The sequence below is a fragment of the Protomyctophum bolini genome (assembly GCF_963924005.1).
Source record: "Protomyctophum bolini genome assembly, chromosome: 16".
In the NCBI taxonomy this organism is placed as follows: domain Eukaryota; kingdom Metazoa; phylum Chordata; class Actinopteri; order Myctophiformes; family Myctophidae; genus Protomyctophum; species Protomyctophum bolini.
This window is the reverse complement of record NC_137877.1, coordinates 23,710,473-23,782,561: the sequence shown is the minus strand read 5'-3', so window position 1 is coordinate 23,782,561 and position 72,089 is coordinate 23,710,473. Positions and strand designations below refer to the sequence as shown.

Here is a 72,089-nt window from a genome sequence, read left to right as displayed (position 1 = left end):
TGAATAATATGAATAAAACCTGCATACAGACTTAACCACTTTCTGCTCTTTCTACACTTGTCAACCTGGGAAAAAAATATTATAGACCAGTGGTGGGACGGACGGACCCTGGTTTAAGTGAGTTAAGTGTAATCTATAATACAGATTGGTCTAAATAATGTTTTATTCACCAAACAAGTTATGGATTGCAGCTTTAAGTAAGAAAAGCATCACTTTGCTGTTGTGTCACATCGTTCGAATTGTATTGATCGTGCCATAAGGTCACGGCAGCTTGTATGTTGCGGACGCTCGTTGCCTTTGGGCCGTGGCCAGTCAGGGGTCAAGGGTCAGCCCCACATGCTGCAGGACGGGATGGAATTAAATCAATGTGGTCACCTGGTTTCCTTCCTGAGCCTGAGGAGTAGGCCTACCTGGTGGAGTGAATTTTACAACAGCAACAAACATTTAGCAGTACTAGTTTTAGTGCAATACTTGAAGTGAAGTCATCGTCATTTTGTGAGTGTGTACTTTTCGATCTGGAAGTGCATGTCTTTTTGAGTGTTTGTGTAAACACAAACATTGCAGAGGATGAGATGATGATGATTTATCATGCAACATTGTTTAACATTTTGTTTTTCACATGAGCCCAAAATAGGGATACAGTGGCCTTTATCAAGGCTCTCTAGTATGCCTTTCAGTGTAGTGTAGTCTAAAACTTCAAGTGACTTTCCCATGTTTGTGTTAGATCAAGGTGTTTATACTTTCAGTCAAAAGTTATCATGACACTAATCTAATTTGCCAGAGGACACGACTTCATAATTGTGATCAGATCAGACTCCTTTTCTGTGTTCAACATAATGTAGGCTAACCTCTAGAGAGGATAGAGGAGGAAGGAGGGAGCAGTAACAGGAGACGTCCCAGACTGCCTCCCTGCAATCAGGGATATCACTGGGTCATTGTGGACCAGGGCTGCTCTGGGACACAGAGCCATGTGGCTGAACTAACTCCCCATGCACCTGGTCCTTCATTAGATGGGGAATCCATAAGCAGTTAATACAATACCATGTATGCTGTATTCCTTTCATATGTACACTAAAAAAGGACTTGGGTTATTCTTTATAAAGATGACCCCCCCCCCCCAACACCTGCCACTCAGTTTAGACACACATGTGCACTCAGGACAACAGTAGAAATAAGCTCTCGAGCTCTTTTGTGTTCTATCCAATGTACAAATATATGGCCATGTATGCATTTTGGTCAATAAAAACATGAATCAATCAATCCAGAAATGCATACACCTAAAAGGATACACATTTTATGGTAAGTGCAAACATCATGATAATTTTATACTACCTGAAATGTGATGGATGCTTTTGATTTAATTCCACCTAAACTTCCAGACAGTATGGAAGAGATTTGCAGTCTGACTCTACTGATATGCTGACAGTCTCCTAAAAGCCTATAATAACACAACATTGATTTGCTTGCTAACAGGGTAGGAGGAGGCGTTGCTATAGGAATTCTAAGTCCCAGTAAACTCATGCATACATATTTACGCACGCACGCATGCGCGCGCGTACACACACACACACACAATCGAGTAATTCAATTATTCAAAGCAATTGGAGATGCAACAAAGAAAGTTTATATTTTATAATGCGAGTCGTGCCTCCATGGCTTTGTTCTGTGAGATGTGCAGTACAGTAAAGTCAGCAACTCATAACTCGACTCTGGCTATATGAATTTAGTTACAGTATCACCTGCAAAGTCTTATACCTCCTTCCATATCATCGCTGTCCTGTACTTTTAGTTTTTTCGTAATTTAACATCCTGCTAGTCTGTACACGAGTCACGACTACAGCACAAAAGTATCAAAAGTAGCAGATCCACAAGTGCAAAGTTAACACTGCTGCCACCGGTCCCTGAGCTGTATGGTGGCCGACTGGCTGTTCACTGCTCCTAAGCAGATAGGAGGATGGGGAAAATACAGGAGGACACATCCTGAGCTGTATGGTGGCTGCTCACCGCTCCTAAGCAGATAGGAGGATGGGGCAAATACAGGAGGGATACTAAAGTCTGTTTGCTGTTTGTCACAGCAGGCTGACCCTAACCTCAACCACTTAATCCCAATTTAATTGATTGTATTCCCAAGAGCTCCATATTGGGCCCATCCTGTTTTTGCTGTACACTAAAATATCTTTGCTAAAAAGACAAGCTTGCAGCACGTTCAACCCGCGTTATGAGCTTGTAGATCAGCTATTTTTGCAGAATAATAGCCCCAGAACAGGGATGCTAAGTGGTTAACCACACCACAACCACAACCGTAATCTGGTTTTACTCGCAGTCCACACACACACACACACACACACACACACACACACACACACACAGCTGTGTGTGTGTGTGTGTGTGTGGAGCAGTGGGTGCTGTCTGACAGGTCTTTGTGTGAAGTCATCTGGCTCGTCTTTGCAACCTTTTGCACACTGCGGTCTGCTGTTCTGTGGCTATCTGGCTATCTGAGGCATCAGGGTGTCCTGTGTCACCTGTAATGTTTCTCGGTGGGGAAGGGTCGTGAGAATGACCAGCGCTAATGAGCCTACACCAACCGCTGAGTAGTGCTGCCATATGTGCCCTAGATTCAAGTGGTTCCAGTGAGTGTCTGATGTAGAATCTCTTTGTTTTTCCATCAAAGCATCAAACACCACAAACACTTTCACGTTCTAAGACATTGGTTCTCAACCTGTGGCTCACTTGCCCAAATTTGTGATGATGGCTATGGCCGTATTTAGCCCAAGGAGTGTTTTTTATGCAAAACTAATGCTTTGGGATTCAGAATCATGAAAACCCCCTAGTTTGACACATCACATGCTACTACATTGGTTCATGGCTGTGTTTGATTCTATTCCCTACCAAAAACACACACTGAAACATGGAGAGAAAAGTAACAATTCTGAATCATCTTGAATTCTTTGCTTTATCTCGCATTTCATTTTTTTCCTCCAAATAATGTATGCATGGCTCGTCTTCAAATTATTTCTAGAGATGCTTCAATTCTTCCGAGTCATCCGTTTGAATAACTACCTCACCGCGGTGAGTTTGGGGATCAAAGACTTGGCTTGCAGTAGGGTAAAAATTGCCTTCTGGTTTGGATTTTATTTTTTGCATGTTGCATTAATATGTTAAGGTCTGTGAAGGCATTGTATGGTCCTATCAGTGCACTGATATAGGACCATGATTAAAGTTAATCCACACTTGCAGTTCAGAGTGTTATACCACAGGGAGAGTTCGAGTTATAAATTGGTTGAGCGTTTGCTTTAGCCACTTATCACAGGTTTTCAATGTTTTCAGGCCAAGGACCCCTTGAGCTGAAAGAGATGAAGCAGAGACCTCACACTAAATATTGTATAAAAGTGTGTTTCAGATCGGTTTTGCCACTTTAGTGTATTTTCAAACATTTAAACACCATAAATACTTAGTAAACTTGACCTTTGACTCTGTATTTGGTCTGCTGTTTTCTTTGCCAAAAAGCTCCACAAGCTCACAACGTCATGTGAGAATATATAGGGATGCTAGAGTTCAAGTTGTTAATGTACTGTATAGAAGAAATATCCTATCACACAAAGATTTGGTGGCCACACTGTACTAACTCTGAAGACCCCCTTCTCTCTCTCTCTCTCTCTCTCTCTCTCTGTTGAATCACAGTTACCATTATTAGAATTCCATTCATTCCGTGTCTGCTACATTCTCCATGGAGCATCTATGAGGTACAGGTATGGAGGATCTTAAGATTAGTTTCTCATGACATTGTAATTTAGAGCTAATGTCAGCCTTCAGTGTCATAGCTGACAGATACTGTAACTGAACTGCAGCATTCAAACAGAAGTTATACAGGCAATCGTAAATTACAAAACTTAATTAAATTTTAATCCTGTTATTAAGAGAGCAATAACTTACCTGACCCTGTTTGTTCCGGTTAAACAAGCAATCTGCAGTACGCATTCAACTTTTTCCTAGATTTCATAGATAGTTTTGATATACAGTCACACTGTATTGACAAACAAAAATCTTTAAATATGACAATCTGGCTTCTGCAGTCATGAATTCATCATACAATGAGATATGAAATAGAGTTGTGTGCTGACTTTGAAAAATAATTAAATCTTCATCGGTCCACCACAAGAACCTTTTAATCATAGAAGAAGATTGTATTTATATTATAATCGAGCTTTATGTCCGTGCATTGTGCACCGTAATGTAATTTTAGGTCAACAAAGGTCAAGTATTTTCTTACAGAGCTTTGACCTCAACCACGAGGGGGCACAACGTGAAGTCTTTCGCCTCGCATATAAAAAGACATGTGTGACCCTTTGCCAATAAAGGCCAAACTCTAGCATTTGATTTCAGACCAAATTGCCTACTGTATCTAGCATGTGGATTCAGAATCATGAAAACCCCCTAGTTTGACACTTCTGCCCCTAAACGTGTTAGCGTGATATATACCATGCCCCAGGCCAAACGGTAACTCCTACACTGATTTATTTCTCTCTGGAACTTACCATTAATCCCAGCTTTCTCTTGATGCAATATGCAATACCAAGTTGCGGTGTTGCCAAGTATGCTTATTATAAGTGACTTTGAGCTTGTTTTTCTCGTCTTCATTATAGGCCTGCATGGTTGCTTGTTTCACGCACAACATCTGGCAACCACACTGCTGAGGAGCAAAGCGCCCAGTGATGGGCGTTCACTAGATACCCTCCATTTGGCTCCCTGGACTCCTTCAGTCACAGCTAGCTTCACACCGAGGGTCTGGTGGCACGGTCTGAACATTCACTACCCCGCTCTCTCTCTCTCTCTCTCTCTCTCTCTCTCTCTATGAGCCTCATCTATCTAACCACGGCCAGCCTGCCACAGGATGTATTTACACTGTTACCACTGCTTTGGAAAGGAAGAGAGCTCTGTCTGGCTTTAAGATGAACGATCACAGGGTTGTGTTTCTGAGAAACGAAGCTATGCATCAAAAATGTGGTGTGTTGGTTTTAGTTGGCTGAAACTGTAATGGCACAAAACCTGACGTTCAGAGGTAACCGTAGAAATGTTTAACATCCATGTCAGAACCACTTTGTGTTGTGCGTCAGCCAGGCATCAACGCACTGCCACTGTGTGTTGAGCAAGGATTAGTAGTACAGACTAGTATAATTATAAATGATTAGAGAACCACATTTTAACCACTATAGGGACATATTTTCTACTTGGTGTCACTCAGCAATGCAATGCATTGTAAGCTCATAGACCTGCTTTTTTGTTTCAATTGAAACGTTTTGAAAATGATTTACAATCATTATATACGTGCCCTAAATAGGCATGCCAGGTGGAAAGTGGTTAAAACATTGAATTCTAGCACATATTAATACAATATAATGATCACAACTGCTGAACTGCGGTATTTATAAAAATCACACTCGTGTGAAGTGAGGGGCACCCAGATTTTTTGGGGCATGTTGATGTTCTTTTGTCCGTGAAAAACGAAAGATGACGTAGCTGATTATTAACCCATAACAAACATTAAAGTCCATAGACTTGGCTGGCACAAATTACATCATAATTCACCCTAAACAAACGGGAAGGGACATTTATTATTAGGCTCTAAACAAACATTGAAAGTCCATAGACTTGGCTGGCCTATGACGACATTTCGGAAAGCCATGCATTGAAGGGGCTAGCACCCCTCAAAAATGTAGAAATCAAATCCAAGGTAGGACATAAAACTTGCAGTTGCAAATTGCAGCTTTTAACTGCAATCAACTATATATATTTCCCCCAAAATATCCTCTCATAACTAGATAGCAATATACTGTAGCCAGGTGTAGGAGCAGGCAGCATCTTGGTCAGGAGTATGTGTTACTTTATAGACCAGTGGTGTAGGCTACTGTAAAGTAACTATTACAAAACATATACATTCACTACTTCAGCCATACATTTCGGCCTTTTAAATATAGGCGACCTACAAGCTCATGCACAATGCGTAGTGATGCACACATTGTGACTCATAAGCTTGTAGAACTGCGCTATATTCAAAAGATTTTCATGCATTTGAAAACGTGTCAAATGGGAAATTCTACATAATGAGTACTTTCTGCTTTTGGTACTACTTTTGTACTCAAGTCAAAATTTTATTACGGACATTTATTTGTAACACAGTATTTCTAAATTGAGTTGAGACTTTTAAATTTGAGTACTTTAATTGTCCACCACTGATACAGAGTACAGACTGGTGTCTTGCAAAAACCCAGATACGTTTGGACGTTCTTTCTGTAGGAGGATTTGGAGCACGTTAAGGTCACAACCTGGCAACGGGAGATAACAGTGTGCATCGCACGCACGCACGCACACACACACACACACACACGCACACGCACGCGCGCGCGCACACACACACACACACACAAGGACATCCGTTGACAAGCCTCCTCAGGGCATCACATTGTTTGCCCAAGGAACTTATAGGAACTAACTGAAGTGGTGCTTAACCACTTAAACCCCATTAGATTGTGCATTACATTCACCCTGCATTCACGCACACATTCATACACCGATGGCGGGGGAAACCATGCAAGGCACCAACCTGCACACCAGGAGCAATTAGGGGTTCAGTCTTGCTCAAGGAGTCAAGGAGACCATATTAGTATTGTTATTATTTTACTAACGTGTATGTTTGTGTGTCACAACCTCACGGCCGTTGTTTGCGTTCATTTGCGACGTTCTGTTCGTGGTTCAATGACTGTGTTTTGTTGTGGCTTTCCTGCTGTCCATCCATGCAGTAAGCTCATAACAACATTAGCAGCTGTTGTCGCTTCGAGTTGCGGTCGTAGAGTGAGTGGATGGCTGCGGTGTGGTGCGGAAATCAGCCCTTCCAAATCCTATGTCCAGAGCCAGAGCGTAAGACAGAGTTATGACAATTCCGTTCATTTCATATAGGGGGCAGGCTCTTCTACATCTAGTCTTCTATTGAATGGGGACAACCAGAGGTTTACGGGATGCATTGGAGTCTATCGTGCAAGTACATGAACCACGGGACCAGGCCCCCTCAATGTCGTAACTCTGTCTTACTCTATGGCTCTGAGTGTGTCATAGCTTCGGAGGCAGGCAATGATGCTACACAATTGGCTGGTGGCGTTTCTGGCTGCGGTTCAAGGTATTCCTGTTGGCTTAGGTGGCGTTTGAGGGTATGGGGTCAAACTCCCATTGGCTTAGGTGGCGTTTGAGCCTCAAACGCCACCTAAGCCAATGGGAGTTTGACATCAATAGGCTGCGGGTATGGGGTCAGACTCCCATTGAGGATCATGATGACCGATGAAGACTAGGTGCCAAGGTCGCTATAAAAACGGGCCTGCTCCATTCCCATTGAAATGCATATACCGGCAGAATCTACCCTCATAGGTAGATTTAAATGGTGGTGTGACCGTGCCCTAAGTGGTTAATTCCTTTTCATGTCCTAGAAATGTAGTGGAGTCAAAAGTACAATATGTGTGTGTCTTTTTGAGTGGGCGTTTGTTTGGGGCGTAGGCTTGACTCCAGCTCCCAGTTTGGCACACCTGGTTCCAGTTCCCTAATCTCCCTCACCTGCCTGGCATCAGCTAATCATCCTCCAGTCTATAAGTGTTTGCTCTTCTCCTTTGTTCTCAGTGATATTCTGACCAGCTTCTTTGCCTTGCCTGCCTGCCACCTAGCCTGGTTAATAAACCAGACAAAAGAAAATTGCCTGCCGGCGGATTACGGTCTGGAGAGGCTCAATTGTACGCCCATTTCCTACACCAGAGAAATGGGGCGGCCAATCGGGACACGGTATGCAATATGGGCGGGCTTTGGTACAGTGACTTTCAATGCTTGAGACCTTTGACTGACAGTAGCTCTGACCAATTGCCTCAAAGAGAAAATGTTTCAACCCGCCGCCCTGGAAATGAAATCCAAGCTGAGCCTCCCAGGACTAATATCCTGTGGTCCGTGCGATATTAGTCTGGTTTATTAACAGCCTGCTCGACCACACCGAATATAGCAGATCTAGGCCTACAAGCTCCTTTTTTCCTCCTGTGTTTTCATAATAAACACCCTTGGACTTTGACTTTGTTGTGTTCTGCTTTTGGGTCTGCCAGTATTTACAAATCGTGACATTGTTACTGTCCACCACTGCGAGATTCTGAGTAGAAAGATGAACAGTTCATTTTCGAGGTTTGAATATTATTGACATGACCTTGCTCTCACAGCTTACCCTCTGTTTTTTTCGACAGCATAGAAACACCATTGATTTTTCTCCTTGGTTATTACATTTTCATACCTGAAGATATTGAGTGCGAGTGCGATTATTCTAGATGCAGGAATCCATACATCAGCACAAACACGCCAATAACAATTTTGCCTTAATGAAAAGTGAGGATTTATGATATTCTCAAGTTCTGCTGCTCCTCTTCCTGCTGTCAGCCTTATCGATACGCAAAACCATGTGATTGAGAAGATTATACTATTGACAACCATCTATCAATACATTTATGGAATCTCTGTATATTCTACTCACATTACTATATATCAATTTTGCGATGTAGAAATACCACAAAATGTAATCATAATTTATTAATTTGCCAGGGACTGATTTCTCATAGACATTCTTGGACAAGAGCCCATCAACTGCAAGTCATTGGTTCTGAAAGTGTGGTCGGGGGTTGCGGGTGATTTTGTAGAGGTTCCCCAGCACGTCATTTAATAGCAACCAAATGGACCCTTTTAAATCTGTTACTGTGAGAGTGTAGCCTACAAATGGAACCAAATGGACCCTTACAGGTCTGTAACTCTGAGAGCTTACAAATTGACGATTACGGGTGAAATTGAGAACGACTGCCAAAACTTTTACATAAACTCTCCCCTGTACTTGGTCCAGCTATGTTTAGGTTTACAACAACGCCCAGCTCCTCATTTGTTACATTAGGGGGGGTTCCATAGGAGGTGGGGAGGCAGGGAAGCAGGGGGAAGCAGCAAATGTTCCATATAGGCATAGGAGGTGGGGAGGGGAGGGGGGGGGGGGGGGGGGGGGGGGGGGGGCAGCAAATGCTCCACACAGCTCACATCTCTGCACTACATCACATAACCACACAATGGTCACCGTGGTTACTGGCTTACAGTGCAGGAAATGCCTGATCACTGTGTGTACATTGATTTCATGTATAAACAGGGGTTTACTCTCTTTCCTTTACTTAATTTGAATGTATCTATACCTTTTTAGTTACAAGTTTAAGATAAAGCAACTTAAAGCTGTATTATGTATGCTTTTCTTTTGTGAAGATATTCTTATTTTGTCCAATTCATAGGTAGTCTAGACTAGAGTATACAACATCACTTTTACAATTGGAGTGGATGTATTTTGTCTCCCTGCTCTTCTATTGATACATTTAGATTCTAAGTCTAGTTTGGACACAACCTTTGACATGATCCTATCTGGATCCTATCAAATTCAAACATCCCCCCCCCCTCCCAGCTTTATAGATTTGAGCTCTTACACATTGTTCATTTCATCTAACTAAGCTCCCCACACAGACATGATGGAGAGATCAACTGTAGCCCTCTCACAAAGACTATTATCTAACTATGATCCCACAACATCTCTGTGAGCGTGTATTTTCACAAATGTCTGTGAAATTGTGAATGTGTATTACTGTCATGTCTCGAGAACTGTCCAACCATTATACCTGCACAATATTCGCTCGACACTGCAAGCATGCTGCCCCAAATGAGTGCACTGGCGAACGTGAAGTTGTTCAGATGTGTGGTTCTCCAGATTGTATTGTATTGAGTATTTAATGCAAAGTCAATACAAAGACAGGTGTCACCCGCAAATTCAAAAAATATATTTTTCCAGGTGAAGACTTGCCTACATCCTCTGCTGTTGGTTTTAGCGACCAAGTCAAGATTGGCTGCCCCTAAGCCAATGGTATACTCTGAAACGCTGCCTAAGCCAATGGGAGCTCACCACTCGTGTAGTCAATCACGTAGTAGCGTCCTAGTCACGATTGGCTGCCTGTATTAGCGACCTAGTCATGATTGGCTGCCTCCTAAGCCCTGCCCCGCACCGCGGACGTCTGCACCCACACTGCATGCAACGCCGCCGCAGCTCGAAGCTACTGACAACACTGATTGAACCATGAACAGAACGTCGGAAAGAACAAACACAAACAGCGGCCACGAGTATAGGTCATGAGTATAGGTCATCCATCCACACAGAACTCCAATACTCTGTGGTGATGATGAAGAGACACATTACAGTAGGTAGATTTTTGCCTGTAACTCAAAAACAGCAGATCTACAAGCTCGTGCCATGCTGTAGCTTGTACATCTTTTTTTTTATTTATTCTTTGAATAATATAGATTTTTCATTTATTTTCTTACAGAAATCTTCTCTTCTGGTGGTCCCTCCCTGGCACAAAACATTTACAGATGGGGGGTCCGCAGCCAAAAGTCACGTCTCCGCTGTATAAACAAGTCCAAACGACCTTCATGTGTATGATGCAAATGGCTGGCATTGCCCACGAATGATGTGGATAATGGGTAGGGTGGCCTGTACTGACGTCATAGTACATTGTATACCTCTGATACTGCACCACTGGTGATTTACAAAAGAGTAAATGCAGACAGCAGACGTCAACCATGTTCAATGCCAAATCCTTCAGAAATGGCTGTTTTGATAAAAAGGTATTCATTGCTGTCATTGTTATGCTGGGCCACTCTCAAAGAAGCTGGCACATCCTTTGAACTGAGCCCCGTCGTAAAAACCATTTAGTCACACTTATTCACATTCCAGGAAGAATGAGTCACTGGAAGCAGCTTCGCTCACATGGAAGTGTCCAGAATTACAGGAGTGACCTCAGCAGATGCACCGGCCACCCAACATCCTGGGATGACTTGAACATTATGAAAATAGCCTCATACTGTACATGGATGGCATGCGGACACGCCTGTGACGTGATAACAATGCATTTCAACGTCCAAGTGAGACATTAATTTGCTAAGTTAAAAGGGGAGAGTCTGTTGGCTCAGTTATGGGAAATGGGCCAAAAAGGTCCCTGGACCAGAGTGATGCCTGCTGGTTCTGTTTAATTAACTAAACACGTGTTTGCACACATGCACGTGCATGCGAACATACGTGTTGCACGCTCACAAACACATAAACACACACGCACGCGCGCACACACGCACACACACACACACACACACACACACACACACACACACACACACACACACACACACACACACACACACACTGTAGGGTGGAGGTAGGAATGCCTTCCGAGCTCACAAACCTTCCAAACCGTCTCTTCCCATCGTTTAGCCTAATCTTTCTCTTATCCCCTCCCATGTTTTCTCTCCTTATCCTCCCTGTTGCTTTTACATTAGCTTCTCTCAAAACCCCTCCTTCCAGTTCTCCATCGCTTGTCTTGCATCTATAAGCCCAACCAATCCTCTCCCCTTCCCCCACAGTCTGCCTGCCTCTGATGAGGCGCGTGTCTCTCACTGTAGCCTACATGTGCACTGTATGTGTTTGATAGATAGAGAGACAGAAACGCTGAGAGGAAAGCGCAGTGTCTGTTCTGTAGATATGGAGATTGTGTGGTCACTTGCTCCATCACAGTGACGGCTCTGTGACAGTAGACCGCAGCCCAACAGCAGCTCTCTCTCTCTCTCTTTCTGTCTGGGGAGTGGAGACAACAAATGCACCAAATAAGTGGATACAGCATCAAGGACATATATGCCTACAACTATCTTAGTCACGATTCCTCGTGAAGTTCAAACCTTTTGCAATTTAACCTGCTAATTGCATTTCTTAGATACAGCGGTGTCCTAATAATGGTGAAAAGCATGCATTGGATATTAAGCTGGCTGCTTGCCAGTTTGGCAGCAGAATTTAATTACCGTACTTATACCACCAATACATTAGTACAATTGTTTTGGTGGCTATACAGTCCTAATTGTAAGCCGTTGCCACTTCTATATCCATTAACACGAAGGAGAGTTGTTGAGAAGGCCTACTAAATGGTGTGATAACATTGCTGAGAAAATAACCACACACATACTGTACATCAGCCCTCGTTCATGATAATAATATGGCTGCAGTAAGCAGTGAATGAGGGTTGTAATGCACGTGTGAATTGAGTCAATCCCCATGCAACTCAGTTTAATCACAATGGACATCATTTTACAGAATTATCTAAATTGAAAATGGCTTACGGCATCCAGTAGCTGCCTATATATGCTCCAGATACGAGAGAGTATAGGTTACAGGAATATTCACAACGGGCATAATTTAAAATAAAATAAAAAAGGCATATCATTTATATGCTTCTATAGACAAAGGGGAGTAGGTGACAGCCCCATGTCTGTCACAGTGTGTCTGTGTGAAGTCTGCCCTGTTTCTCACAGTGGGGGATCCAGTGCACGCTGTCGGCAGCAATCACATAGAAGCACTTTGAACTCTCTCCAGCAGTGCAGTGCATAATATATTATCGCCTCTGTAGGATGGAAACCTCATACGTCCAATACTGTTTACTTTTCAGGATTCAAATTAAAAAATAGCAAAATAGCTGATCTACACGCTCAAAACGCGGCACAATCTACTTTTGATGCTGTAGTGTGTCAATGCAGTGTGCAAGGAGGGTGTTGATTTACGAACAAACACAAAAAGTTAGAACGTGGAGATAAGAGGTTCCTGCGCTACACTACTATACAGCCTACTGCTACACTACTATACAGATGGATTTGCTTTGTATGGTGGAAATCAATAGCCCTTTGTTGATCAGTAGGCTACTGTGAATCATTATCATTAATTTCATATACTTGGTGAATTTTAATGTTTTATCTATTCAGTATTCATCCAGACACAAGCGCCACTCCACCGCATGACACGGCATACATATCAGCACCCCCATGTTTATAGCAATTAGCATATTCAGGGGGAGAAGAGAAATGACAGCATGCGCCATGCGTTGCTGCATGGCAAAGATCATTAGCTGCAGTCATACCATTAGCAGCTCATTTGGGGGGGGGGGTGCACTAAACGTCAGGCCCCAGGGCACGCCTGCAAACGAAGTGCTTTCGTTCATGCGAGGTGATGGGGATCCTCTCTCTCTCCCTCATTTGAGGCCTCATTATGCATTTTACTATGACGAACAGCTGCAGGGCAGACAGTCACGCAGGGGAAGACTGTCCTCTGGATCCCACCACCAGTACATTCAGTGAGTGCATGTAGACTGTCCTCTGGATCCCACCACCAGTACATTCAAGCTGTAAAGTACAGAAAGTACAACAGTCTACCTTGAGATATACAGTATACTGTCTGCAGCTGTAACCACTTAGTCTCATCCTGCAGCAACCCTATTTTTGTCATGTCATTATAGTTGAAAATTTATTTTTGGCGCAGCGGTAATGTCCCTTCTCACCGCCACAGAGGTTGTGGGTTTGAATCCACCGTGGTGCATGGGGCTTTGTCAGGCGTCTATGCGAACACAATTGGCCATGTGTTCGAGGGAGGTAATAAGCCAGACGGGGAGGGGTGATATTGATCATTGCGTGCTCTTACGGGCTGAGGCGGCACCTCAGCCTGCACATGTGCTGGGCGGGATGAGTAGGACGAAGACTCAATGTCCTCCCAGTGGGGGCTCCTCACTGGCAGGTGAGTCAGTAAGATACAACTTGTGGTGACAACACAGAAATCTGTGTGAGGAGGAATCAATTGGCATAACGACAAAATTGGGGAGAAAGGGGCCTAACACAAATATTGGCTACTCTAAATTTAAGAGAAAGACAAAAAAGACAAACGTATAGAAAATAAATACAATCTCCAAAAGTAGTGAATAAGCAAAAAATACACTCTTTCTCCCTCTCACAGTTATTGTATGGCTCTCTCATCTTTGTCTCCCTTGGAGTTCCCCCTCCCTCCCCATCTCCCACTCCCTATCCCTCTCTCCCTCCCTCCCTCAAAGTGACAAACTCTCCCTCCCTCTCATTGTGAGCTTGTAGATCAGATATTTTTGGCAAACAGATTTGATGTAGACTAAAAAAGGTGGTCCAACTCCAAGTATTGTAGGTTAGGTCTGTTTTACTAAGATTCACTTAACTCTTAAGTGAATAAGAGAAGAGAGCCCCGGCCCCCATGCACATCTGGAGCTCACACTTTAGAGCACCAGTCATCCCTCATTTCCATCACTCAATCTCATGTGGCACACACTCCCTGTCAAATGAAAAACATATTGGACAAGTGGCAACGATTGTGTTGTACACACAATAACATTTTCAATGTTATTTTAAATCTGACGTGACATGTAAAAATGGACTGTTAATCTCAGAGGTAAAGTCACACACACACACACACACACGCACACACACACACACACACACACACACACACACACACACACACGCAGTCACATGCAGACACAGACACACCACACTCATCTCAAGTGCAGAGAAGAAAGCAATAAATAGCCTATTATTTAAAAAACTAATCTGCAGGAAAAGTGAGCTGTACCTTAATTCTGTCTATCCCTTTCACCTATAGCTTTTTGCTTAACTGTCTTTTGATCACTCTTAATCATAAACCACTTACCTTCCTTAAATCCTATTTATCCCCGGCTGAATTCACATCCTTGGCTTGGCTGCTTTCTAGGGAAATCATTATCAACAAATTCAACAGTCATTTTACATTTTCACATGAAAATGACTGTTATTTGGAATTAGACCATTCCTCAGGATCTTGTTGTGAAATAAAAAAATATGTTTCACCAATGCTTAACATATTCTTTACTTGGAATAAATGCCAACGCCAATTGACACCTGGTTATAAAACTCACTTATAAATCCAATCTTGCCTAACTGAACAAAATAACGAAAATGCAAAGATTTATCATATCATATTTTATCCATGGCTTTCTACACAGAATAAATTGACAAATAGGGGGCGCTGTTTTCCAGGGTGGGAGGTTGGTTGAGTCTACATCCCATGGCTCGAAGAAACGTCAGCGCTGTAATTTGCTGGTTGGTTGTCCGGCAACCGCTGCTTTTTAAAGGAATATTTTAGCCATTGAGCTATTTTTAAGTTAATTAATTAATCGGCGGCTTATCCATTCAGGTAAATTAACCAATGCATGATATAAAACGCTAGTCAACGCCAATAAGATAGTCAAACAACTTTCTTGTTCAACAACCAGCTCGATTTGGATTTGTAAAGCTTAATTGCAACCAACATAAATAAGGCAAATGAGGATTAAAACAAACACACACACACACACACACACGCATGCACACACACACACACACACACACACACACACACACACACACACACACACACACACACGTTTCTCTACACGGTGACCTGCTTACACAAATCAACAGTTGATTTGACATATAGCCTACATTAATTGTTGTATTGTATTATGATATTGTGTAGGCTGTCCACAGTCCACACACAGTGCATGTTATAAATACAAACATTTTGGACACAGATCATATTCTAATTCTAATTGTTTTGTCATATTATTTTGCCGTTATAACTGATGATTACTGCATGTCTGACAGTTCTCATATTAACCAACTCGCCAATCACAGCGCAACCGTGCTTCTGGGCTATGGGATGTAGCCTGTAACTCTCACAGCTCCCTATATAAAGCGCTGAAGCGCCGTCATCCCATCCATACATACATAGCGACGCGTACGCATGCAGTATAAGCCAAGGTTAGTACAGTACTAGTAGTACTGCGGGGGTGACTTGGAGCGTCTATGCGAGAGGAAGAGAGCGCGCGTCCATAACGGGGAATATAACAATATCTGCATTATATAATATAGAAGAAGAACTGAAGAACAACTCCATTTACAGGCACTTGGAAAAAGTAAATGAATGAAGGAGACACAGTCTGTCCCGAAGCTTCTTCTTTCACCTTTTAAACCCGGACCCGTGATGGATCCTAACCAGAGTGTGAAGTGTAAGATAGTGGTGGTCGGGGACAGCCAGTGTGGAAAGACTGCCTTACTTCACGTATTCGCCAAGGACTGTTTTCCAGAGGTATGTATCTATGATGCATGGTGGTTTCAATGAACGATAGGAGATATTATACAGCCTAGAGTAGACCTTGGGTTCTCATTATACACTTTAATTTCAAGGACCCGCCCCCCCCCGTAACTCTGAGAATGTGCAAATGGACCTGTGAGATCCATTTGTACACTTAGAGAGTTACAGATCTGTAAGGGTCCATTGGGTTCCATTTGTAGTTTTGTACACTCAGACCTGTATGGGTCCATTTGAAACCCCCTCAAGGAACCCTGAGGGTCCCTGGACCTCACTTTGAGAACCACTGTACTGCCCTAGATATTAGTCTACCTTGTTGATATGATGAGAAATAAATGAAGGGTGTGCATTGGTTTTGTTGTAGGACAATTTACAATACAGGGTGTGTTACAAAGTAACTTATCTAAGCCGGACTGCCCGGACATGCAGTGTAGTTGCTCAAGAATGATGACATAGCCAGGCAGCCTAGTATCTTGGTTAGTTGTGTCAGTGAGTGTACGTGTGACACATGTCTGACATATAATTGATAATTAATGATTTCGATTCATAACAATATTTCCGTTTCTGTCTTTTCTGTTTTACAGAATTATGTTCCCACAGTGTTCGAGAACTACACAGCTAGTTTTGAAATTGACACCCAAAGGATAGAGCTGAGTCTTTGGGACACATCAGGTAAGGTGTCTTTTAATTTAGTGAATATATAATTTTTTAACAATTTCTCTTTTCTCTCATAGTGTAAGTGTACGTTTTAAAGTGTAAGCTAGAAACAAGTTTTGCAAGTGGAGAATTATATCCAAATAATTATGACAGACTTTAGATTCGAATCGGATCAGGGGGAGATTTACTGCATGTATGCCGTCTTTTTTGCTGAGCCGTCCTCTCCCACTTTCCATGTCTGGAGACACACACACACACACACACACATACACAATACATGTACACACACACACACACACACACACACACACACACACAACCTCGAGTCGTAGCCTTACTCTTCCCAATCAGTAGTGTGCCAACTGCCAAATTATAAACCTGCCCCAAAATACACATTTTCTATCAATTACACACCCCATGAATTCATGGAGATTTTCTTAATTATTTTGTGAGCCTTTCCTGAGCCAATAATTTCATGACAATCAGAGTCATGTTGACCGATGACCAGGAATTCAAGGCTTCATGGCATGTGTAATTGATTGAAATTGAGTATTTTTGGGGGGTGAACTACTGTCAATCTGCTATTTTCCTGCGAAGGTTTCCCCACAATGTGGATGCTGTGGTTTAATGCTGACACGCCACACACTTGGGTGACTTGTTGTTAGTGTTACCACACACACACACACACACACACACACACACACACACACACACACACACACGTGTCTCTGGGGAATCTCCAGCTGCTCCAGGTCTGTAGGTAATTACCTCCTGTAGACCCAGCCTTGGGAGATAGTTGGGTTGTAAACCCCCCAGCCTGCTGCCTTCTTGTGAGTTCACATTTGGTGTGGTGGAGAGGGGGGTTGTAGAGAAGGAATTTCGGGCAGAGGGCGATCTTTAGAGTAAAGTAGACAATACCTCCTGCCGACTGTGGCCTCCCCACCCCCAGAAATCTATTGGATCAGCAAACAACCGATGTATTGATGCACAACATTAGGGGGTCGGGGGGAGAACTCTCAGAGTTAGACCTATAACGCTATAATGGGTAATCTTTTTTGGACCCCAGTTGGTTGGACTCTGGACCCGACAACATTGTGGTTTAGATTAGAACATAATTGTCTTTATAGAGAAAAAACTTGCGATTGTAGATCAAGTTTTAGAAGTTGTGTTAGTTATATCAGCTGTATACTAGTCTATACGGTTATTTGCACAATTGGCAGATCTCAGCGTGCATTTTTAAATGTTGGTCTTTGTGTGAAACACGGCCAAATAAGTGGAACAGAGTTGCAGGTTTTCGGGGCACGCAAAGAGCACTTTCCTCAATCTCTGTGTGGGGATAGTTTCCCCCTCTAGCTCCAACCCTCTGGTGCAACAACCTGTATACACGCTGAACTGGGTCATGTTTGTACACGAATGAGTCCTCTCTTCATCAGTCATGTCATTAAAGAGAGAGTTTTATGAAGGTATGCCACATACCCATCCGTGGGTCACACCGCTGACCAATTTTTATGGGTTGTGAGGTTTTTATTTATTCTTTAAAAAAAATCTCTTTTTGGTCGTCTTGACCTTAAAATCTTTGTAGAGTGTAGAGTCAGTGGCGCTAAAATGAGATGAAAGTCAAGGAGAGCGGCCTTGCTTTACGGTTCTTTGTTTCTCTAATGTGCAGAGGTGTTAATGAGCTTTCTATTAAGTGGCTCATTAGCAGTAACTGGGAGGTCATCTATAGGGCATTTTGTTAACCACCACCCTGCCTCCCATGAGCCACACTTGTTTTTTTGTCTCTTGTGCTGCAGTTGTCACCTCAGGCTAGTTCATAACACATTGGTAGGCTTATGGGATGTCACAGGCCCTCGGGTACGGGCGGGGACTTGTGCTTTGAACTGTAACATGCTGAAATCCCCAGAGTTGATTCACCTCTCCCTTACGTGTCCATTTGTGGTGGTTAGGGTTGGAATCCTTTAGGATTGTAACGATTCCGGTTCCTTAACGACTCCCTCTTAACGGTCCGATTCCTATATGGTTCTTAAAGTGAAGTGAAGTGAAGCGGTTCCAAATGGACCCTTAACTTAAAGGTCTGTGACTTTGAGAGTGTACACAAATGGAACCAAATGGACCCGGTAAATGGAACCAAATGGACCCTCGCGGGGGCCATTTGGTTCCATTTGTACACTCCCAGAGTTATCGCGGTCCTTGAAATTAAAACGTATACCCCGCGTATTGTAATTGAATGCATAGCAGACGTGAAGTCCAGCTCTGACATTGTGATAAAAGCAGTTCGTGAAACGGTTCCAAATGAGATGGAACCGATTCTGGATGTTGGATCCGTTTTCCTCCAATTCCTTTTAAGTGTATGTACATGTACATGACCTGAACTTTGCACCACAGTGGACTGTGCATTTTGTTTCTAGTGAAATACTGTATTATTCAGACAGGCCTGTGGACTAACAAACAAACTAACAAACTCAGTTTTTTTTAGTGCTGCATGTTTGTTCTTGGGAGTGTACTGTTGCTACACTCCCAGGTAACAGTAAACATACTTGCATGTCAAGGTTAGAATCTGAACTGCTAGTTTTGTCAGCCACACTAGTCATGCTAACCTGTCAGAAAGTTGTCACCGCAGCACAAATGTTTCCAGTATTCCGAGGTAGCTGTCTAACTCACTTTATTTCACTCAAAATGGGAGCTAGATATATCACCGCCGGCGTCATATCTGTGCTTCATCTCGGAGGGGAGATTCTTACAGTACGGTGCAGGAGGGCCATTCTTTCTTTGATGACAAATGAGTGTGTGTCAGTGGTCAGGGATGCAGTAACCCCAGATTGAACGAGGTCCCGGGAGAACGCTTTGCTCAGCACATTAAGAACGTGTTTTCCATCATCACCAGGAGATTAATGTGCTGTTCCGTTTCACTGGTCAAAGGGGCGGGTGCGGAAAGGTCTTCAGCACCTTATATCTATCGCTTTACAAATGTAAGACGCAGCGCACTAAATGTTGTTTCTCAGAATGTACACAACGACTATATTATCTTGAGGTTGTTTTGCAGGCCGTATGTGTGTGTGTGTGTGTGTGTGTGTGTGTGTGTGTGTGTGTGTGTGTGTCTGTGTGTGTGTGTGTGTGTGTGTGACAATAGCATGTCCTTTCACACTGTTTCACACTTTTGCCATACACGTTTCTTTCAGCCGGGAGATTTTATGTCGCTTTGATCCATGGGAATGGCATTAGTAGGGTTAGTGTGCAGTGTGTTGTTGCTGAGGGATCAGGCTCAGGGTTGAGCAACAACAGGAGCTAATGAGGTGTCAGTCAGTCAGTCAGTGGTTCAGTGGTTGGACTCTGTACTGTGTGTGTGTGTGTGTGTGTGTGTGTGTGTGTGTGTGTGTGTGTGTGTGTGTGTGTGTGTGTGTCGCGTGTCACATGGTTCATTCAGCAACGTGGCTGTGTTGAACCCATGTCCCGTCAACTCAGAATGCTATCTTACCTAAACAACCCTCCATCCGGATCGATAGAGGGTTGCGTGCTGGCCTAATGGGTGTAATAGGTGAATGAAGGCCACATTATTTCCATGGTCCACTGGACATGTCCTCACTTCCCCCAAACGTGCCGGTTTATGTCCCGAACCCGACAAACTTTGCTGTGTGTCTTCCCCCCATCTCTTTCCCCGTTTCCTGTCTACCTGCTGTGATCTATCAATAAAAGGCAAAACCCCCAAAAATAGCTTAAAAGAAAAGGGGGGAAAAGCGTTTTCCAAACCACAGCACATTGTTTGTCCTGTAAAAACGAGTTAGTTGTTGCTCAATCCACCACTGAGTTGGGTTGGAAGTAAGAGGAGAAGGGGCACTTGTAGACAAAATAAAACATGTGTTTGTAACATGATGGCCATATGTTGTTCCATTGGCCTCTACTTGCCAAATAAGCTCTCATCCGGACTCATCTCATCCGGATTCCGGACCCAACCTGTGGATGTCATTATTACCTTGTCATCACATTATCAAACCACTTCTATAACCCATTTAGACCTGGAACATCTCTCATCAAGCCAGGAATATAGCCGTATTTCACAAGTGACACAAAAGTATCAAAAGTAGCAGATATACAAGCTCACGCCACATTTTGAGCTTGTAGATCTGCTACTTTTGCAATTTCTTTATTTAAATCCTGAAAAGTAACAGTTTCGAACATCATTAGGTTTCCTCCCAACAGATACGATTATAGCAACATACATTTAGATCGGATGACATGTAAACAGGAAGCCAGCTAGTTTAAACTCAGATCTGACTACATTAAGGTCACGACGTGTCGCAACGTGACACCGCGTTGGCTTGTATTTGTCTGCTATTCTCGCCCCAAATGTCCACCTGTTTTCACTGACTGAATGTTTGCCTACTACATGACATGTCTTGTCCAGAATAGAAGACGCTGGGGTTCAAGTGGTTGAGGAAAAAAGATTTGTGAATCTCAACCATGTTCGGCATGAAGGCACCGAGGTGCAGTTCACTGCCTGGGTTATAGTTAGTCATTATGCATTCCTTTCCAGTAGAGGAACTCCTCAGTCCCCCAGCAGCATGCTGCTTCCTACAGGCAACGCCTTTGTGTTGTCATCATCAAATAACAGCAGCTGTCGGTGACACATCAAGAGCACAGGAGGAACCCCCCTCCCACCATCCCCCACCTCTCCCAACAGCCATGATTAAATACCTCGGCCCACTCCCCAGTCTCCCCCGGCATCATTCTCCAGGGGTTTGTTTGCGTACCTGTCAGCTAAATCCGGGGGCGAGGGGGAAGCCATCACCTCGCTGTGTTTGGAGTTCCATCCAGAGGCATCTCCTAGGAGGAGCTAGTAATCTGGAAAAAAGAAACTGCAAGATTCAGAGAATTCCTGGCATTGGCACAGCATTCCACATGCTGCTGACGCTCTCTCAGAGAGTCAAGGTGGTGTTTGTCAAGACGGAGGCTGTTTTTAGATGCTCGGAAGGATTGGGTTTTAGGAGTTTGTGTATGAGGTCATACTTTTGTTTTTCTTTGTTATGAGAGGCCGCCGTCGTCACAGTCGGAGAAGTGCCTCTGCTAAGTTGATTATAGGCCTAATTATCTCGGATGTTTCATCTTTATTACATAAAGTGCCTCATAAGACATTAAAGACTGAAACATCAGCAGATGAGACTGAATCATGGCTGTTGAATGTCATACTGTACTTGGTTATATTGCTGTCAGAGTGTCGGACACAACTGGTTTATGATTCTTCATGAATCATGAGCGAATTGGGCATAAAAAAAAATACATTCAGTCCACGGAGTTAACGTGACTAAAGTCTTGGAATTGTATGTGATCGTAAATACAGCTTGCCAGCAACAAAACTGAGAAAAGAGAAAAGCCTGGTTGACAATAGTTTAGATGCATAGACAGCAATAATTTACCACTAGGATTAGGGGTGCAATGACTGATGGTGCCAGTGCCACTCATACGAAAGATATATATATACAGCCATGGTGGATAATGGTGTCCAATAACTGCAGTAATGGCATATTATTTACACTCTGGCAATGAAAACCATTTCATTTTTCCAAAAGTAGGAAAATATTATTGTCTTCCACCATTCATTATTTCATTTTATGAAGAACCTATTTATTTTTAATGAGTCCAAGGTGAGGCTAGTGGTCAGAAATAACTCTATTATTTTATGCTAGTGTAATTCCCACTCTGTGCTTCAAGCTAGGTAGGGGAAACCACAGGCGTAGCTGTTGAGCTGCTTGCTTGAGATCTTATTAATTCACTGAGGTCCTCAGTACTTACTCCCATAGCATTAATTAACTTTGAAGCAGTATCTGTGTTTTTGTTTTTGAGCACATAACTGCAGTGCTGATGGTGGCAGAGACATAGCCTTCATGGTAGAGATGTCTTTCACACTGTTCACAGAATCACAGTCTTAAAGAATTCAGTATTTGCTGAGGCAAAAGGAGTCTGAGACACTATAAATATAAGATAGTACATGACACCACTCAGGTTGATATAGTCAAGTAGTTTTCTAGACTAGAGAAAGCAGGGAGAAAGGAAGGATCTCTACTGTATGTACCGTAGAAAGATGAGGCAGGATCTGCCCTTTGTGACAAGAACACCACACTGTACCCAAAACATTAAACACCAGGCCTGTGCAATGGCATCTTGACTCTCTGAAGGCTATAGATATACTAACATAACAATATCAATTGTATATATTGTACCACAATTCTCCCACAATGGTATGATTTGTTTTCCTGCTTCAATTGCTTTATATATAGAAAAGCAATTGGTGGAATGTTCCTTCTTTTTTTATTGAAAAACAGACAAACAAACAAAAGTAATGTCATGTTTTGATTCCTCTTGTCTTTCCAGGTTCACCCTACTACGACAACGTGCGACCTCTCTCCTACCCCGACTCGGACGCCGTCCTCATCTGCTTCGACATCAGCCGACCGGAGACCTTAGACAGTGTGCTGAAGAAGGTGGGTGGTAAAAACTGTCCTCGGAGGAAGTCAACTGTTTATTTGTAATTTGTTACTAGGAAACGTAGAAGGAAGTGGCTTGTTCCTCATAACAGTGTACGGAGTATCCCGACCCCTATTATATATAGTTATATACATATGTCTAGAAAGGCCACTCTTCCCGATACTGGGTCAAGTGGCTTCTAAAAAAACCCATCATCTCCTCTGGCAGAAATCTAGGTCTGTGCCACGGAGGGAGTGAGGCCACTACCGTTGTAGCTCCAACGAGAGGGTGCTAAGTCGTACAAAGGTGTCACGAGCTGAAAATAGCCGATTGACAAGCTTGGGCTTGCTATGACCAATGGTGCAGCAGCCGCACCCAAACGACATACAAATATATAAGCAGAATCTGTGCGTGACATAGGTTTACAACAACATATATGAATTATGCTTAAAGGGCAAGAGCACTTTGGCAGAGGTTTGGGTTTTTTGTAGTTACCTTGCCATGGTCCAAAGGTGGACAAGAAATAAAAAATTATTGATTAGAAATTGATAATACATTTTTGTTCCTCACTGACTTACATTGTACGGTGAAACAGCTCTCAACGTCACTCTTTGCCTGTAAACGAACACAAACCAATTTGATTCAGACAATACAGAACATCACCAAACCCAGTACTTTTAGTAGTTTATTTTTTAAGTAAAAATGTTGATTGTACTATTTGAAGATCCGGATCCATGGATCCAGTCCGGGTTGTCCTTTCCCTAATAAAATGAGGGAAGGAAAATAGATCCGTGAGAGAGGGGTGAGCGGGGGTTTAGATGACCCCGGATCCTCTGATCCTCACGTGAGGTCATGTGGACCGGACCTTTGTTCCCTGCAGAGTCCCAGACATGGCCATTGAACCTAGCCTGACCTTTGACCTGTGATGTCAGTCAGGGTTCACATTGTGCCAACTGAGTGGAGTGTGGTCCAAGAAGAAGAAACGGGAGGTAGCGAGGGGGGGGCTTCATACCCTGGAGGGAACATAATTACCGTCTGTTTTTCTGTCATTCGTCCCCTCCGTTAGAACACACACAGACACGAGCTGGAGAGAGAGACATGGAGACGCCTATTACTGAACAAACACTCTAGCAACTGGAATATAGAGCTATTCAACACTTATTTTTACCAAAGAAAATCACTTGCCCTACCTTTAAACTGGTTAGTCGTGTTCTTCCTGCGATTCCTACAAGTGTTAGATAATAACCCTTGTAAGAATTGCAGGAAGAACATGACTGCAACAACTTCTCTCTTTGGGTACACAGACGGCGTCACTCGTTTTATTTTTGATCACAACAGCACATGCCTAGAGATGCCGCATCATTCGTGCCATCACTCTAGCTACCCAGAAAACCCTTCCCTTGGCTTAAAGGGACAATGTCCCATCATGATGTCCCTTTAAGAGACAAAACCTTCCTGACCTGAACCTGAATCTTGTCCCACCTGTTGTAACCTTAAGCCACAACAGTTCTCACGTGGCATCCAGGAAAACGGTCCTCACATGTGACTATTTTGTCCAAAGTGTTGAAAAATAGTCTTAAGTAATGTAAAGTACACATGATGTGAACATGTACGGTACTACATCATTATTTTTAGATGTATCCTTCAACTTGTTGTTTATGCCACAAAATGACGGGTTGTACAGGTTTTGTAGTAATTGTAGAAATATTAGACCTTAACTTTTGAATGTTTAAGCATGTTCTAATCATGTATACTTTAATTAATTAAAATACATCCCTGGCACAAAACATTTTCAGATGGGAAGTCTGCGGCCAACTGCATATACAGTACTGCATGTGGGGGTCCTTGACGTGAAAAAGTTTGAGCATCACTGTTATAGTGGCAGATAGAACTGAGCATTGTTGTCCAAAGAGGAAATTGGAACATCATCATCTGGTCGTGGAAAGGGAAAGGAGAGCCAGTTGTTCATGGCATGGAGGAGGCCTGGGAAACTGCATGTTTTTGATTTCCGCAGTCAGTATGGCTGAACATAACAGAGAGGCCCTTTGTGTTGTTGAGGATGACTGCATGGCTGGGCAGCTGCATCAAGGTGGCTGAGTCATTTGAAAAGTTCTCCATTAATTTTTCGGCACAACTTGTTTTTCTGCACAATTCTTGATTTCTGTAGTGACTCTTGGTCTCAAATGGCCACAGAAATGTTTCACTTTGTAGCTGGTTTCCCCCCTTTCTTTCTGATTATGAACACCAAGGTCATCACACGTTTAGCACTGACACTGATCATCCCTTACAATACATCGTCATTTCGAACTCATGCCATGTGGACGAAGATGCAGAACTTTGAAATGGGGAAAAAGTTAGTTTTAGTATGAATTTTGTCCCTTCAACTATTGCTGCACTAAACAAACTGCCTCGCTGATAGGATGTTTTTTGTGTCTACTGGGGACTTCATGTATTGTCTTGCCGGTGGGTGTGGTGTTGTTCTGTGCTATATGATTGTGTTTTTCTGTTGAACAAGACTATTTAGATGAATATGGTCACCTGTGAGTTTTATAATTCATTTTAAGATTCTACTCTTTTTAAAGCCCTAAATGGTCAGGACTCAGGCTCCTCTACGTGTATCTGTGATCTTTTAACTCCCTATAATCCAGGCCACTCTAGACCACTCTAGATCTTCCAGGATTCATGCCTTGTCACAACGGGTGACCAGGTTTTTGCCTCTTTCAAATCTCATTCAAAACTCATCTCTAATCGCACAGCTTTTTCTTAATTTATGAAGTTTCTGATCTTTATTGTATATTTACTGTTATCATAAGGCACTTTGTAACGGTGCTGTATTATTATCCCTGAGGGGACAATAAAGACTATTATTTATTATTCATTATTTCTTTCTTCCTTCCATAGTGGAGAGGAGAGATCCAGGAATTCTGTCCCAACACCAAGATCCTGCTGGTGGGATGCAAGTCAGACCTCCGAACAGACCTCACCACGCTGGTGGAGCTGTCCAATCACAGACAGACGCCAGTGTCATATGATCAGGTGAGCACTAGCTCGATAGTGGAAAATATTTGATTTCGGTTTTGGTTCTGTGTAAATTGACCGTTTTATTGCTCTATCAATGTCCCAATTATGTCGTAGGGATTTAAAAGCCAGTCAGTATATTTTTTTATTTTTTATTTTGTGACTTAACACTCGCTTTTTTTGTCTGGCAGGGCTCCAACATGGCCAAGCAGCTGAACGCTCCCTACATCGAGTGTTCCTCCCTGCAGTCTGAGAACAGCGTCAGAGACATCTTCCACGTGGCCACGCTGGCCTGCGTCAACAAGAACGGCAAGAACGTCAAGCGGAGCAAGTCCTCCCGGGCCACCAAGAGGATCTCTCACATGCCCAGCAGGCCCGAGTTGGCAGCGGTGGCGTCGGACCTGCGCAAAGACAAGGCTAAGAGCTGTACGGTGATGTGACCCGCCCGCTTTAGAGGGACACTTTGTGGATGCCATGGATGGTACAGGGACAGAAGGAGACAAAGGGAATGTGGGCCCAGTGCATGGAGCAGCCGTCCAACGTGTGCCAAGCAATTGAACGATGGGCCGCTCTGCACTTTAAAATCGATTTGGCAACAACGCTCCCCAACTCTTCGGAAGTGAAGTTGCCCTTACACGGTGCCATAGGACAAGCGCACAAGTTAAAGCTAACCCTAACTGGGAGGAGAAAAACTGAAGGAAATGAAAAAGAGAGACTACTAAAAATGCCTCGGAAAAAGAATGGATTTTCTGCCACTGGTTGCGGTGTACTGTAGGCTACAGTAAGGCGAGCCGATAAGAGGGAGATGTGTGATCCGTTGCTTGGTCCTTTTTGCGTTCCTGATTACCCTGGAAATGACATCATGTCTTTTTTTTTTGGTCTAGGTCAAAACCTAGACAGGAAGTGAGCTAAAAATGGTGTCGTGTTTTAATTACTGTCCTCAAAACAAAATGTGAAAAAAACGGATTCTCCGGTGAGATGATTGTTCCAGTAAATAACAAAAATAAAAACAAATCAAGAGACTGCTGCTGTGTTCTCCCTCCAGTTTTAATATCTGCAGAAGTCAGATGGATCTCTGACACTGAGACCCCCAATGACCCCTGGGGGGTCTGGCACTAAGGAGCGAGACGGACGTTAAAAGTGACAGGAACACTGTGGTACCGATCGTCTGACTAGAATGGATTGTCCTTTCTTTTACTTTTGTGTTACTGCCTTGACAAGTTTTGCCAAATGGATTTTAGTATGTTTGTATATTGTTTGATGATAATGATGCTGTTGCACAGTCTTTTTCTCCTACTTTTTTAATGTGCCCATCTCTATTTTTTTGCATATCACCCTGGAATGGATTTGAATCTCGGTATAGCCTGACATTGACGCTTTTTGTGTTTTCTTTTCTTTTTTTATTACCAAAGAAAAGCTTGTGGATTTTGCCGCATATGAGGAAATGCTCATATTAGTTATAGTATGCAGTCTGAGAGGATTGGGAGATTGGCTCTTTGTAGCTCCATCACACTGGTTCTCAAGCAAGCTGTGGGACGGGTGGCGTGGGGCGCGAGGGAGTGGGGGGTCACAGCCTGAAAAGTTGAGAACCATTGATCATTTCGGTGTGGCTGCGCCACAGTGGCCCATGCCCATTCTGTCATTCTTAAGTTTGCTACTGGGCTGATGTTTAAGATCTATGCCTCATGTGGAGCGTTTCCATGGGGTTTCACTGTCATCAGTGCTGACAAAGTCACACTGTCTCTGAGCCTTATCACCTGGTGCCCAGGAAAGTCATTGCACAGAAATCCACCCCTCCCGATGTGACACGTTGTGAGCTTCTGCTATTTTAGATCTGCTATTTTCAAAAACGGGAATATTTTAAAAACATTTTAACAACGCAAATCACAAAATATTTATACATCGGCTATTCATTTGGGGGGCTTCACGTGTCGATAACGCACGCCGTCTGAGCTGCTATGCCGTGGTGAGATTTGATCACGTGAAGCAAAAACCATTGCTCCCTCCTTCCCCCTGATCATCACTATCCATCTCAGCTGAATCCCGGGGGAGGGGGACTATCGCCTGTTCACTGTCAGCTATGCAACACCTGTTTTGGCCATGATCTGAAACGACTGTCTTTCATTTTCATGTCTTGTAGTTGCTGAAGGTGCTGGTTGTCACTGCATGTGTTGGTGGAGTGGGAAAGTGCATAAAAATATAGTGTATGATTATTGACATTCAAATTACGCCGTCTGTCAGTTATGTAACACAAGAGGATAAAATGACTTCATCCATCCCAATGTGTGCCCAACTTAAGCAATTGTAAACCTGACTTGCAGCTGGTGTGGTTTGGGCCTTAGAAAATTTTATTTTTGACTAAATCACATTGTCTTTGACAGTTTGACTTAGGCAACATAACATGGCCAATAGGTGACACTCTTGATACTGCTGGGGTGGTAACAACATGATCTTTTCAATAAGGATGGAGGTCATTTTTACCAGAAGTGGCAGGCCATTATTTTTAGTAGTGTGACAACTTGTTAATTGCTGTGTACTTGGACCACCCTCCAAAAGCTACATCAGTTTGGCTTGACTTTTCCTACTGTTCTGCTTTAGGAAGAAGATTATTCATGTTCACCAGTCTAAATAACAGGACTGGTGCACATGAACATAACATCTTTAGTTCCAAGTCAACTTCCAAACCCACCGTCAAAGCTTGTTAATTTTGTTTGAAGAGAGGAGATCCACTTAAAGGCTTTATGTGTTATGGGCAGACATTCTAATAAGTAAGATTCCAGGTTCTGTATCAATATCTATCGCTCTCAGCCTGCTCAAAAGTGCACTGCACTAAAGTACCAGACACACCTTAGATCTCATGTCATGTCTCATATTTTTTTCTTGTTACTTTAGTCTTGCTTTCTTGATATTCTCCATGGCAGTATTACCAGCTATACTGGGTGTATGCTCTCTAGGAAAATTGTTGAATTAACTTTGACAACATTGACAAGATGTTAGCTGTTAGAACGTCAAGATTATCTGAACGTTAGTCCATTTGTATGTCTGTATGATGGATGTTTCCACAGTATTTATTGAAGTTATATATATTTTTTCCTCCTTGAAAATAAAGTTTGATGTACAGTGAAAACACCTTGTCCCGAGTCTTGGAAGTGGTAATTAGTTTGGTTTTATGAAGAAATCAAACAAAATGGCAGTTTTCTTTCTTGTTATAAAACATATTTCAGAAGTGCCATGTTAGGGGTCTTTCAGTTAATAGTTATCCAGCCTTGAAGGACCATTTATTGAATACTGTATTAGTCAGAAATGTAAGCAGCACGTGGTACAGTCAGACATTAAGGCTTAAAGGACGACACAAAAAAGTCCCAGGACTTCCCATTGTGGCCCTATGTATTCATTTCAATTCGTCAACATAGCATAAAAAACGTACAGCATAAAAAACGTACACAAGTCATGTCATCAACAAACACTATACTGTATGTACAAAATTGAAAAAGCAAAAACGGCAGCAGTGAATGATACCTTTCAATGGGAATCAACCTCTCCAGATTTATTTTCATAGCCTGGCTAGACTCATTGTTTTCTTTGCCAAGGCTCTCTGGCTTATTAACCAGGCTAGTCTATTCAGGTCCATTTCGAAAGAAACCAGTATTCACAGTGACATCTTTGAAGGGATGGTGTGGTGTTTGTTCTAAATTCTGGTGGTGCCAGATCATGGTCGCTCGCTCTAGGGTTGTGGCTGTGGGTGTCACTCACTTTGGAGAAGTAGGGTATTGAGGGCACTGTGCCTTTTGACCATACCTAATGGTACCTAATTCTAGCCATTAGCAGTGAGCGCCCCTGCTGTGTACATAGTGGAAGTCTTGTCTACAATTCACTCATTCACTGGCACTTCCCTTCATGTTGAAACTGTGTGGGAAAAACACATTGATAGGTCTAAGTACTGTAGTTCACCTTTTAAGCTGAAAAAGCCTGTTGTGATTATCCAAGGCAGCAGTTTCAATCGGTGTTTCCCGGGGGAAGCTTATAAAAGGGTCTACCGCTGGAGCCAATAAAGAAAAGAGTCAAAAAGTCAAAACGAATGTTACATCTTGATTACACGTGCTCGTCTCCTCACTCGGAGCAGACACTTGGAATCAGAGAGTAGTGTGCATCAGTATCAGTCCAAAAAAACAGGGAATAAGAATGCACAGCATCCATCCAGAATCCAGTGGTGGAACAAGTACTCACATTATTTTCTCAAGTAAAAGTATCAGTACAGTAACGTAGACATAATAATAACCGCAATCTACAAAGTAACATGTAACTAAAGTTTGCAAATACTTCTAGTCGTGTAAAAGTACAATGTTTGCTTCTGAAATTACAGTACAGCACTAGCACTTGAGATGAGTAAATGTACGTACAGTATGGATAATAACCCTGCTTGCAATATCAATGAAGGGACATTCACTTCCATTATATATCTATATATTTTAGAACTATGATTCCCAAAATGAAAAAACGAATATTTTCGGAAAATGGCATTGTCGTCATGAAACGAAAATGTATCAACTTTAAAAATGCAGTAATAAATAAATTTACGGTGCTTGTGTCATTTCGGCGTAAGTGTCAGGTAAGTGTCAGATGCCAGACACTAAATCGTCCATTATAAAAATAGATTTTGTTTTGTCAAAAAACAAATGTGGTGAAATGTGTACCAGTATGGAGGTCACTTTGTGGTCCATTCCTTTTTCTTTTTTTCTTGTCTTTTTAGGTCTAAAAATCAGTTGTCTTGATGCACTGAATCCCTATAGTTTGAAAAGGCACCTTATTTTTTACATTGATGTTTGTTTTTTTGTAACCTGTTCTGGCCTTCACCCTAAAATCAGAAAATTCCACCTGCTGAAACATGCTGTCACCCTGTAATTACACACACCTGTCTGTCTGGCTGGCTGCTGCCGCCTCCATGACTCATGCTGCACATCCAGTAGTGTTAAAAGTGCACTAACAAATGTAATCATACCATTAAGGACAACCACTTCCAGCATGTACCGCAGTACAGCCACCCATCCTCATGACAGAGGAGCAATAACATTGAGGACACACAGTGTTCATCTAACTCTGAACGTAAACAAATGGACATGGAGGCAGGGGCCCCTGGGCCAATTATCTTTGCATGCACCTGTAGAGACTATAGTCTGAAAGGTTCTTATAGGAGACCCTGCTATGACCAGGCTGAGGGCCCTACACATTTCAGTGCTAACCTATTGCTCGATTATTGTAATGCGCTATATATAGGCATGGACCAGTCTGCCCTCAGACGTCTGCAGCTTGTGCAAAATGCCGCCGCTTGCCTCCTCACTGGTATGAGGAGGCGTGATCATATCACTCCCGTCCTTGCCTCACTCCACTGGCTACCTGTTAATTTCAGAATTGATTTTAAGATTTTATTATTTGGTTTTAAAGCCCTAAATGGTTTGGCCTCCCTGTATTTATCGGTCCTCATGGACCCATACACCCCAGCCAGGGACCTGAGGTCAGCTGACCAGCGACTCCTGACTGTGCCCAATTCTAATTACCATACTTTTTCAGTGGCCGGCCCCAAACTCTGGGACTGTCTGCCCCTACATATTAAGTCTGCCCGCTCCTTATAGGCTTTTAAGTCTTTAAAACCCATCTCTTTTCCCTGGCTTTCAATGTTGTTTGACCTAATTAACCTGTCTAAATACTTGTGTTGCTTCGATGTTGTTTTTACTATGCTATTTGTGTTGATTGTATGCTTGTTTTATGATTGTGTATACAGCACTTTGGTTGACCTTCTGGCCTTTGTAAATGTGCTCTATAAATAAAGTTTGGTTTGATTTGATTTGATCCCGGGGCTCCCCCAGATTAATGTCGAAGTGTCCATGAGCAAGACTCTGAAGCCCTAATTTCTCCTAATGTATAGGTTGGTGCCTTGCATGGTTTCCTCCGCCATCGGTGTATAAATGTGTGTATGAATGGGTGAATGTAATAATCTACGTAAAGCGCTTTGGATAAAAGTGCTATATATATATATATATATAAATGCACCATTCATCTTACCATTTATGAGGAAGATTTTACCGTTTAGGGTGGATGTCGACTTTGAAGCAGTGAATATGATTTCTGACATTCTACCGAGCTATTACACAATGCTTATGTCTGCTCAACATATGAGAGGAATGGAAGAAAGAAAAAAAGGCCTGGCCAGCTGATGTGCAGAGCGTCTGAGGAATGCAGCTCCCCATGATGATGGATGATGTTCTGATGATACCACAGTTGTTCGGCAGTGTGAGAGAAATAAGCAACCAGGTCTATGAAAACTAGAAGCACTTTAAACCTATATGTGCATCGGCTATTTGAAAATAGACGATCTACAAGTTCACAATCTGCTATAAATTTATTTATTTTTACGGGGACATGTGGAATATCATCTATCTATGTCATGTGTCAGTTTGACGACGGACCCTGGCACAAACAGTTTTCAGATGGCTGTACACGGACAAATACACTTTAGAAACAAGGGCAAAAAAAAAAGTAAAGCGACTTACAGAAAAACAAGGCCAAAATGATGATAAGAAGCAGAAATGACAACACTATTCACCCTGCTGTTTTCTTTATGCTCTCTTATCGTTCTTTTGTTGGTGTTCTCAAATCTCTCCCTCCCCCCCTGTGGGCAGTTTATCAAGATGAACTCTGTAGAATGTTGCAGACGTGTGCGATCCACTGACATTTCTCATCAGCCGGGGATTGTTAAACCGCTGACAGGTTAATACACGTGCATAATAATTCCAGACCCGACCAGCTCGGTACATAAGTCATCTTTAATGACTAATAGCGTTAGAATTTGTCCTCCTGATCAGATTTGGTGTGTGTGTCCCCTAGCTATATAGCTGCCTTCATGTAGTGGCAGCCAGCAGCTGGGTCTCTCTCTCTCCATCGTCCCCAGTGAGTCCTTGCCCTTGAGCAGGTTCTTTCAAGATGTATTAAGGACACAGCATGTGTCACTGTCACTGTCAGTGGTGGACGAAGTACGGTATATCATTGCTGTCGGGCAGAAACCGCTTATCTCCATATTCAAAGTTATTGTGTTTTTTTCCCCCCGTAAACTAACACCCCATCATCCTACAGTGTCACACGAAAGCATCAAAATGTAGCAGATCTGCAAGCACCACATTTCGACCTCAGGTTCGCCGGGACGCTGGCTCCCCCAGGGCGGGTAGAGACGGAACATGGCCACCCGGAGCTCCGAGGCTCACCTCCAGCTGTAGCTCGGCTGCCCCACCTGTCCGAAAGGGCACCCTTCCTGGGTACCAGATGGGATGAGTGACACCCTCCCGGCTCTGGTAGGGATTAAGTTGTTATTTCATAATATATACAAGTTTGGTTCCCAAGAGTGAGTCCCTTCCTAGAAATGTAGTACAATATTTATATTTGAAATGTAGTGGAGTCAAAAGTACAATATTTCTAATTGAAATGCAGCAGAGTGAAAGTAATTTGCTTGCAAAGAAAACAAATAATCCAAAAATTTACTTAAGTACAGTATACTCAAATAAAAGTGAGTAAGTAATATAGGCTAAGTATTATCTCTGCCAGCCAAAGGCAAGGCAAGAGATTATGTTTACCATGTGCATTGATGTTTGGGGTTAATTTGGCAAACATCGACCATTCAGTGCCAAATCATTTGTGCACGCTGCCAGGCAGCAGGCCAAGGAATACACTCCCAAAATAGTGTTTCAATCCTTCAAAGACAAGTTCTAATCTAATGTCATTGACCCTACCTTTAGTTTAGGGTTTCAACACCAGTTTCAAAATTCCTCAGATTGAGACGTACACACACACATGCGCACGCACGCACGCACAGTCGCACACACACAGTGACTCCCCACAGTGCCTACGCCACCCCACCACACAGATACATTGGATCACATGCAGCACACACGGCTCACAACACAAAAATACATAACACTGAATCAAGTAAGGACAGTTAATTTGAGCTTATTTTAAAAGCAACATCTGCTGGCAGAGATCTGAGCTCTATAGAGTGCACCCTGCTCTAGTTTAAGCTTTAGATTAGAACAATAAGCTTAAAGACGTTTTATACTGTAACCTTTATGCTGCACTCTTCATGCTGTACTCTTCACACATCCACAACTACAGTACATTTAATACCTCGACCTATCGACCTAAGAAAAGGAAATTGGTTTTCATGGTATAGTAAATTGCTGAAATTATTTGAGTAAATGTTAGTTGTTCTCCACTACCGATTTAGTATGTCACGTAGGCCTATACGGTATATGTAGCCTTCTATAGTCTATGTATAATGTTATGAACATTGTTTCTCACTGAATATCAGTTATTTTAATGGGTAAGGCCCAAACCACACCAGCTGCAACTCCTTGCAACTACTCACAACTCCTTGCAATAAAACAAACGACACCAATGCAACTTGCAACTGCCATTGGGAATAATGGTTGCAAGTAGTTGCATGTTGCAAGGAGTTGCATGGCGACCCTCTGGTGTGGCTTTAAGGCTTAATAGCTGTGATTAGCTGCAACATGTGTCAACCTTCCCCTCAGCAACCTATTGTGTCCCAAGAACACTTCCCAGCACTGTTCCTTTTTTTAATGTCTCGTTTAAAAGAAAAGAAAAGTTTTGTAGCGGGATAATGGGACAAAAATGCAAATGATGCAGCGAGAGAAGAATGTGTTTTAGGGATCTCAGAAGACATCACAGCAGCAGCTCACGTTGTGGAGGCATTTATTATAAGAATATCTCTTATTAGTCATTTCACTTAATTTGAAGCGAGCAGGATCCACACAGCATATGATATGAGGCATATGCTATGTGGATCCTGCTCGCTGCAACACAATTTCACGCACTTCAAGATTGGAAAACTGGAAATGCAAATGCTCTCCCTTAACTCTTTCCATCCACTTAAATTACTTCATGGTTAAAATACAAATTGGTAGTACTGATTGAAGGAATAGATAAGGTTAATTAGAATATATTTTGCAGCCAAAATCTTCCTTGATAGGACATGGCTTGTTTGCACTCAATCCACCTGTACTTGAAGTTGAATTAATTAATTTGTATTACCTTATCCAAAGTCGCTTGTCTTTGGATAAGATAATATATTCATGATGAATATTATGCAAACTGACTTATGATTCTATCACAGGAGCAGTTTCCATGTAGTCCTGTCATTCTCAATAATCACGAGTCATTTCCTGCAACAGCAGTTTCACCACAGCTAATATATCCTCTCTGGTTAAAGTAGGGCAGGTAATCTGGCAAGTTTTCACCCATTACATGTCTCTACTTCACTCTAGCCTGCTGGGCAATAGGACTTCATATCACTATCACGATCTTTTGGCTCGATTTGTATGACACCATTGTACAACAATAATGCAGGGCATAAGTCGTTAATCACACTAATATATTTTGTTAATTATTATTTTAAAAAGCTCTAGTCAGATTTTTTGGTGTAGAAATTTAAATAGAAAAGATCCACCAATTCTCGATTCTTCTTCGATTAACATATAGGCTATAATACAGGTTAATCAAATAATATTGAATGAATGAATGGTTATTGGTTCAAAATATAGGTTTCAATGTAATTTATTTTTATTACCTTTTATAGCCCTGACAGGCTGACCCAAAAGAGAAATTACTGTATAGATGTTTGCCTGGGACCCAAACTAGGGAAAATAGCAGATCTACAAGCTCACAACGCAGCGCGAAGCGACTGCTATTTTCACTACTTCTTAAACATGTGTTTTCTAATGTATGTAATTGCTTAGATTTCTTTTTTGTAAATGTTTTATTTATTTATTTATTAAATAATATTAATACAAACTAAATGTAGGAAACTAAAACCAATGAATAAAAATGTGTCCGCGACCCACAAATGGGTGTTTGGGAACCAGTGCTCTAGCTACAGTAGCCCTTACAAGTAGCAGCCTTTTCCCTACTGCCCTCCTTTGAAATCTCCCTGGATGCTCCCATTCAGCTGGAGCTAAAATTGGTTGGCAGCCAGAGAGACCGGCTTTAATCAGACAGTGGCCTGAGAAGAGGGGATTTCATTTCACTTCATGCTGTAGGCCTACTAGACTTGAGTTTACAACTTACAAGGCCACCTATACCACCACTCAACCCAATAGGTACCTATAGAAACCACTAACCAGACTGACATCGACGAACGACTGACATTTTTCAGGTCAAAATGGGTTAAGGTTGTGTAGCCATTTAGCCTGCAACTGCAATATGAATAATTAAAGTAGCTATTCTTCTGATCCTACAAATGCCTTCAGTAGTTCTGAAACTTTCAAGGTTTTTCAAAAAACGCAAAAATCTAAAATGACACAGGTCCTTTCCTGGAACTAATGATAAATAAACATATAGTAAAGTGATTTACATGTACATGCTATACTATGGTCATTGGTTATTGTAGTGACTGAGACAGGCTGAAAAACAAACCCAGTGACCTGTGACAGCTGTGTGAGTGAACACATGCGAGTGTGCATGCATGTCCGACTGTCTGCAACCGGTCGTAGCCCTCATCAAGTCACCTTTCACCCAATGGGGCCCTCACTCCACAATGAGTTTGACACCCCTGACCTATCCTAAGTTGACCGGGGTCCCCCAGGGGTCTGTGCTTGGCCCCCTCCTTTTTTCCCCTCTACACCAAATCTCTGTGTGTGTGTGTTATAACTTTCCGGTTTTATGGTTAAGAAAATACAATGGCAGATATTTTGAAACATATTCATGTAAATGTGTGAATGGCTGAATTAAAAGAGCACATCTTCATATATTTGGTCCTCAAGCATGCTCATTGTAATATGCGTTGCACAGTTTATGTCACTCACTCATTCATTGGTGGGCTATTATTATATGGGCACTTCAGATTCCTGACTACCAATGGCAATGACATCATCAAAGGGAGTTCCAAGCTTATAGAAATTGCGACCTATCCCTTCCTGGAAAGTTACCGGTATGCCAAAATAGAAGCACTTGCTTCTTGTTTGAAATGACCAAACCCTATAGTGCCTCGCTACCGACGAGGTCACTGGTAGTGGTAGGTATTCTGGAACTGTCCACAACCCTCCTCTGAGTCACAGAGTGAGTAAACAACATGAGGACCAATGAAGATACAGCAGATAGGCTGAAAATGGGTCTTTTAAGGCTATAAGTTGTTAAAGAAGGGTTAGGGTTTATTATTATAGGCCCCATATCATTGTTCTCAAGAAATGTATGGCACTAAATGTAATTTGAGGATTGTGTCAAACAAATCCAAGAGGAACTGTTTCAGAGCAGAATAGAATGTCAATAAAACATTTCTGACCGAAGCTGTACAAGTCAAATTCCCAGTGTTAATTTACAGGTCCATTTGCTTTCCTTTTTGCACACTCACCAGAGTTAAATGAAGCCTGAGGATTTAATCATTTTACCATGCAGGCTCCGCTCCCCCTCCCCCTACCAGCTCCACCGTGTGAGCAAGATGGATGTCATAAAGAAGAGGCGAGCACGGGCCAGGTTTGTGATTATGTTTCAGTTTCTGTCTGGAGGGCATCCTCCTACTTGTGTCTGTGGGAACGACGCCATGCAGCCAGCTAGGCACCACACCACATCCAGGAGGCAGTCATTGTCTCCCTGGCCCGTATAGGCCTGTACCAACACCATGCAGCTGAGACCGTGCCAGCCGCTGTTATTTTGGACAGCAAACTTTGATTTCGTTTTAGTCAGTCTTTTTGAATAAAATGTAATTTAGTTTTTGTCATATTTTAGTCATCTGAATTTTTTAAATTTTAGTCACATGATTTTAGTCGACTAAATCTACAGTTGATTTTGTTGACAAAAATGTATGTTGGTGGGCCTTGCATGGTATCGTAATGTCTTTTACACTTACCGGTAGTTGCATTCTACGGCCCCCTGACTGGGGGGGTTTCACCTACACCTTCCACTTCTGGAGTTACCGTGCAGGCGTGCACAATCCAGTGTGCCGTCCTCACTCTTCCAGATCAGTAGCATTATATTTCCCATTCCAAGTGTTTGTCTTAAAGCTATAGCACCGCTCTTTTCAGCAAGCAAACATTTTTTTGGGTAGATCTTGTTGAGCTGCATGGTCATATTGAAAGTAGCTCTTAAGTTAAAAAAATAGTGTGGACACCCTTGACCTAGATACTCAGGTTCACCTGAGTGTTTTCCTCGCTGGTGACGAGCTGACTGGGTGTAGCAATGCACACCTGTTGCCATTCTCCAAACAACACCAGAATCTTCAAGAATCCTTCCTTCCCCCATTCCTCACCACATCTTCCATAGAATTGCCTGGCAAGTACGAAGCCTACATTGTTGCTGTCTGTAGTCTGTACCTTGATGTAGCGAGTTTAGTTTCTGTTTTTCTGCAGCCATTCTGATTGCTTGTTTTGTGTCACAAATCAAGACCAGATTCTGCAGTGCCACTACTTGCTTGCTGTTACCATTCCTCCAGATTGTTTGTTTGGCTACTGATCTATATGGTTGGACTCTTGACTATAGCTATAGCCAAGTATATATGTATTCATGTAGATTACAGCTGGCATCCATATTCTGGGTATTATAGGTGAATAATCTACAGATACAAGCTCTAAATGCGGTGCATTGTGAGCTTGCAAATATTTGGTGTAAAGGGAAGAAAAGGAGGGGGCCAAGAACACATCGACTGCACCCAACAGAGCTGTTCATTCATTTTGTGTTCTAGAAGACAATCTCAGATCAATTTGGATTAATTTAGTAATTTTATGTCAATCCTTCTCTCACTACCACACATTCATAATTGGAACCTATGGCATTCTATTAAGGGATAAATGTTTTGACAATTGCTTCATCAGCAACAAAGGCATTTTTCTGGAAATGGCGGCACAAATTGAGTCGTTGTTCAAGATGCATGTATTCAAGCTGAAACGATACTAGAGAGACGGAAATAGGCAGGCAACCCCCCCGGAGCAAAATGCAATCATTACCATAATATTATCCATAATGTCCTATAGATGGAGGAGCACACCCTCCTCTCCTTTCCTCTCCTCACCGGGATAAGCTCAGAGAGATCAAGGATCTCTGAGCTTATCTGTTCAAGGAGGAGCAGCCGCTCCTGTTTTATTAATGCCACGCGGACGCGCACAAGCAAGGAATGCCATTTGAACCCTGTTTCGATTTTTAATGTCACTGTTGTGAATGACACCGCTTTGAACCACATAGAATATAGAATGGGTTGGACAACTTGGACCCCAACCAACTGCATAAAAGGGCTGTGTCTTGGCAGACAGAGAGATGGCTTCTTGGAGCTCAGTCAAGCCCTGTCCGGAGTTATACATCATTCTGTGTGGGTGTCGTGCACCAACAAATAGCCAATCTTCAAGCTCACATTGCGTCACACGCTGTGAGCTTGTAGATCGGCTGTTTCAGGGGCATGACACCTGTGCGCAACTAAGCATAAATCATGCAACAACATTCAGCCCGTATGTCTCATGCAGCAGGATATAAGAAGATGACATCATCAGCATAGAGCAGGTGCAGACAGCCCAGTATCGATACCCCCTCTGGGCACAACTGTAGAGGAAGGAAAATGACAATTATAGAAGACCAGAGTCCAAAGGCATGGACGTTTTAACGCAAGGGGCCCGGGCAGGTTAAACTGAACCCTGGCTAAAAGACATACATGCCATAACAGACGGAAATAAAGGAATTGATAGTAAGCAGGGCCACAGTAGATGAATTATGGTTGTTTTTGTTCACACATCTGTCCTCAGCGAGCCCTGAGGTGACTGACTCAGTGGTGGTGAGATCACTAATAATGCTGCCTGGAACAATCACCACCACGCCCTCTGTCTCTCTGCTGTTGCGGGTTAGAAAATTGTTGTTAAATAAATCCATCAAAAATAATCCACATGCGGCACCGTGTGTCGCAACATTTATTGTTGAAATCTTTTGAAAAAAAACATCTGGCAATGTTGATCTGCCAAATATATTTGTTTTTGGGGCTCGAAGTCAAGAAATATCTCTATAGTCTTCAGAAATGCAAAGATTCAAGTCTCCCCCCCACCCACCCCTCAGGGTTTGCCAGCAATCATCTGTATTTTTTTATTTCAGTTTTTTCTGAGCAAATTTGTTTATTGGTACCAACTAACTAGGCTCTATTCTAAAAAGCAATTTAGCTGTCAAATGATTAAAAGCAACTCTTGAACCAGGCATGCCTGCCTATATGTCTGAACTGCCTTGTTTTTAGACAAATTACCTTTTAATGTGAGCTGGGTTCTGGGATTATGCTAACATTGACCAATGACCACTATGCCATTGACCAGGGCCTCTATAGTGCCTCTCTGCGCCAAAATAGCTGATCTACAAGCCCACAACGTTTTACATTGTGATGCGTTGTCTGTTTGCCTATTTTCACAGAATGGTCACCTATGACATGTCCATAATTGCGAGGCTAGGGTTGCATATTCTAATCCTTTAAAAAAACTTCTGTGAAACAATATTAGAATTCAGGACATCTAATCTGTGTTATGAGGCTTACTGTACATGTACATTTTTCCATTCCCCACAGTATAAAAATCTATAAAAGAATAGGGATGCAATAGGGTTGAAGTGTATTTGTACAAGCAGCAGCTGCTAAAACATAATTCAGTAGGCCCAGAGAATGAGGAGTGCCATCACTGAGGGGGAGAGGAGTGTTAGAAAGGCCGGCCTTCCCTCCCTCGGTCAGTACGTGGACCCCCAAAGTAATATGTATTTGGTACACCCATCTGAACATATTTTGTGCCTGGGAGTGGGACCCCTAATCCCCTATACAAGATTTGTGTTGGTAAAACGTTTCAGAAATACCAAACATTTACACGATTTTTGGTAAAATAGCAGCTCGCTTAGTAGATTGTTCAAACAGCCGATGTACAGGTATATTACTGTAGATTAAAATGTTAACAGATTTTGATGTCATATTAACTTCCCCTGGAACCCTTTCTGGGGGTCACTGGACCCCACCAGTGCCCTATCAGTGGTTCCCAAACCTTTTAGCTCAAGACCCAAAAAGAGAAATTAGACGTTTCCCAAACATTGCTGATCTATTTTCCCCCCTAATTTCTTTATTTTCTTTTTCTTCATGAAATTACTGAAAGAGCCGTTGAGGTTTGTTTTTAATTCATGAATGATTTAGATTTTATTTATGTAATAAATTATTAAAAACAAAAAGATAAAGGGACCGCATAAAGATGTGCCCGCGACCCACAAATGGGTCCCTTCGACCCACTGCTTGGGAAACGGTGCTTCATGTCATCAGGGTCGGGGCTGTTATGGGGGTCCTGGTCATTATCAGAGGGACAGACAAGAGGCTCCTGTGGCGAGGGGGTTATGCGGGGGATGCTCCTTGTCAACGTGCTTCATGTCAGACAGAGAACTGGCGGTCCGGTCCGGTGAGCGAGATGACCTGTCCATGGATTAACCCACCTGACCCTCACGCCACGGCAGTGGGGGGGGTGGGGGGTTAGCGGCCATTAAAGCCAGGCGTCCCGCTGTGGGGGTCAGGAACAGTGTTGCCGAATTTTGCGAGAGAAATAAGCAATCCGTTCTCTGAAAACAAAAGCCCCAAAATAAGCGACTAATAGGCCACATGAGCACTTGACCCCAGACATCGGCTATTTAAAATAATAAATACAAATAAAAAACTGGAAGAATTTTGAATATTTTGGAACGATTTAATAACACAAATTCCATTTTGGGGGGGGGGGGGGTCCTCCTGGCATCAAAATGTTTGAAAACAACTGTTTTAAACGACATTAGAAAGCATTAAGCCCAAGTAAGCAACTAAAGAAACAAGCCCCCCACCCCCCAAAAAAAGAAAAGAGATTGCAACCTGCAACTATACCAATATTTACAAGTGACTTTACAGAAAATCAAGCCCAAAGTGACCCATGGCATGGCTGCCATGAGCGAACATGGCAACAGTGGTCAGGAATGCCCTTTCTTTATCCCACCCGTCAACCCCTGCAGTCAAGACAGTTGTCCATGAAGGATGGTCCCGTCGCTACTCAGGGGTCCTTAACCCCCAGGTCCTTAAAAGTGATCATCCAAGCTCGACAAATAAACATGAGTGCTTGTCCTTCTGCTGACGGGTACAAAGGTCAGCTGAGTGCAAATGGAAAGACTGTCTGTCACACACAGTCAAACCTGTTCACTTATTGTAACAAATGATGTTGGACTCAAATAAATCTGTGGTTGAAAGCAACTAGATACATTTCGTTGCTGTTGGGCAGAAACCTCTTATCTCCATATTTTATTTCTCCATAAATTACTACTTGACAGTTGACACATAAGCCTACTACAGTGTGATCCACAAGCTCGAAACGCTGCGAGTTAACAGCTTTCTGAGCTTGTAGATCTGCTACTTTTGCATTTGAATCCTGAACAGTTTGGGGAGATGAGGTTTCCACCCGGCAGAGACGATTTACTGTATTCAAGTAAAATGTCTGAGTCCTTTTACTTTAACGAATTTTCAATACTTCATACTTTTACTCCACTACATCTCACAGTTACATTGTTGAACAAAAGTGCTGACAGAGAAAGCTGCTTTACCTAGCTCTGAGTTAGTAAATGGAACCTTGAGTCACTCGAGCGGGTCTGATAAGGACTTGGATTCTGATCCAACATAGAACAAAATTTGTTCATAGAACAAAATGTGTTCATAGAACAAAATGTTGTTGTTACAAAATTTGTTCATAGAACAAAATTTTGTTGTTACAAAATTTGTAATGTAAGAGGGGACCATTCCTGAGATGGCTTTGAAAATAAACATGCTTGTCCCGCCTCTCGGACAGAGAGGACAAGCCTGCGTTCCCATAGAGTGTACACTGATGGGTACCATAGCTGTCACCAGTGACCCATCTTAGGCCCGGCAGAATGGTAAACCGTATCAAAGTGCTTTAAAGTGGATGGTGCCACAATCCTGTAAATAATGTCCACATAGTCCAGATTCTCCAGAACAGAGAGAAATGTGTCTTCAATGATTGTTTTTTTTACAGGATGCCGGAAAACATGCTTTTTTTTGTCTCAGTTTGGTGACTAGATTTTGTTATTTTGTATTAACGCCAGAACAATGGTTTCTGAAATTTCCACAGCCCTCCTTTGAGAGACACAGACAGTAATTGTACCATGAGTATTTGTGAGGACCAATTATACGAAGAAAGGTTGAAAATGGGTGAAGTCCCACTTATTAACCACTTGAACCCTAGCATGCCTATTCTGGGGGGGAACAGGTTTATAAGTGGTTAAAATCGTCATTTTTGTGAATGCACTGAGCCTCCTAGAACATCTTGGATCCAGTTTCCCTTCATTTTCAACCTCATTTGTTCTCAGCTGGAACCATGTCTCTGGCATCATGTACCCTGTCCATTATTCATCTCTCTGTCATCTCTGCGATCACCATCAGCGAGGTCCCACCGGTAGTGCACCAGTTTCCATTGTGGTCCTGACTTATGTGTATTCAATTCATCAAGACATGTAAAGACGTACCGCATACAAGAGATTGTCAATACTAGGAGCAGTAAAAGTATATTTACAGAAAAACATTTATTTTGCAAGCCAGAAAAAGGTTCAGTTACAAATTGCAGACTACTCTTTTTTATCAGTGCCCATACCCTGGGTGGGGTTGGCAAAAGGGCCTTTCTGTGTGGAAGTTTGCATGTTCTCCCTGTGTCCCCTAGGCCTCCTAGGGCATTAGAAAACATGCAGTAATCCTGGTCTCTATACTGCCTCCCCCTGGTCAGCCGGGGCGCCTGGTGGAGGGGAAAGGAACTGTTGGAATAACATGTTCCTTCCACACGCTATATCCAACCAGGGAAACGCCCCCTGTCAGGGCGCTTAGACTCCTCATGCATGGAAGGAAGTATGAGGTCAGTCCGTTGCTCTCCCCAGGTTGGCAGAGGGAGTGTGGTGCCCAGGATTAGATCATTGACAAGCGGAGGAAAATAAATACAAATAAAATGGGTTGCAAAATCGTGGGATCAAATTTCTATTTAAAAAAATCTACACAGATTATCCTATGTAATAGAAGCATTTAAACCGTCCCTTAACATTTCGGATGCCTTTGGAATGTGTGTGTGGTGTGATAATTTCAACCAAAGCAATCCCCAAAGGCATGCCTTGCTTGTTATCTGAGGACGCCAACTACGTTTATTTGATTATCCCTAAAATGTGTTTCAAGGCCTGGTGAAACAGAATGGCCTCTTATGTAAATGCACACCCACGTCAGGTTCAAATGAAGCTAGGCTTTGAGCGTTCTCGTATGTCTTGAGAAAGAACAGGTGTGGAAACTCTCATTGAGCCATAACCTAAACCGGCATTCACAACACAGGAAGCAAATTGTGTGAGCATTTAGGCTTTGGGCTATAGGGTATATGTAATGGTAATGGCCTATATTTAGACTCCACTAAAGTCAATAAATCACACATGTTATGTTCCACCTGTTGAACGCCTCATGGAATGTAAAAACATGACCTCATCCAAATGCATGTATGAGTATAACTAACTAGACTATAGACCAGAGTCACCAGACCATGTTTTAACTTTTTGTGTTTTCCCCCCAAAATGAATTACTTGATACTACATACTACACTAAACTACAGCATCACACAAAAGCATCAAAAGTGGCAAGCTCGAAACATGGCTCAAAACGACACGTTTTGAGCCTGTAGATACTGCTGTTTAGTTGAATCCTGAAAAGTAACAATTTTGGACATATGAGGTTTCAACCCAACAGAGACAAAATTACATGTAATAGGATTGCGGTAATGTGATAACAAAAGAATAAAATCATCTCTACAGTCTGGTATAGACCTGGAAATAATCCGATCCAGTCCATTATATTTTTAAGAATAACCTTCAACAAATTCAATTTGGAAGCACCCCATCTGAAGTCATATGGCTTCTGGGAGACCTATAAAGCATGTAAAGTCCATGTACCATGTGTGCTCCATCGCTGGGAATAATGTCTACCCCATGCATGTATAATAAGGGAGATAATGATGAGGTGGATTTCATCCAGTATTTATATCACTCATGATTATGTTATTATGGCACGAGGCAGTCATTCCTCACACACATACCGTAAATTATACTGTTGCTGTCGCGTGGGAACCCTGATAAGTCCAAAACCGTGTAAAAAATATGTTTATCTCCCATTTATGAAAATATCGATAACTCATATGAAGGACCAGGCATCCAAGCCAAAATGTATTAATAGTTGGAAAACCAATTGAAAGTAATTAAAGTAGAAATACTCAAGCCAATTATCTAATGTAATCCTGGGTGCTACACTTCCTCTGACAACCTGGGGGGGCAGCGGACTGACCGCATGCCTCCTTCTATGCATGAGGAGTCCAAGCTGCTTCTTTTCACCTGACAGGGGGGAATTTCCCTGGCCGGACGTAGCGCATGGAAGGAACACGTTATTCCGACCAGTTCCTTTCCCCTCCATCAGGCGGGTACCTGTGAGGGTACCTACCCTAGGGGACACGGGGAGAACATGCAAACTCCACACAGAAGGGCCCTTTCGCCAACCCCACCTTGGGTATGGGCACTGATGACGCGGAGGAGGGAACACGCCCCCAGCACCCACAGCGGGAATCAAACCCAGGACGTTCTAGCTGTGAGGCGACAGCATTACCGTGCCCCCGAAGCTTGTACTTTTTGATGCTTTTGTGTAATGCTGAAGTATGGGATTAATTTACGGGAAAAAAACACACAAACGGTATATACTGTAAGAGGTTTCTGCCCATCATCACTCAACAGTAATATGTAAATGGCAAATTTAAATACTTTACATGATGAAATATCCCATGTGGTAATTACTATGTTTACAATGAATGTGATGGCAGCAGCACATTAGCATGCATGGGTTAAGAGGTCTAAACCCATAATGTGAGCTCTATTGTCTGTGCCGGTGCAGGGATTCGACGGGATTAAAGGAATCAATAGGCCGGCCAAGGGTTTAGTTCCTTTCCCGATGAACGCATTAGAAGTGGCAGCCTCAATCAGATTTTAGCTGTTGACCTTCAAAAAGGATGTTGAAAGTAATTAAGCCAACAAATTGGGCTGATTTCTCAGAGGGGAATTGACAAGCGTGCTGGAAATCTAATGATCAGTCTCCATGCCATATGGATGTTTCAAAATTAAACAACGGAAATTAAATTGTGTCAGAAGGCTGGGACGTCCCTCTAAGGACATGCTTGAAAATAACTTGATTATCGGCCTTTTCTTGACACATACTGTACTATAGGATGATAGCTGTTTCTAATGAATAAAAAGTCTAATTACAAATTGCTGTATATATAGTTATTCAAGGAAAACAAATTTTAATGAACGATTCTGTCAACATTGATCAGCCTGTGACTGTATGTCTTCAAGATTTTGAAATCAGTGCAGGGCAATGAAACATATACTTGATCACACAGTGTCACACAAAAGCATGCCGCGTTTCGAGCTCACAGATCTGCTTTTTTGCTGTTTTTGAATTTGAATCCTGAAAACAAACAGTTTGGTTTTCACCAGACAGAGACGATGTATTAGTATTCAACTCATGTTTCATTGTTTTGTCACCCGATTTAACAGATGGGGTAATAATGAGTTGAACCTCGAGTGTACACAAAATTCAGTTATAATTACACATACACAGTTTAACATTGATGTATGAAATTGAACTTGGTTCTTGTGTAAAATGGCAACGACCCTGGAAAGTAAACCGTGACTATAGATGAGGGGTTTACTGACAAGTTGGAGGTCAAGAAATCCAACAGAAAAGGGGAGTTACAGTCTCAAGAGAGGGAATTAAGTGCACCGGATTGTCTGGTTGAGTCATTATTATTATTAGGAAATTGGTTGAGAAACAGTGGGATGCATAGCAAGTGTTACAAAAGCATAATGTTAGCCTCACCCATCACAACAGTGGTCCCCAGGTTGATAAGTAAGGGTGGTGGTCCCTGGTTCACAATCAGTTGAAAACCCCTAGATAGATCATATTCACATGGCTCTTTCAATGCAAAATGCCAACATGGCCACCATGTGATGTGTGCATATGAGTCTTAGTCTATAGAGTGAGGTTTGTCAAATGAAGGACGAACCTGCATTCAGTATTCCTTGGTCAACCTTGGATATGATGTGTTGGGGTCACGCCCTGTCAGCACAGTGTCAATATTTCAAGGTTAGGGATTTAATTCTCACAGGGGTTTTTGCTGAAGCTACAAATCATCTCTGTCGGGTGGAAACCTTGTTTGTTCTAAACTGTTACTTTTCAGGATTTAATTAAAAAAATAGCAAAAGTAGCAGATCAATGCCCTTTTGATGCTTTTGTGTGACACGTAGCATGATCAAGTAGGGCGTTAATAAAAAACACAGAAAGTTAAAATGGGGAGATAAGAGGTTTCGATCTGCCCGTAACGAAATGTACATAAGGCACCAGAGGCAAAACCCATAACAGCCTCAAAATCCATCCTCCAAACAATATTTTGTGCCCTTCTGTAAATAATTCAACAATACAAAACATATGCAATATGAATGGGGTTTAGGGCTGTACAAGTGGCAAAACAAGGCCTAGTAAATGGTATCCCCGGGCTCGCTGTGTATAGGCCTATAGTCACTTTACAATTCTCCCTAGATCTCCTGCTCTCTCATCTTCTCACTCCATTATGCTGAACCCTCCGGCTGTGCTCCTCCACACGGACGGATCCCCAGGCTCGGCCATCTTCAGACCCACCTGCTCCCTCCTCTCTCATGCATGCCATGCCAACACCTCTACTGGCATCACATGCTTTGGACATGAACTCCACACAGCCACACACACAAAGCCCATGAATGCTCTTTGTTGGGTATTATCTATTTAGAGAAAGTGTGTTTTTTTTGCTAACTATCGTCTCTAGAATTAGATTTTGACAAAATGACTTAAAACAACTAACCCGAGCCTTGGAGAGTACCCCACCCCCATGCAGCAGCTACATTCAAACAACTGCCATTCAGAGAGGAGAATGTTTCCTCTTTTTTGTGAAAGGTAGAGACCCTAGCTGTTCCTTTTCAGCCGTAGACTGGTGTAAATCCAGCCCAGAATCCTGCCGCTCCACCATGAAGGAAGTCCACAGGGCTGGTGCTCCCCCACAGTGTCTGTTAATGGGACTGGCCATGATAATCCTCCGGGAAAATAAAACCACCACAAGCAGGGCTGGATCATATCGGTCCAGTTGTCCTGTTTCTGCAGCATGCATGGCTCTCCTCCTCACCTGCACTGTTACATGTCTGTCTATATCACGTCACGTGTGATTGTGATTAAAACAACTCCTTTCCCCAGACAGGGGAAGAGTGAAAAATGCCCCTCATCTTGCAATTTAATTTAATGTAGGCCCAGGTGCATACCTTTGTCTGCTGGGACAAGTGCGTGGACAGTCCGGGCTCCAAACTGGACACTCGAACGGTAGACATGTCTGGTGAATTGTGGACTGTGGACAGTGGAGCGCTTCATCGATACCACCCGTCCACCTTGGCAATCACCAACCGCAACACAGTACAGAACGGCGCTCATTAATCATGGACGAGCAATGTTGCTGGGACTGTGAAATAGGATGTGACATTGTGTGGTCGTCATTATATACACTAGAGCGGTGTCCGTTGGAACCTCTACAGCGGTGCCAGTATCGTTCCAAGTAGTGCACAACGGGCACTGGCCTACTTGGAACGATACTGGCCTGCCTGGAACGTTGCAAGTTGGAAATGCATTCCCTACCCAGATATTATGTCTGTGTCCCTTTTATGAGCTCTTTTTCAGGCATGCCCAAATATGGAGTCTATGCAGACGTCAGAATGATGTCAGAACGGCCCTGTCTAGAACCCGGGCGGAGGCCTTTTTGGGGTGGTTCTGGACAACCAGTTAGATATTATTGCGAATACAGTGAGCACTTACTATGAGACCTAGCAGATCATGTCTGTCTGTCTGTCTGTCTGTCTGTCTGTGTGTCCGTGTCTGTCCCGCTATCCAAATATGGAGTGTGTTGCATCAGCAATCACTCAGCTCCATATATGGGCACAAAAGGGGCCAGGTCCACTCAGCTCCATATATGGGCACAAAAGGGGCCAGGTCCACATATACAGTAACAGCGGGACAGACACACAGACAGACAGACAGACATGATCTGCAGGGTCTCAGCTGCGTTCGCTTCCCGCGTTTGCGCGTCTTACTGGTTTATAGCGAACGCAGTGAGCACTTACTATGAGACCTAGCAGATCGTGTCTGTGCGTGCGTGCGTCCCCCCTTTGTGCCCATATATGGAGCTGAGTGATTTGTTTGTGATTGATGCAACACACTCCATATTTGGACGTATAGCTGCTTTGGGGACTCCTTATATGGTTATGGCTGAGTCATGGTGACATGAGACTTAAAAAAAGAATAACTTAAAAATAAATCTTAAAAGAACCCAAATATGTACGAGCTGCGTTCGCTTCCCGCGTTTGCGCGTCTTACTGGTATACAGGGTATAAAACGCTTTGAAGCGAAGAAACGCGTTGTGTGCTTGTACAGTAGATCCACTGGGCCTGGGCCAGTCTCTCTTTTGGTTCTCGACCAGAAAAGTTTGGGAACCGTACTGGTCTAGATGTGCATGTAATGGGCCCAGTGAAAGGCCCACCTCTGTTTTAGAGGTCTAGAGATGCACGTAATGGGCCCAGTGACAGTTCCAGCTCGGTGCTACATCTCTCTCTCTCTCTCTCTCTCTCTCTCTCTCTCTCTCAGCCACTCTCCTCACTGTTTTCCAAAAAACACACCCCTATATCGTGTGAGAACTCCTCCCCGCCGACTGTAATTTATTTAGATTTATTTGCAGGCAAACCCGAGACCCATGCAGACCCCCAGCCATGCCCATGAGAGTAGAGCTGGGATGGGCAGGATAAGGGTGTGTGTGGGGGGTGGGGGGGGTACTATTACAGGGATTAGACCCCTGGGGTGGGGCAGAGATGAGAGGTTGGGAGGGAGGGAGGCTGGGGTTTACAGCAGTGATGCCAGATATTGTGAGAGAAATATGCAACCAGGTCTAGGAAAACAAGAGCAAAAGACTATAGGCTATAGCTGAGAACTTTACATAAATTGTAATATATTGGCTATTTGAAAATAGACGATCTACACATGTGATGTGACACATTGTCAGCTTGTAGATCACTTGTAGACAACACAAATCTGGTACGGGGGGTCCCTGTCCCTGGCACAAAAGATTTTCAGATGGGCATTAGGGAGGAACAAATACATATTCATTTGGGGGTCCATGATTTGAAAATATTTAAGAACCAAGAAATGAAATAATAATTTAAAGAAACATAGAAAGCAAGCCCAAAAGCAACTACACTTTAGAAACAAACGCAGCTACGTACCAATAAAGCAACTTAACAATAAAAAAAATCCCAAAGCCGCTTACAAAAAGCAGACATGGCAGTGGCATGCAGAGCTGCAAGTCCATTATGCAGAAAGGCAGAGGGGTGATGGGATCCACACATCACCCCATATGTCTGCAATAACCCCCCGCCCTCTCTCGATGCAGACCCTACTGCACTAACTCATGTATATGGACTGGAGGAACAATTATGTTGCACCCCGGCCGGCTATGTGTACTTTAATAAGCAATTACAACACGGATGCTCTGTGTAAATTGTCATTTTGTCTGGATGTGATTAATAGGGGCGAGGCTGTTTGCCTCGATCCTCACCTTATGGGGGTGACATACTACCCCCACTGTATGAAGCCATTATGGGTGACCTTTTGGGAGATTGGAAGAAAAACAATGCTGGTGTTTATTGACAGCGCAGAGGCTGTTAGTTGGTATTCAATTACGATATAAAGCAAAGATAATGCATAAAAGATGAGAGCATAATCTGCAATGGTTCATTTTTCATGTAAAATAAAATCACGTAATGGGGGAATTCACGAAGGAATATTATGCCATGTAGATGTAGCCGTAATCTAATGGCTCATAGGCAATCCTATTGATGAAAAAATAAAAGCTTTGCTCATTTAAACCTGAGGCCCGGTTCTACAAATGTCTTCTAAATCCTCACAGTTTTCTGAAAAACATGATTGTATTTGGCCATGGACCCCCATCTCAAAATATGAATTCCGGGGACCTCCAGAAGCAAAGATTAAAAAAATGTTTGCTTTAGAGAAATATTCGCTACATGTACAATATATAGCTAAAATCTAAAAGGGCACAGATGCTTTAATGGGTTAAATGTGGGAATAGGACAGCCCCATTATTTCTCAACCTCTGTCCCTTTTCACTCCAAATTGATTGTGAAAGAAGAATGAACTTCATGTGCTTCTAATGGCCAGTGTCTCGACTCTCAGAATGGATCAGAGTATTCCCTGGTGAGGTAGGGACATCTCGCAGACTATCTGAATGGATCAGAGTATTCCCTGGTGAGGTATAGGGACATCTCACAGACTATCCATCACCATTAATTCCTTTCCTATTGAAAGGCCTTCGTCCCATTTGACCCAATTTTGTGGATTCCTGTAAAAGGTCACACCAAGTTGCAAATAACTGGTTAACTGAATGGAATCCACTGTGCCAACCAGTTGTCTCCCCACCACACAAATCACTGCACAATCCACAATCTGCAAAAATACTATATGGATTCTTTGTGTATAAAAGCAGTACTACACACTCTGCATGAGTAGGCTACTGAACCAGATCTCAAATATAACAAGTGAGTGTGGCCTATAGTTTGGATGCAATCTCAGTCTTATGTATTTCGGTGAAATATTTGTCAAAGCTCTCTCACAATGGAGACATTTAGAAGCTAGAGAATGGGATGAGACACAGGAAGGGTTTAATTGTCTCCCACAATTTTAAAACGCTTCCGTCATACAGTCTGATATGTGGCTAATCTGAACAGCCCTCCTTTGAGACACAGACACAAAATATAATGCTACCTTTATTATAATGAGTATTAGTGAGGACCAATTTTATGAAGATGGGTCGTCCTTTAACAAAGCGTTATTATACTTTGGCGCAGAATTAATGTCATGCAAAAATAGTGAGAATAGCTGCTCTACAACATAACTACACAATGGCTATTTTCTCTTTTCGATAAAAAAAACATAAAAAAAAACGTGCCTGAAATTGGTATAACATTTTAGACTATCAATATTTTTCTCTAACAATTAAATCATAGATTGATTAACTGTTGCACCCCTACTATCATGTAATGACATCAGTGATGCCTGCCCTACATTGGAACATCTACTTCTCCTCAGTCCTTTCAGTGGGTTGAAAGCCTCTGGCATTAAATGATATCACACAACATCTTTGACAGTGGCTATACTTTGTGAATCCTCCTTTCTGCTGCCCTGAAAGCTGCATATCTGCTGGGCTGTCAGTGATTTATCGTGACATTTCCCTTGCTCTTTTGGAGCGTGATGCTATTTTCCCTGTCCCTCTGTTGTTGTGGACCGGTGATGATGTGGACCTAATGCACTCTCAGGGTAGAAATACCCTGCTCCCCCCACATCACAAAGACTCTTCCATCTCTCATAGATTCTTCCAGGGACCCGTCAAATACAGGGTTGCCATGTCTGCTTATTATTCTGTAAAGTCACTTTACCGCAAACCAAAGTTGCGGATTGCGGGGGGGGGGTTTCTGTAAACACAAACATTGTCTTAACACAAACATTGAACGCCATTGATAAAGAATGGCCATCTTTGAGCATTTGTCCAAACGCAAACATTAAATGCCATTGACAATGAATGGCCAGCTTTGAGCGTTTGTGTAAACACAAACATTGCGTAAACACAAACATTGAAGACGAAGGTGAGGACGCAAATTCTGATTGGTCGTGTGATGTATAATGATGTACGATGATGAAAACGCCCCTCACTTCACACTGTTATTATGGTTGAAACCAGTGGTTCTCAACCATTTTCATTTGTCCTTAACCCCCATATGTTTTGTGCCAATTAAGTAAACCTGGGTCCAGATTTGTGTTACTATTTGTACAGTGCAATTTTAAAATGTTCAATGTACAGTATACAGTAGGCCTATATATTATAGGTTTAAAGTGCTCATGTGGCCGCTTCTTCTGGGCTTGTTTTCCTCGACCTGGTCGCTTATTTCACTGAAAATCTGGCAACACTGCCCATCAAACATCTCACTTCCCCGGAGAGCTGGAGAAGAGAGAGGAGCAATATGCACCGCATGCTCCCCCAGGGCATCAGATTCCATTACCAAGACCCCTGTTTATCATTATCAAGTCAATCAATGGGAGCATTACAACTGGATGGAAACATAGCCACAAGGGCAGGCCACCTCACCTTCTTATAGGAAAGGCCACAACAGCACAGGGCAGCCGTGAAGCTGTCAGAAATGTGTTAAGATCACATAAATTGGATTGTTTTACTTCACAGGAGGGGCTTGTTCTGGCCCCGTCAAATGCTCTTTTTTTAGTAGTCTGTCGATATGTAATGTGCAGCAGGGGTCATCACCATGCTGGCTTGTGGTGGACATTTTTCTCAAGATTCTACATTTTTGCCACGGACATACAAACGAGTGGACAATAATATTACCAGAAATACAAACTGAGCTATAGCCTTAAATGACCTTTACAGGTCTGTAACCCTGAGCATGCACGCACACATGGAACCAAATGGAACAGTAAGGCTCCACGGGTCCATTTGGATACATTTGTCTGTGTACGGACACATTGATGACCACTGGCAATGTGACAGAATGTGCTTTAATAGCTCTTATCTAAACAACTATAGGATCTTCCCTTTCTCGCAGATCCTAAATAATCATGATCTGTCTTCCTGTTTTTGAAATATATATTTTTTATATAATATATTGTATTGCTGGTTTCCTGGTTTCTTTGTTGTGCAGTTATAGGTTTTATGTTACAGTTCCTTTTATTTTGAAGTAGAGTTCTAGTGTTTCCTTCCTTTCCTTTGTATAGCTGCCAGTCTTGTCATGTCTTTCCTTTTTTTCCCCAACGCTTCCTTCAATGACACTACCCCGCCCCCAAGCCATGTTCATAGATAGCTCTTCATGGGGCTGGCTTTTTGGGATGCTACCCTAGTAACCCTACCCATTATGAGACCTACCAAACTGACTAAATATCAACCTCTTATCCCCATATTCGTGTAGTGATTTGTAATGGTTCGATTTGTGAATGTTTGTGAATGGTTCAAATCTGATACCGAGTCAAACAAATGAGGCAAACTGACCCAAAACAGGAAACGGAAAAGCCACCTTCTGGGAAAGGGAACTACAGTCATAGACATAGCCCATACTTTATACATTTGAATCCAATTTGCAGCATTTGGTTTTGATGCATTATTGCATAGACTGCTTCCTGTACAGTTTGCCAACACGCTATTTGGCACCCCGCTGTTTTGTAAACGTTTTAATCTGTTACAGGCCTTTTCACTGCAGCAGCAGCTGTCTTATCTGAAGATAAAAGCCCCAAGGATCGGATTTAACATGGCAGCACTTCACTATATCAAAGCCATCCAAATCTTGAAGATATTAAAAAGGTCTTCTAATCAAAGGAGAGATCTGTTCATGTGCATTCTGTCCTTTTTTCATCATCAGCCCACCAAACATCACTTGACAGACTTGAGTAAGATGTGACTTTTTGGGGAAAAACTGGAAATGCACCCAGTAGGAAAACAAGCATCACACCAAATCAGTCTCAAAGTGGGTTCCGCAGAGCCCCAGGGAGTCCTTGAGGGGGTCCTCTGCAAAATATCCGATCTACAAGCTCAACAATGCACAATGAACATATACTCGGGAACAATGCAAGTCTTGGACGATGCAAGTTATGAATTCATGACTCATGCATTATGCTATGGTATCATTTGCACCCATCTGTCTGTAGCCTTTTTAAGTCCATATAAGGAGTTCCGCTTCAGGCATTCCCAAATATGTCAAGGCCAGTCTCAATAATGTCTGTAGACAGACATCAAGGTCTACTCCTTATATTGGGATTTTCTGAACATGTATCAATGTTTTTTGGGCGCTCATCACCGACATCTCACTCGGCACAGCACTCCCTCTTTTCCTCAGTGATGCGCAGCATGCATAGTTTGAAGTCAATCGGTTGGGCTTATCCCGGGACACACTGGAAACTTTCACGCACACGTACAGTACGTACGCAGATATAGTAGGATTTTGCTACATATTAAACACAAATCTTCTCTTGTTGTGGGGGCACTGGGGGCCCTTGGCATATAAACTCTTTTCAGATGGGAGTCCACTGCATTAGTCTGCAGTCAGTCTGCCGTTTGCTTGTACCTCCTCTGGGGACACGTGTGGTATGTCCTGTCTCAGGAAGAGAACTTCTTCTCCTCCCTCTCTTCTCTTCCTCCCTACCTTCCTGGTATAGAGCCGGGGAGTGAGTGTGTACACACGCAGTGGTTCTCAAACTTCTTTGTGCCAACGATGATTATATAATTGGCCAGGGACCTGCAGATTAGAACATTCAAAATGATTCAAAATATTCTAAAGATTTGTGAGAATTGTCACGGGAGGCGGACTATTTTCCGAGCTTGTATCGATCTGGTGGTTAATATAGTAGATCAGCAATTTTAGACACCCAAGCATGAGAAGGGAAAGGGAGGGTAGAGAGGATTTCAAACCACCTGTCCATCTGGATACTGTTTCAAGAGCTAGCCTGGATGTGTTTATATCTGTCAATCACACAATGGAATCCCACTGAATATGACCCATGTCATAATTATTGTTAATTAAAAAGCACCTAGTGTTAATTAGTAATTACAGTGTAACCCTACAAATAAATACCCTTGCTATCTACATAATTAACTCCCTGCTAATTTGTAGTGTATGGCTCACATAGTGGCATTCACACTGGTAGCTTTTTATATCTTAATTGTGCGAGTAGAAGATTAATGTGATAGCACAATTTGGTTTTTTATCACACTGAGCCATTGCATATTAATTTGTTCTATGCGGTGAATAAAACAATTGTGAAAATGTCAAGGGAAACTAATACCGTGGAAGCCATTATAATGTATAATGTAAGAATAAATAATAAAACAAAAATTAATACAAAAGTTTCATTGCGTGTTGTGTGACTGGCCCTACCATAAAACCAAGTTTTATATAATTCTTCATCCAATAAAGACCTATTTGATTAAGTTTTCAGCTTCACCCAGCTGATTGGGGGGGGGTTTGACTGATTGGGGTTAAAGTGTACTGTACTGGACGGACGCTAATATTGTATTCATCATAGGAGACCATTTCCTAGGGTGCGCTCGTTCTACCCCGCCGGCTACTACTGTATGTCAGTGGTGAATCTCTGAACTGAATTTCATTGTTTCGTGCAAGCAATGACAATAAAGATCTATCTATCTAAAGGTGACATCTTGCTCAGGAACACCTCAACACTTTACCAGGGCTCGAACCCTGCAGGACCTTCTGTTAGCCAGGCGGCCTCTCTACCCGCATTCTGCTATGCCTGGCTACCCCTTCAGCTATATGGTTGACCTATGGTATGGAATTTCAGGGTGCTGTTTCCTGTCTCTGCTGGACATTATGACAGCAGACACAAATATACACCACTATAATAGTCATATAGCTACCTGTGTGTGTGCGTGCGTGCGTGGCCGGTTACGACTGAGGTTAGGGTTACATTATCTCTGATACATTTAACTCTGTGAGTGTACAAAACGGGTCCATTTGGTTCCATTTGTAAACTCTCTGAGTTACAGACCCATAAGTGTCCATTTGGTTCCATTTGAACACGCTCTGAGTTATTCCATTTGGTTCCTAATTATCATTTCGCTGGGGACCCCCTGGAACTCCCTCAAGGACCCCTTGAGGGACCCCCTCATTTTGGGAACCACTGCTGTACATACTTTGCAAAGGATGCTGTAGCTTGGGGAAAAAACATGCAGTAATGAAAATTATTTTAGTGGCTCTCTGTGGATAGATTAATACAGTATCCTGCTCATTCTATTAAATTATGTGTTGTTCAAGCATTCATTGCATGGAATTTGAAGTGCAAAAGATGGCTGACCACACAGCACCAGCACTGTCATATCGACTTGTTATTAACAACGTGCTGTAAGTACACCGTGAATGAGAACGGCAACACTATTAACTGTTCCAAATGTCCCAACCCACTCAGGGACTTATATGAAAAGCTTGATTTTGAGCAGTTGAATGACGATAATTTGAAAGGAAGATATTTTAATGGTTGCCTGTGTACAAAATATCAAATTTAAAGTAATCCGTTATTGGGTTTCGTATCAGATCAGGTTCAACAATATCCCCCAACCCCAATTATTGCCATTCTAGATTAATCTGGTGTCCTGGTGAGACAATAATTGAGTGATGTAGTTAATCAAGGACATAGACACAAAATTGGGTTTTGCCAATTTTCTGCTATTATCTACAGAAACACAACAAAGCTAGCTTATTCTGGCAAATGTTAAACCATGGGGATTAATGTAATGGGTTTAGTAATTCCACAGAAGCAGTGGTGGAAAAACTACTGACATTACTTATACGGTAAGTTAAAGTATCAATACCACAATCTAGAAATACTCAGTTAGCCAATTAAAAGTAGGCCTATATGTTATTTAAATGTACTTGGAATACATGTACTTAATATATTTGTATGTTGGAATACAAATATATTAAGTACCAAAAGTAAAAAGTACTCATTATGCAGAATGAAAATAGCTGATCTACAAACTCTGAAGTATAAGGCTCAAGTGGTTAATGCATGTTTTGCAATAATAATCAAAATCTAGAAGGTAACTTACTAATAATTGTATATCTAGTAGAGTAAAATTACACTATTTGGTTCTCAGAGTAGAAGTAAAAGTATTGACAATTGGAAGCAAACAAAAAATAATACCTCAGCATTGTCCTTAAGAAGGCTACAGTAGGCTACTTGAATACTTGTTGTACTTAGTTACTTTATTACACTGCTGAACAGAAGGTATTATAATAAGTGAAAGCTTGTGCTGGCCAGTTGCTCTCTCCAGCATCCTTAACCTCTCCTGGGATACCAAGAGAGGTAGATTCTGAGCCAGACACAACAAGAGCAACACAACGTTGGCTACTTGCAGTTCAAGGGTCAAATACTCAAATGTAATTTAGCAGAGAGAGAGGACAGAGATGGACACAGGGTCGATCGGTCAGTCAGGGAGCCAGATCGAGGAAAATGAAGACACGCTCCGACATGACTGCAAAAATCTCCAAATATTTGAACCCCTCCTCGTCCTCATCCTGTTTCCTGTGTCTGCTTAAAGCATTTGATTTGGAGTCAAGGAACGGTGACACCCATGCAGACAATTCACACACGGCTTTCTTACCAGTGTTTTAAAAACATTTCTGTAACACTTTCGGAAATGTGCTTCTTGCTGGTTTGATTGTTTATAAGTTATCTTATATACAAGTGAAAAGGTGTACCCATGCTCATTCTTCATGCTCTATCTCCGACCGAACCACACTTTCACCACACATCTCTATATGCAAAATAAATTCGCCACCCTCCCCGAACTGACATAGCCTATTTTTTAGCCCTTCAAGTTTCTTATTTACTCTGCAAATATTACTTTTATGAAAATCACGATCGAGCCAGCAGATAAACGGGTGCCACAACACGCCGAGAAACAAGGAATTTAACCACGCTACTTGCATACACTGCAACTCGCTTACAATTCGCAAACCTGGCAACACTGCCTGCCTCTTACGTCACCAGCTCTGTTCCTCCTGGCCTCCGTAGTCCGTCGCGCTCACAATCTGTCGCAGCCATCTTGCTTTTCTTTTGGATGGGCGAGTGGACATTTAATGCTAATAAATTAATTATAGGTCCAGCAAGCAAATCATGATGGTCTGATTGTGCTCAATAGGTCACAATAACATTCCGAAATTAGGTGTTGTGTTTTGTATGGCATTTTCCCCAGTAGTAGTTGCATATCTATCTCAGCTTTTGCCTGATAGCACACATGCTAACGTCAGCAGCCATAGCAACATACAGTGTGCGCAGACATAACATGAGTTGTTTACAAAGTGTACGCAATACACACAACAGCTCGGGAGTTATTAAAGCGAACGTGGACGCTGTTTCAGTGTTACATTTGCTGCGCATATCGGAATAATTGTAACGGCATGCATGATAAATGTAACAACGCTAAAAAACACCATTAAACATATCGTTTTCAGCTTAAAGCTATTACATTTCATTGAAGCAACTCCTTAGCATTGTTTTCATACCATGGATGTGATAAGATAATGTATCAAACATAAGGGAAATATTAAATAGCATCGGGTGTACCAGTTTGGCCATTTCTTTTTTTTCAATGGGGCAATACATTGATTAAACAAACGTTTGATTGATTGAGTTGTACAACGTTATACAACCCTAAACTAATTTTAGAATACACTACACAATACAATACAATTTTAGAACATATTTTGCACGTTCCATTTTTTTACTCAGAGATCCCTTTAGCTACACATGTAATATTTCCAGGCAACGGACCTACACATGTCAGCTACCATAAACCACTTCAAGTTATTAGGACGAAATAACTGACAGGAGTGACGGTGCTGTGCTGTGAGTAAACTAATAGGGGAGAGCCGCCAAGGATGTAACATTTTGCACGTTTCATTCTTTTACTCAGAGATCCGTTTAGCTACACATGTAATATTTTCAGGCAACGGACCTACACATGTCAGCTACCATAAACCACTTCAAGTTATTTTTTTGATAAAACAGGTCGGGAGTTATTCAACCGAACGTGGACGCTGTTTCAGTGTTACATTTGCTGCGCATATCGGATCAATTGTAACGGCATGCATGATAAATGTAACAACGCTAAAAAACACCATTAAACATATCGTTCTCAGCTTAAAGCAATTACATTTCATTGACGCAACTCCTTAGCATTGTTTTCATACCATGGATGTGATAAGAAAATGTATCAAACATAAGGGAAATATTAAATAGTATCGGGTGTACCAGTACCAGTTTGGCCATTTCTTTTTTTTCAATGGGGCAATACATTGATTAAACAAACGTTTGATTGATTGAGTTGTACAACGTTATACAACCCTAAACTAATTTCAGAATACACTACACGATACAATACCATTTCAGAACATATAATATTGGCCAATATGTCAAATATGTAAATATTACATATAATGGCATTGAATGGAAGCGGACCATTTGTAACACATGTTACAAATGACCCGCTTTTGCAAGTTTTCTTTGCAGTTGCTTACAGACCAGAATGAACGTGAATTCCGTCTAAACACGATGCAAACTAATGAAGAACATAAGCATGAACACATCCATGTGGATTTTTATTCACCAACACCAAAGACAAAAATTGTACCACACATATACTCCAGGTGTAAAATTAGACGCATTTTGAAGGTAAACACTTCAAACTTCAAACTCCTGGCCACGTAGAGTACGTTGCTGTACACATACTGACGCGATGGCGTCATGGTGGCGTTGACCAATCAAGATATAACGTCCATGTTACAACCGTGAAGCGTTACAACCTTGGCGGCTCTCCCCTACATTTGTTACTAACATTAGGTTGTGGCGAAGTAGACACGTGGCCAGCAGATACTGTGTTTTGGACAAACAGGCTAGGTATTGGTGTTGATTTGGGTCAACTGGACAAACAGCGTGGTGTTGTTTTGTGTCTGTGTTTGTGTTGGAGCGCCTCAGTGTGGCCGTACAGGTCATGTGCAACCTCTTCCACAGAGAGATGGAGACACTAAATCTCAGCTGGACAAACATGTTTGCATGCATGCATCGCTGCCTTGCATGCTGTGTGCTACTGTTGAGTCTGTCACTTACTTTGACTGATTTATGGCATTGTCTTTCTGTTAAAATCCAACTATGTTAATTTAAGAACTCTGGGCATATAGGTCATTGTTTATTCACTGTGCACACGTGTAGCCTATTGTATGTCAGACTGTATGTCTGTCCCACAGTCACAATCCTTTAGTACTTAGGCTGTGGAAATATTCAGGACAAAACAATGGTACATTTCCAATAACCCATTCGTTACTACATGTGGAGTCAACTCCCGCCATTTATTTCTTCCCATAGTGCGTGGCAAAGTCGCTCTGGGATGAGTGCGCGCGTAGCGCGCACGAAATTCTAGTCACTTAACACTTTTTAAGTGGTTAAAATGATTGTGATGCTATGTTAACTATACTTTTGTTGCATAGGGGCCCCCTGGAGGCTGGAACCCCCCTCAAGGACCCCTGCGGGTCCCTGGAACCCCACTTTGAGAACAACTGAGTTAAGGAATCCAGACGTGCTCCCAAAGCACGAGGATATGATTAGACGTTGAGCTGCTCTTTGATAGCAGAGAAACAACACCATTTTCAGGCCTTGTGAAAATCCCAAACTTCCCCTGGCAGCACATTTTTCACAGTCCGCCGTGCACATGGTACAACGGTGGTAATGACGCCACATGCTGCGCTACGTGTCATTAAAGTAGCGAAAGCGCCTCGTGCTCTGGCTTTTATGGGATGTTAAAGCGGTTTGAAGAGCCTCTCTCATCACCTTGTGTGGTCAAAGCAAGCAGTCATGAAAAAACGTAATTTCAACAATCCCCTCAGCTCTGACACTTTCAATCAAGACAACAACCAATGACATCAGTATTAATTATCCAGTGGTGGAAAAAGTACTCCCTTTTTACTGAAGTAAAAGTATCAATAGGCCTATGCAATGCCAAAATACAAAATGTACTTTTACTGTAATGTATTCGCATCAAAATGTATACACTTAAAGTACCAAAAGTAAAAGTATGCAGGCATTGTGACATTTCACAAGGTATCACATATGAAATGTATTAAAATCTTTTGAAAAAGCCAAAGTTTAAATTTATGTTTCGTAATAATAATTAAAAGCTACAAAGTAACTAGTACTACATTTTTCAAATAATTGTAGTGGGGTAAAAGTAGGCTACAATAATTGCCTCAGAGATGTAGTGGGGTAGAAGTAAAAGTATTGCAAATTTGTTTTGATGAATATAGCATTAATCTTCTGTCAGGGTTCATGTCATAGGCGGCGCTGTGGGGAAAAAGTAGCCCATGTAGTAATAGTTCCAGGAAGTGAGGTACCAGGAACAAATATTAAGGTTCCAGGAAGTGATACAGTCAGCTATTTTATTTTGGCCATGAAAGAGTGTTTGGTGTGGTTTGACAAAGGCTCTTTAAAGCCTTAGACGTAATCCAAATCATAACTTTGAACCAGTGAATTATAGTGTGTTCGATAAACTTTAATACCTAAATATGGGAAACTTGGTCAAATTTAAGAAGATATACTGATGGTGGATATTATTAAATGAAACAGAACAACAACGGAATCTCCTTGGACCTCTTGACATAGAAGTTGGGTGAGTGAGAGGAAAATATTTCTGGCTTTTTATTGCTATTTTCTTTTTGGAGTTTGAGGATTACCTGCTTTTTGGATTATTAGTTTTTGTTGATTTCATTGGAGTCATTTTAGGGACAATTTTCTTTCATGAACTGAAGAAGGTCAGGGTTTGATATTGCACATCGATGCACATGCAGTACAGGACCTTTGTTTGTTTAATCTAACTCAATTCATGGTTCTGCTTGTTGTTATATAACCATATTAACTTAATGCAGTCACCCAGCTGTGGTACTGCAGCTTTATTGAGATATTGATCACTGCTTTGTTCTCATGTGGACGGAAGGGGTGATGATAATCCTACTGTAGATCAGCAGTTGAGAGTCTAGGGAGAGACTTCCAAAGCCAGAGGCATATCGTTTCTGTCGGGCAGAAACTCTTATCTCCATATTTGTGTGTTTCTTCCTAAATGCTCATGCTACAGCGTCACACAAATGCATCACAAGGAGAAGATCTACAAGCGTTGTTTGTTGTTGGCCAATACCACATTAGCAACGGTTACTAGGTTAGGAAACTCGGTCAAGCTTGCAATGCTGGTCAAAATGGTTAAGCAGTGTCAATACATATATTTGACGTACAGCATGTGTGGGTTTGTTTTCTTACCTTATGAGCAAACTAAATTCCATGAATTATTTCGCTCCGTTGTGCAGTTTATAGTAGCCTACATATTAGAAATAAAAATAGGCTCTCATTGACTTCCATTGTAACAGGGAAACAACTCTCAAACTCACTCTTTTAGAACACTAAGCTGATTATGACCGTTTTATTTTTAATAAAAAATATCAACGTTGTAATGTTTTTGTTTTGACTTCGGTGTTGCCACATTGTGTGAGAGATATAAGCCAACCCACCTCCAAAAACAAGCCAACTCTTAAAGCCAAATAAAGAAAAACAAGCCAAAACAAACACAATAATATGACCATCACCATATATAATCCTAATAAAAATATTGTATGCATTTATCATTATAAATACTATGTAGGCCTATATCTATGATAATTCATGTTTTGGTAATGTATTACAGTACTAATTATTAGCCTTAAGCCCAAAGTAGCGGGAAATAAGCAGACTTGGCAACCCTGTCAAGTTTGTATGGAAAGAAGTTCCTGTTTGTCTACAAAACGATCTGATTGGTCTGAAGTAGCCTCGGTCCCAGACTTGCCATCCAGAACGTTGGATGTAAACAAATTTGTAAACAAAAGCGACTTGTTTACAAACGAGGAACACCACCAGAACCCTTCACTGTATATCTCCAACCAATATAGTTACTTTATAAATCTATCAAAAGACGAAAATAAGATGGCATGAGTTTTCCTGATGTCATAAACTGTCAGAATCAGCTTTTGTTGTGTTCGCTTATGTGCTAACTGACTGATTTTGAGAGCTGTTTCCCCGTTACAATGGAAGTCAATGAGAGCCTATTTTTATAGATACTATTAAACTGCACAACGGAGCGAAATAATTCATGGAATGGACTAATTTGCTCATAAGGTAAGAAAACAAACCCACACATGCTGTACAGCAAATATGTATTGACACTGCTTAACCATTTTGACCAGCATTGCAAGCTTGACCGAGTTTCCTAACCTAGTAACCGTTGCTAATGTGGTATTGGCCAACAACGGGCTTGGGTGGGACTTAGCGACAGGCTAATTTCTTGACAGAAAGTAGCTCATAAAATGTCTGGATGTTTATGATTGGCAGATTGAAAGTAAGAGGATAATTCAAGCTTGGCCTAGAGCTGCAATGTTGGTGAGTTTAACGTCGTTTCATACAAGCAAATCGCAAAAGCAAATTGGATGAATGGGGAATCAATGGAGGGTATTGCAACTCTAGATTCATCCCATTATAATAGAAATCTAGAGTTGCAAATTAATTGCGGCTATCTGCTACTTTTGCTACTTTTGAATCCTGAACAGTAGGCCTATTACAGTTTTGGACATATGAGGTTTCAATCCGAGAGAGAATACTGTGCTGTCAGTTTCACCAGCATTTCTACAGAACAATTAGTATGTAGGGCAGATAGATACGCAAGCTAGCAGTTAAGTTATGAGAGGTATATAATTAATTAATATATGTGTGTACAGTATATGCAGCTATCAAGGGCCAGAGTTTATCATAGTCTGCATCTTTGTGGTTTCATTCTTGTTTTGATTTCTGGAAACATCAAAGCTGTTTCTTAGTGTAGTTGACAATGACTGTCATCATGGGATGACTTACAAGGAAACTGCTGGAGATTCAGGTTCATTTATGTTTTCAGTGATCCACACAAATGGGAGACGGCAGTAACTGCCTTGACAAGAATCTTTGTGGGCATGTTTGACTGTGGAGTCTGCTTTGCAGTCTCACTGAAGGGGAAATCAACACCCCTCAACAGATCGCACAGCAGTCTCCTCCACACATTGCTTTATTGAGTAAACAATGGTGAGCGTAATTAAAAACAGGCACAGGTTTATCTCAGTCCATGCAATGGTCTTGGATTCCCCGGTTTTATCATCTACGTGCCAGACAGCAGGCCAGATCCTGTATGAATGGCATGCATCTGAGCTCGCATGTCTTGAGGTTATGGGAATGGTTGCAAGTGACTTAAGTTGTGCCCGTGGCAGTGGAAGGCCGTATAACCCCATGTTATTTATAGATCAGCACAATCACTGCACTTGAGGCATAATAGCTTACTTTTTGTAATTGTGTAGCTACATGTACAGTGTTTCACTCCTGAATTAAGTGCCTGGTGCTGGGATTCTGGTGCAACTCACAGGTCCTGGGGTCCTGGGCCTGGTAAGAGCAGTAGTGGACCTGGTGAGACGTAGGAGTCAACCCACAGAGCCTATAGTCCTTCCACGTGCCAGAATCTGTTTCTCCCAGTCCTGGCAGAGTAGTTCCGGAGCAACGGATTGTGTGGCCCTGGTTTTTCTCTAATGAGACTGATCGAGGGTAGCTACTGGGATGTAAGTCGGGACTTAATCACCCCTTCTGGGTCACCTGAGTGAGGGGTATAATGTTCGAGAGACCCGAAACCCCAATGACCTTGGGATACATCATTGAGGATACGTCCCAGGTGCATCCATGTGATGTTTTTTGAGTGGTGCAACCACTCCAAGGAACAGCAATGTCCCTATGTCCTAACCTATGTCCCTATGCCCCGATGTTTAGAGTACCAATAGGGGGTGCTGTTGCACCACTCGCTTCAGACTGGTCTGATTTTTTTAGTTATACTTGACTTTCAATTATTATACTATTTATTCAAGGGTGCTTCTTCTGCTTATCATCATTTGTCATTTGGAAAGAGGCCAGGGTATGTTCAAACATAAGAATAACATACTGTATTTGTTACAAAAAAAGAAAAAAGAAAACGGATGATCCAGGCACTCCGACATTTTAAAGAGGAGAACAGACTTTATTAATTAAAATGCCAACCTTTTTTTTCTTTCGCCGTGAGCACTTGGTCATTCTGCTTTTATACTGTATTTGTTGATCCCACTCCACAAACTATTTCTATCCACACTATTTCTGGGCAAATAGGAAGGCACTTTGTGATACGTGAACTGTTCCTATATATCCAGGATATCATTTCACCACCATGCATTTGTGTGATGCCTCATGTTGCATGTTGTTCTAAATATAGACTAGCACTAGACTATAGACTAGTGAATGTTGAAGCAAACAGACTATATGGCCAGTCAAGAATGTGACTGATGCATACCATATGACAGTGGTTCTCGACCATATCTGGATCAGGGCCCACTTGAAAATCTTGAAAGTGTTTGTGGCCCACACATCTATTAATTTTTTTTCCCCCCAAAATGAGAAAAGTATTGAGAAAACAAGCTCCCTGCACTTATTAGGTCAATTTCAGTCACCAGAACCATGGGAAGGGTGTTTTTGATAACATGGTTAAAATGTAGTGTGAAGCTACAATGGGTTTAGACTCTAAAGGGGTCGTGTCTGTTAAAATGAATATAAAATATCAACATACTGAATCAAGCAACGTAAAAACTGTAAAGCCTGGGTAGACGTTAAAATGACTCAAAACATTCCACAGGCTAAATATCCCTTTAAAGTTTAAATCTACAGTAGGGTTTCTATAGTATAGGCCGGGGGATATTATGAGGTTAAATGTGGCCCCAAATGTACAGCATGTCCTGAGAAGGGCATGAGCATCTGTCATCTGTTTTCTGTGTGAAATGTAATATTGTAATCAGATTAAAAAACACAAAGAACACATGCTATCCACAGCCCTCATTCAGGGCTCCGGTGGTTTCACCATTGTTATTATTTAACCTGAGGCCGATTCTTCGAATTTCTGATTTCTGCAACACTTTTCTGAAAAAAACGTATAGCTATATTGTATATAGTGGTTGTTAGTTTAATTACAGAGGAAATGGTTTGGACTGAATAGTGATTCTTCAAACTTTTTCATGTCAAGGACCCCCAAATTGTATTTGGCCGCTGACCCCCATCTCAATATGTTTTGCTCCAGTGATTCAGGGACCTTCCCAGAAGCAATGATTTGAATTTAAAAAGGTTTGCTTTTTTATTTGTGCACATTTTACAAAAATAGCAGATCTACAAGCTCATGGCGTGGCACAAAGTGACATGCCAGGAGCTTGTATATCTGCTGTTTTTGAATAGCCAAAGTGTAAAATAATGGTTAAAGTGGTTAAAATAATAAAAAATAATAGAAGGTTTTAATGTGTTAAACTGGCCAGTCGGGGGAAAGAAACACTTATTCTATAAAAGTCATTTTAAAATGCAAATGTATTCGCTGCAGATTTACGGGGGCTCGCCCCAGTTCTCAGGCCAAATGTTATCCCTTTAGAATGTAGCTCCACTCATCCTTGATCAGATCACATGTGGTATTTGAAAGTTTTTTTTTTTGTAAAAAAAACTTTGAAAGTGAAACCCCAGCATTTAGAAATGTTAATTAATTTTGGGTGGGTGAGCAGCACATGAATTGGGTAGCATATACTGTGGAGACATGTCCCTCATTACAACGTTTCTTAATGAAAGCCGTGTATAATGTGTGTGGGCTGGCTTACAGCGCTGGACCGTGCAAGACTATTCAGTACACAAACGCAACCACGCACACACACACGCACGCATACAATATGTGCACTCATATGCACCTATAATATAATTGCATGTGTGTGTGTGCACATACAAAGTTTCATGTTACACACACACACACACACACACACACACACACACACACACACACACACACAATTTGTATTCTCAAAAAACCCATTGCCCAACTGGCTGTTTGGTTTAGCAGATGTTACTGCCGTCTGGCTATAAGCTAAGCTATAAGCTGATGCCATTCATGTCCGCCCGTACCGTAGCCTATACACTACAGTATGTGCATGTTTATAACACATCACTGATTTTGGAAAGGAATACATATTGGCCAGATAATGGTATGCAATAATGCCCAGGCCTTAATTTCCTATTCAAAGCAGCATCATGGAGAGAGAGTGACTGTATGATCCAAATGAAAACTAATTGCTCCTGGTTATATGAATACCAATGATGTCATGAATATGTATGATGTTGGGGTATTTCTTCGTATATATATGCACACCGCCCGTCATGCGTCCTTTAATTTCATTCATATTTACCATATTCAAAATGAATTAGGCCTATCTAATTTAACATTTGTGGAGTTGGTCACCTGACCAAAAGCGGTTGACAGAAACTGGTCGACATGTTCTGTTGCCCCAACACGGGCAGAAACAAGGCCTTTTAACCAGGCTACTTACACACACTACAACTCGCTTACAATTCGCAAACCTGGCAACACTGTTCCGTGTTCTCATAGGCCCTCCAGGCCCGCCCCCACAGCTACTTTTCAGTCTCACAATCGGCCATCTTGCTTTTTACTTCGATGCGCGAGTGGACATTTAATGCAAATACATTAATTATAGCTCCAGCAAGCAAACACAAACACCTCAACTCCATCTCATTGTGAATAAGAATTCCGAGGGGAAAAATAATTTTTGGAACGCCACTTTCACCCAGTATGAAGCTAAATGTGGAAGCCGTGTGTGTCACACCAACACTGGTGACCCAGAGAATCCTGTGCCGATTCTCAGGCATCTGGCCTGAGGCACTGCCTGCGAGTTGGCTCTGCGTGCGCTTTTTCCAACTCTCACTGATTTATCCAGCTCACACGTCAATCACAGTCAGCAGCTCTCAGCCTGCACACACACGCACGTCTGTCTTGCGCACACACACACACATACACACACACACACACACACACACACACAGAGACACAGAATAGGCATGCAGGCTAAGGCGAGTGGCAATTTAATGCAAATAAATTATTTATAGGTCCAGCAAGCAAATCATGATGCTCTGTAGGTCACAATCACATTCCGATTTGAGGGGTTGTGTTTTGTATGACATTTTGGCCAGTAGTTTTATATCTATCTCAGCTTTTGCCTGATAGCACACATGCTAACAGTGCTGACCACAACGTTAGCAGCATTTGATGACAGCTTGCCATAGCAACGTACAGTGTGCGCAGACCTAACGTGAGCTTCTGGGACAGAAACTTGCGTTTTCATGACAGCAGCAGCTGCTGCACCCTGTGATAGATACTGTGCTAAAGATGCTAAAGCAACACAAAACAACATCCACACGCAAAACAAACCAGGGACCAGGGTTGCCACATATCGTGGATGTGAGAGTGAAACAAGCAACCAGGTCTATAAAAATGTTAATAGGCCAGTTCAAAGTAGGTAAATCAGAAATGGTCCGGAAATTAGTCTTAAAATAATCAATTATAGTGTTGACTGTCACACTTTGTTGTCTAATGTTGTTTCAGAGCAGTGGAACTCAAACATTTCCATGTCAAGGACTACCAATAGATAAACAAGTCCAAAGTAGCTTATAATGATCAGACTTGGCAACACTGTCTCTAGGTTGAACGTTCGACTTTACAAGCTCACACATATGAAATATGTTTTTTTGAATCTTCAAACTGAGACATATTTGATGATAATACTGTTAGCACAGTCATCATACTCCAAGAGCATACAAATGGAACCAAATGGACCCTGATTTTCCCAGAGAGCAAATGGTATCAAATGGGGGTCTGTGGCCTAATGCATTTCAAACTGGGGCTTCTTGCTATTATATTCTCTGCATATCTTATCAACTTGGGGTGAATATTTCACCACAATACTTTACTGAATATTTCACAAGAATATAACACAAGAGTCAAATGTACGGTCAAATGTAATCACAATATAGGCTACAGATGTACATATTTATGACACAGTAAAATGTCGAAAATTAGTGCTATCCCCCCCCCCCACACACACACACACGACAGGCAAGGCTGTTGTTTGCATCGTTAGCAGGCAGCAGCTACCTTGCCACTGCTCTCTGTGACTGTAGTTGTTTCACCATGTTTGCGTATTTATGAGAAATAAAAAACACTTTCTGTTATTGCAACGACACTGGGATGAGCCCGGCGAAGCCGGGCGAAATTCTAGTTCAACATAGTTGTGGTCAACGCTAAAAATCTAAAATGACGGATGCTTTCCCAGTTTGAATGGGTTAATGGGTTCAAATACAAATCATGATGATAAGCACGTATGCAGTAGGTAGCAGGCAGCAATCCTAATGCAATGGACAGAAAATATTGCACTGCAACAGTTGCAGCAGATCATTGTATAATAACTGCAGCAAAATACTTCTTTAGATTTGACACTTTAAAGCCCTCTAGACTTAGCTGGACCTGAGTTCGCCGTCGGTTGTTGAAAATAGCCGATCTTCAAGCATGATTACGACATGATGCAGATTGTAGATCTGAAAAAAAAAACTTTTTATGTTTTTCGAAAAATGTGAGGACTTTTACTTTTGATAAGCTTGATTGTTTGATGCTTGATAACATAGCGTTATTAACAGTGCAGATACAGTCAAAGGTTATGCTAAAAGGATAACAGAAAACCCCAGGAGCTTGTTTCCATTGTACTTTATTTTGATGCCAATACGTTTGCACTTTTACTCAAGTACACTTTTGAATACAAAACTAAGTTGTAACAGAACTGAGTTCATATTGTGGGATTGCTTTGCTACTTTTACTTAAGTATAAATATGAGTAGGCTACACTAGTGCTAGTAGTGCACTCAACCTTGGGGTAAAGATTCTAAATATTTGCATGCTTATGGTTTGTCTTTTTATTCCGCTCGAAGGTCTTCATTCACATTTAACTGCTCAGATCTGGACCTGGGTATTCTGGTGCCTTGAAGGGTCCGGGTACCTAGAACAATATGTGACTTTAACCGACCCAAACTGAACCTGTGCGTAAGAGGACCGCGTTGTTTGATGTTCAGCCGTGGGAACGCGGCAGTAGCCGTATATTCTGTAATGACATTTTAACGTTGATACGTTCTCACACAGATGGTTCTTATTCCTGGCTGGGTCTCGGGTGACAGCTTAAAGAATGTGTACAGTGTACACCAGAGGGTAACATGTGTGGTGAGCCCCAGCCGACTGTATTTCAGTCAACAAAACGGGCCAGTCAATGAGGGTGTTAGCTTCACGTGGCTGGGTTTCTGTCATGACAAACTGTCGGCTTTTCTTTTGAGTGGCTTTGATGATGACAAAAAAAACCTTGAGGTCCAATGAGTTATACAACAAATTAACTCAATGCATTTTATGTTAACTTTTTTTTTCTTCCTGTATGTACAAGCACTATAGGCTACTATGTTGGTTCACTTTGCTGTTGAGTGAGAAAGGGGGTGGCAGTGGATCAGGGGTAGAGTGGCCGCTTGGGAACCGGAAGGCTCTGAGTTCGATCCTGGGCTCCCCCAGAGTTATAGTGTCAAAGTGTCCTTGATCAAGACGCTGAACCCTAATTGATCGTGATGAGCAGGTTGGTGCCTTGCATGGTTTCCATTTGCTGGTGGAGCCTGCGGAACCATTGCGGCTCAATAATCTGCCACTCCTGAATGAAGTGACTGGTGCTGGGAGTCTGGTTTAACGCACAGGTCCTGGGCCTGGTGTGAGCAGGAGTGGACCTGGTGAGATGTAGGACGGGCACGGACAGGAGTCAACCCACAGAACCTAGTCCTTCCACTCGCCAGACCTCCCAGTCCCGGCATAGTAGTTCGGGAGCGGCGGATTGTGTGGCCCTGGTTTTTCTCTAATGAGACTGATCGTGGGTAGCTACTGGGACGTAAGTTGGGACTTGGGTGCATACATGCAATGTTTTTTTTCCGGTCTCCGCCAACGGTGTGTGAATATAATGCACAAATGCACCATTTAACAAAATAATGTTGCACATTAAGATAATCATCTGGGGATCATCTGGGGACCCCCAACATAAATTGGGGACCCCCAATGGGAAGCACTGTGTCCCATGCAAAAGAGGGATCC

The 72,089-nt window shown here is 42.2% G+C and overlaps 1 protein-coding gene and 1 long non-coding RNA gene across 2 annotated transcripts; one reads left to right on the top strand and one right to left on the bottom strand.

Annotated features, from left to right (window-relative positions):
* Nucleotides 1-15,725: 15,725 nt before the first annotated feature.
* On the top strand, nt 15,726-29,062 carry LOC308331101 (rho-related GTP-binding protein RhoE). Its single transcript, XM_080786254.1, has 5 exons — nt 15,726-16,078; nt 16,666-16,753; nt 23,105-23,214; nt 26,099-26,233; nt 26,407-29,062. Exons 1-5 carry the CDS (start codon nt 15,914-15,916, stop codon nt 26,653-26,655), a joined length of 747 nt encoding a protein of 248 aa, XP_080642380.1. The 5' UTR covers nt 15,726-15,913; the 3' UTR covers nt 26,656-29,062.
* On the bottom strand, nt 27,081-32,022 carry LOC308331102. The gene is made up of 2 exons (XR_013965549.1): nt 29,059-32,022; nt 27,081-29,010 (listed from the first exon to the last, which is right to left on the bottom strand). It is a non-coding gene; the product is annotated as an uncharacterized lncRNA (long non-coding RNA).
* Nucleotides 32,023-72,089: the final 40,067 nt, after the last annotated feature.

Bases quoted from the DNA above. Each gene is read 5' to 3' on its own strand.
- LOC308331101 (XM_080786254.1), top strand. From the start codon at position 15,914: ATGAAGGAGACACAGTCTGTCCCGAAGCTTCTTCTTTCACCTTTTAAA. The intron at 16,079-16,665 runs GTATGTATCTAT...TCTGTTTTACAG, and splicing joins CCAAGGACTGTTTTCCAGAG to AATTATGTTCCCACAGTGTT. The intron at 26,234-26,406 runs GTGAGCACTAGC...TTTGTCTGGCAG, and splicing joins CGCCAGTGTCATATGATCAG to GGCTCCAACATGGCCAAGCA.